At 33.7% G+C, this 72,089-nt stretch overlaps 2 protein-coding genes across 2 annotated transcripts; both read left to right on the top strand.

Annotated features, from left to right (window-relative positions):
* The first annotated feature begins 30,530 nt into the window (after window positions 1–30,530).
* Window positions 30,531–39,075, top strand: LOC137924569 (uncharacterized). Its single transcript, XM_068767959.1, has 4 exons — window positions 30,531–30,602; window positions 33,383–33,513; window positions 37,013–38,041; window positions 38,878–39,075. The coding sequence occupies exons 2-4, from the start codon at window positions 33,385–33,387 to the stop codon at window positions 38,992–38,994; spliced, it is 1,275 nt and encodes a 424-aa protein (XP_068624060.1). The 5' UTR covers window positions 30,531–30,602; window positions 33,383–33,384; the 3' UTR covers window positions 38,995–39,075.
* A 6,581-nt stretch (window positions 39,076–45,656) lies between these two features.
* Window positions 45,657–59,233, top strand: LOC137924532 (uncharacterized). Its single transcript, XM_068767921.1, has 10 exons — window positions 45,657–45,669; window positions 46,403–46,525; window positions 47,128–47,224; window positions 50,316–50,458; window positions 52,889–52,960; window positions 53,820–53,902; window positions 54,801–54,920; window positions 56,850–57,000; window positions 58,012–58,130; window positions 58,931–59,233. The coding sequence occupies exons 1-10, from the start codon at window positions 45,657–45,659 to the stop codon at window positions 59,231–59,233; spliced, it is 1,224 nt and encodes a 407-aa protein (XP_068624022.1).
* Window positions 59,234–72,089: the final 12,856 nt, after the last annotated feature.

Below are 72,089 nucleotides of genomic sequence, written 5' to 3'. Positions count from 1 at the left end.
AAGGAGAAGACAACAAATGCCATGGGGGAATGACATCATGTCGGTGGCAGCAACTAGAACCCTTCTACCTAAAACAGGGAGAATTTGAGATAGATGAATAATTCCTACTCTAAATATACACAGAAAGAAGACTGAAAAAGAAGAAATAAGAAAGCAGAACAATAATAAACAAATTCTTTCTTTTAAGCATGCTATATTATTGTTTAATTTACTCATTAACACACTAGATATTTTTCTGCGAGATCGAGTCATAAGTGAGGAGATCCACAGACAAAGAATGTTACAGATATTTCCCAGCGGATTTAGAAGATGAAATGACAGCAGGTAGGTTAAATAAGTCGCAGAACAGACCTAACGAAGACCTCATATCGTCAACACAGACAGATACTAAGGTCTTTTTGGAAATCTATTGGGGAGGTATATGCCTAAAAGGTGACGTCATAGGACTGAAATTTTCATAATGATATATATACATATATGACTATTATTATGCAGTAATGTAGTATGAAATTTTTTAGTATTTTTCCAAGATATGTAGCCTATTATAATCCTTATCAGTAGTTATTTTAATATAGCATAAAATTACTTAGTATACTTATTCTCTGTTGATATCAATGCTGTTAGCCTGAAGGCTTTTACAGCTTCATTAGAGCTGAGTTCAAGAAGTCTATGATCTTAAATATTTAGTATAGATACTCAAAGACATTTCTTATCAGGTTTTAAAAATAAATAACATAATATTTAATTAAGATGCGCCGCATCCATTTTAAGTAGCGTATGTTCATGCTCCATAATTCGAAAGGAATAGAGGACGTCTCGCAGCCAAATTAGCTGAATACGAAATACTTGCTAAATCAACTGTACGCTCGCTGCGTCGTCTTCTTGACTGTACTCGTCTGCGCCCGACTGTACCCGACTGTACAGCCCGCTAAAATTTTCCTTTGCGTCTCCGCTTGTTTACTTCGTTTGTCTTATCCTTCTTCTTCGGAGCGTTTCAGTTCGTTTGAATTTGTAAGTCAAATAGTTTTTTTTACAACTCGAAATTTTCATCCACCAATCGGCGTGTTTAAGAAAAAAAAAACATACCAATAGAAAACATTTCTCAAAACGAAAGATTTAAAGATAAAATACATTTAGTTTTTAATGTCTAAACACATTTATTTATACATTTTTTTACACATATATTTAACCTTTTTAAATTAGTTTTACAATTACAGAGTTAAAACGACTGTTTTTATTACATTTTTAAAAATCTTCTTTGTAATGTACACAATCATAACCAAACATAATAATTATGAGACGATATTCGTATAAAATATTCAATCAATACCACGGAATTGATACGCATTCTGACTCTGTTTATTCTCACGCCTTCTCATCTCCAACAGAGAAGTTTTATAACACAGGGTTAATAATTTTTTCGGTTTGATTTTTGATTACATTCTTAAGTAATAATATAAAAACAGAATATTTTTTTCATTTCTTATTTTCCTAATCTGACCAGTTCTTGGCGCTACTCTATTTCTTTTACATTATTCTCTTACTTTATTATAGTCTGATCTAATTTGGGTAAGTTCTCTTGTCTCTTGTTCTCTCTCCACACTTGCTCAATGAGCCATAGAAAGGGGTACGCTTGTAATGTTTCTATGAGATCTAATCTAGAATGTGCAAATTCGTTGATAAAATAATCGTCATACCTAAGTAAACTGGCAACATGAAGTGGCAGTATACAGCCTTTATACCGCGGAGAACATATGTCCGAACTTACGAAGGTTCTAGAATCAAAACCACGATTTGACAGACTACGGATTATCTGTAAGAATGAATTGGATATAAGTATACAGGCTAGGAATATCGCCTTTCTAGATGTCGACATGGAGTCGCCCAGTGTTCCTATGTTTTGCAAAACAATTATTCAGATTGCAATACATAGAAATAAGACGTAGTTTAGTGAGCAAGGTTGGGTAAGACCCCATAATCAAGAAGTAAAATTAAGAAAAGGACCAATATATAGCCACTTCCGCACATGCAGTCGTAGTAGAGCAAGAAAGTGGACCGCCCGTCAGCCCGCTGATATGCAATGTGCGGAAGTGGCTAAATATTGGTCCTTTTCTTACTTAGGATGGACTTCCGCGAGGTAACGCCTGATTCTATTAAACATTCAAGAAGGAAAACTTACTGTGATAATATTGTATAAAATTATAACTTAAAATAATTAAACAGATAAGGTGTTTACAAAGAAGAAGTAAAAGAAAGACACTAGTAAATAGTAACTGAGGCTGTGATACAATGTATTGTGATTTTCAAAAATAAAATGCTTTGATACCTTAGAAATGATGGTGAGAGATAAATGGAGATGTCTGAAAGATATATATAAAGAATGTCAAAATTTGTGAAGTAAGAAATATTAAGAATAGAAGAAGAAATTGTAAGAAAGGAAGGAGAATATAAAATTAAAATGTTTACCTTGAAAAATTATTTTACCTCTGTAAATCAAGTCGCTATCCCACTTGTAGGGATGAACGAGAGATCCCAGTAGACGAAAGCCAATTTAAAAAAATATGTTATTTGAAATTTGAAAATGGAATTAATAAGGTCGTCGGAAGACACTGGATGTCGTTCACTTCCTTCCGGTCCTATTGGCTACGTTGAGGGTAGGCCTATATCCAGCAGTGGACATCCTGATATGAAATATATTGAAGATATCTGCCTTTCTTTACAAGTATGCAGCAGTAAAATAGAACTAAACCTCATTATTATGAACAAGGACTTAGACAATCTGGCAATGAATGTTATATGCAATGATCCGAGTCTGGGCTCATGATGAAGCTAAAGCCATTTTATTTTTTATCTCAGCTGATGAGGAATCCATCAAACTCTTTGATCGAAAAAGAGGCGCTATAGAGTGATTTTTCAACAGGGCCCAGGGGAACGACCTTGGTGTGAGTTGTCACCCAAAATGGAGGTTATCCCCATAAGTGGGCACCAGAGGCGATCGAAGTACTTTTATAACATGAGAAAGTATATGTTCATTAACTAAATTGGTAAATGTACTTAAGTGTTAATGTAAGTTTTTCTTACATTAAGACGAAGGTTATATTTAAGGCTGAAATTGAAGCAAAGTTTAATGGTCAGTCTTATTGCTCAAAGCAATTTCTTTTAGACAACCTCTGAGGTTATAAACGAGATATAAGTTTATTGTTCTGAAAATCAGTCGGTAGTATAAGTAACGGTTGAATTCTTTTACAAATTTTTGTAATACAATACCTAGTGCACTGTCGTCACTTGATGTATGAAATCTTCTTTGATGATATATCTGTAATAAATTTAATATAGATACTACATAGGTATTTTTCCAGTCATAACTGTGACGGCTTCACAGTACCGACTTTTCAACACTACCTCAGACATTACACAAATTTACAAAATTAAAAAAATTGTATATAATAGAACGCTGTGACTCGCAGATAGGAGAAGAAAGATTCGTATCAAATAGTGGCAATCCCTCTTTCAACTGCGTATAGTAAACGCAGAAGACAAATTGAAAGCAAAACACCCCTAGTGATACAAATTAGAATTAATAAAAAAAACAAAGATGATTTGCGACCATGAAACGTGGTCAAAAAGCCCCAAGACGAAAGCCAGGAGACCAGAAAACTCGTAGACGAACAATAGATGTAGCGGTTGACAAGTTGAAGTAGTAGTGGGCAGAGTGACCATCTGTTCTGCGCAGAATAGATGGTCTGTGATGTCCATAGGCTGATGTGGTGATCACGGATCGAGAGCGCACAACTTCGGAAGACGCTTCATGCTAACCATTTCCAATTGCTTCAATTGGATGTCTTTAGGAAAGACTTATGTCCAACAATGGACGTCTTTCGACTCAAATGATGATGATAATAGATGGTTCAAGAATTAGAGGTCACGCAATCACGATGTTTGATGAACCGATCAAATGAGGACTCCTATTGGAAATGTATAGGAGAAGCTTATGTCCAGCAGTGGATGTCTTTCGGCTTAAATTATGATGATAATTAATTGTTCAAGATTTAGCGGTAACGTAATCACGAAGTTTGATGAACCGATCAAATGAGGACTCCTATTGGAAATATGGGTGAGGCCTATATCAGTGAATGTGAATCGGCTTAAATGCCGATAATGAGGATTCTACAAAACGAGATATAGAAAAAAAAATACAAAACTTGGTTATGTTTGATTGTGTTTCGGGTCAATTGTTCAATGGGTCAAAATTGAAGATATTATCAATATATAAAAGAGGTTAATCCAGCTGTTGCACCAGTTAACAAACACTTGGACTCGACATTTTACTTCTCTAGTAACTTAGTCTACGTGAACGTGAGCTGATCTGAATCTAGATTTCGTAAACCCACTCGCTAATTCACTTTTTAGTATAAAAAAATATTAACGAATCAGATACAAGAGTAAATGCTGGATTAATGAAACTGTTCAATGTGACCATGACTTTGTTCGTTCAAGCATTTTCCTATTTCAGAAGATGAATGAAAAGTCAATAATTCAAGACGATTGTAAAAATTCTTACAGATATGTTACTTGATATGAATAGATACAGACAGAATCGGTAAGGTTGCTGCAAAAGCCTTATTGTGAGACACAGTTTCGGACAGAGGTACCTAGCTCGTTACAAGCACGGAGTCTCATTTATCAGGCCGCGTCGCCAGTCCCAGCCGGCGCGGAACAACTGTACCGTCGGTGTATGGTACTGGCGTGTATAGGTCAAGAGCTCACAAAAACATTCCTGACCAAATTTAATTTCAATATTTCTTTATTGAAATAGACTTTTACATGCATTTTTTGTCGTCAATTATTTTAACATTATAAATAGTTAACTAATACCGATCTAGAATACTGATCTGTTAAGCAAAGATAGATAGAAAGTAGCTTATTGCGTGAATGTTACAACATTTTATAAGAAATGTTTATGTCAAGTGCATGGATATATAATTACGAATGACTACACAATCAAAATTTCAAAAAAACCATACGACCGCATAATTACATTTAAGATGTAACGTTCTTGTGTCAATTAGAACAGTTGATAATTCAAAAGTACATGCAGTTACCTTTTTATGGGTATGGAGCAGAAAATCTAATGTGACATAAGATACCCTGCCATCTGCGTAAAGGACTGGGTTATGTGGAATTCCTACCCACTACAACCTTCTACATGGGCGTGGTTGGCCACTTCACAGCCTTTAGCAGCTTTTGACTTTGTTGTATGTAAAAAATCAATCTAGATTTCTGCTACTGTCCTTATTAGAAATTCTATAAGAGATTCTGCAAGAGTATAGTAATGAAAATGAACAAAACAGATACAGGTCGATAGAAAATAAATAAATAAATGCATAGTTAAACCAATTAAATAAATAATCAATAATTCTATGATATATAGTAATAATAAGTAAATTAAAAATGTAAAATGGTAAATAAGTATATACTATGTAAACAATTGGAATAACAAAGCCTGTGATATTAAAGAACGAGGTGAAGGAAGTGAGGCGATGAATGAATGGTGCTTAGTAAAGATAAGAAAGATAGAAATTGTAGAATGTAAGTAGAAGAAAGATAGATCATGTGAAGAATAATTGGAGTGTATGGAAATAAAAAAGATAGGAAAAAAATTATTTAGAGATCAAAAACGACCCCGTCCTTCCCAAAGATATAAGTACAAGGGACCCCCAATAGTAGAAGCTATTTAAAAAAATCCTATAAGAGTCTATACCAGTTGTCATCCTACGACAAAAATGATGATGTTTTTTACAATTATTTGCTTTCTTAATTAACCGTGGTTAAAAATAATGTCGTGAAAATGTGTTTGGCTCCTAGACTAAAGTCCCGAGCGTCCCCACTATAACAAATTGGTAAAAATTCTTACACATGCTCCCTTCAGACGCTAAGCTTACGAACGTCGGAATTTTATACCGGAGCGGTTGTACTGAGATATTACAGGATATTTGTCATGTGTGTGCGTAATCCGTTCAATGACACCGGGGGAAATATGTTTCTTTCAAAGTCATCTTTATAACTCGTTAGTGTCGGAAAATGTCGCTTTCGAGTCTCGCAAAGTTATTTTACAACATATCCTTAAGGTTTTTTCATTCGATAAATTAATATGAAAAAATAACAAAACTCGATCCAAATGAAACGAAGAAAAGTTGTTTCTATTTATACTGGATAATAGAAAAAACTTTAAAAGAGTGAATGCTCATTTGATGTCCAAAAATCAATGATTAGAGATATAATAAATTACAACAATAATATAACAAGAAGATGCAATTTGTTGTTAACTTTCTGTTTATCATCCTAACACATTCCAATAGAATAAATAATATTTCATAATGATCACTTTATATAGGATGATTTGAAGTTGGTTTAAACCAGAGTTCCCCAACCTTTTTTGTGCCGTAGACCCCTTGCCATGTTTTTCCAAGTTGGGTAGACCCCCTACTTACCTGATATTGATTTCCTATAAATTTCTATCTGTAGTGAAGTTTAGTGTTAAAAACTTAAAGTAAAAACACATGTTAATCTGTACATTTATTAATTGAATTTAAATTAAAACTACTCAAAATAAAGTTTTGTATCTGTTATGTAAAATATACGTAACATTAAATAAACAAATTTTTTACTTCATAGGTACTTTTGTAAATAATGTAAATATTTTTATATTATAAGATAGTATGATGTAAGTAAATAAGTACAGTAGTGTATGTTTTGAGATCTACTATCGTGGACCCCATTTTCATTTCATGGACCCTCAATTTTTTTTTCGCTAACGTAGACCTCTTGCAGGTTGTCATAGACCCCTAGGGGTCGATATAGACCACTTTGGGAATCACTGGTTTAAACCCTTTAAAATTTTAACTAATCAATGTATAATGAACTAGCGGTCTCCCTTAGATTTCGAACTGTCAAAAGTCTAATATAATAAGTAAATAAATTGTCGAAATATATTTCAGAGCCATCATCTTATTTATTTATTTTATGGCCTTAAAAAAATATATTGGTAAGTCCAACTTCAAGAGAGAAATCACTCGCCGAATCCAACTCGGATGCGCAGCGATCAGGAAGCTCCAAAGCCTTCATTTATCCAAAACACCAAGGCTTAAGGCGTAAGGTTTGACCAATGTGTGTTGCCGGTGATGACATACGGATCCGAGACGTGATCACTTACGACGGGCTACATAAGAAGACTCAAGGTTACCTAGAAAGCAATGGAGAAGGCTATGCTCGGAGTTTAGTCATATCCCAACGAATTAAAAAGTATATATTGCAGTGGGCAGGCCATATTGGGACAAAACAGATGACCACTGATGCATTGAAATTTCGTAGTAGACATCCCGGACTGCCAAGCGAAGAACAGGCCGTTTACCTAAGGTGAACAGGTGACTTTATTAAATATTTAATGGAATGAAGCGTTACCTTGCGGAAGTCCATCCTAAGTAAGAAAAGGACCAATATTTAGCCACTTCCGCACATGCAGTAGTAGCCGTGCAACAAAGTGCACCGCCCGCCAGCCCGCTGATAAATGCGTATGCGGCAAACAATGCGAATCACATAACCGCCACTGCCAAACTACTCAACACATGTTTCACCTCTCCACGGGGCTACGTCACACCGATTAGTGCCAAACACAGAGTCTGTGTTACGCATTTATCAGCGGGCTGGCGGGCGGTGCACTTTGTTGCATGACTTTATCAAGTTTAAAAACACTGGATGGTGGCCGCTTTCAACTAGTCTTATATAAAATATATGAAAGGTCTATATCCAGCTGTAGACATCCTGTTGATGAAATTATGACGATGATAACCATAGTTTTTAAACCACACGTCCATATGTTATAAAAATACAATAAATTTTATTATTCAATTATTAATATATGTACGCATTCACAACACGTGTACACTGCAATTATTTGGCTCTCAATAAAGCTCACTCTTGTAATTACCTTAAAGCAAGTGTAGCACTTTAATCAGCTTTGTGTTCCGTTCGACGGAATCTGCAGCCGCTGCGGACATGTTCCGGAACGTTTCATATTTCTCTTTATTTTTATCATTTACCGACCATTGTCTTTTTGTGCTCGCAAATGTGGTGTATTTTTATTATATATTTAATTAAATTTAACAATCATTGAAACATTATAAAAATCGATATAAAATAAAAATTGATTATAAAAATTAAGTTATTGGTCAAGAGCGTTGTTATAATAATTAAGCATAAAAAATATTTATACTTTTCTTAAAGAACTTTGCCGCAACGACTCGCCGAAGTTGCTTGCGTTGACGTTTTTTTTTTATTTGCTTAACTGCCCATATGGCATTTTCATATTCAGTAGGTGCTAGTCAGCAGGGCGTTGAGGGCGCTTAACCTAACACCTTTTTTAAGTTAGCAAAGCTATAGAGTTTCCTAGGAAGCCTCCGCTCGGACCACTAGAGACTACAATTTCAACAGATTGGGAGGCCGCCTAACTCTTAGATCGCTGCGATTGACGCTCCGTGGACTAATTTTTTTAATTGCACTTTTTGGGAGCCTTTCGTTCTCACCTATTGTATTAATTTCATAATTTTTTTCACTTAATTCTTTATTTCTTTGCTCGCCTATCATTCATCATATTATGATGTTTCTTTCATCATCTTACACTCTACAATTTTTTTAACATTTCTTTCCACATTAATGCCTCTTCTCCTTTCATGCATCACACCAAAAATTCTTTAAGGCTTGCTCAGAGACTTATTTTCAGTCTTCCTCTTCCTCACCCAAACCCTCTGATAGCGAGTTCTTCTCACTACTCCTCCCCCGTTCCTCAGCAAAGGTCAAAAGACGTCCCAAAGACTTACTCCTCATGCTCATCACAGAGTTCCCACCGAACTGACACCACACCCGCTGCAGACACTCACAACCAGCGACCACTTCACCTGCGACCCTCCGCACAAGACATCGCGTCATTCACAATATAACAAAATACTGTTTCACTGTTTACCACACCACAATGCCCGTTCTCAGGGCGCCGCCCGCTCCTTAACCGCGAACAGCGTGGGCAAACCAAGGTTTTATCCGGATCCATCCTTGACTCGCCTGTGGTCCACGCTGCCGTCCCAAGCCGCATACACTACATCAACACTACACAGCTCTACTCAGGTAGAGCGCTCTACTACATATCTACAATTGGAATGCGTCTGTCCAGCTTCTATTTTATTTTTAAGTTCGGCTTCTTCCGCTCCGTGAACTCTGTTCCGATAAAGCTGTAGAAGCCTCTGGGCTAATAGCATCAACTTCAACTGAAACCAAGTAGATTCATGCATCGCTTCCTATCACCACTTCGTTCCTCAAATATCACAGATTAGGCTTACATAAATGTTTTACTATTCAATACCACAGTTACAATATTTTTGCTTATTTACATAGCTTTCTGTTTATTTATTTTTCTCTTTTTTGTTACAGATTGGTGTTTTACTTTTCCTCCTATTTCATCAATTTCTCGCTCGATCTTTTATATTTTCATCTTATTATATGGGGTAAATAAGCTAAGAGATAATAGCATTCTGACTCAAGGGCCACCGAGAATGCTGAATCTCTACGTGGTCGGTTGCTATTACCTGTCTAGACAGGACGTTACTATTACTTCGGAAAGTATCAGCGCTGGGAAACGTGGTAAAAGAAACTTCAGCAACTCTATCTAGAATGATCGGGGCTTCATCTCTGTGATACACAAAACTACCACAACTCCGATGTGTGTGATATCTTCTATCTCTTTGATAGTTCGAGTTATTGTTCTATATCTGAAATTTTTCACAAGTCAAAATTTATTATACATTTAAAACACGCAAAAGAAACTTTTTTGAAAAAAAAAATATTTATTCAAATTATTTAAACAAGAGTACAAAATATGTGTATTGAAGTTAGATATAATGGCACACGTAAATGACAGCACTCCTAACAATACTTAAGATGTCGGTTAATTAATTATAGCCGGTGTTTAGATTTCGTTAATTTTATGGTTGAATAATAATTATTATTATTCACATCAGTAATTTATTTTGATTTCCGAGCTGATGAGCTGACATTGGTAATAAAAATTTAAATATTGAAATAATTCAACAATTAATCGCAGTCAAAAGTAATCGTTCAAAGGACCGCATGTGGCTCGCGAGCCGCAGTTTGGTCACTCCTGATCTATGGACTGGTGGCTATACCTATTTCCAATCATCATGTACAGAAAACAAACGTGCCTTGAATTAGTATGACGATGATTTTCACTTGAGAAAATGAAGATCTGTTACATTAAAAAATTCTCAAATTGATGTCTGAAAGAATAACTATCAAGTTTCATTCTAGATTCTTCTAGTAGTAGTATGTAGAGAAAACTGTGTCCATTAATACTATATATTATATCAATTTTTTTGCGCAAGAAAAGTCTAAAGAATAAATATATGTCGAAACTCTGTAGTTTCGGCCGGTATCAACAGATGGCGCTAGTTGTTAAAACATACAAAAGGTCCACCGCTCGGTAGATTTGACATTAATAAAGAAAACTCGACAATGACAAGACGTAAATGTTTCATTGTTTAAACGTATAAAGCTCGGTAGATCACAAAAGCGAAGTCACACGTAAAATAATCAAAGGCAGCGTCGGTAAGGCGTGATGCGACACACCGTCTTCGCTCCCATAGCGGAAGCACAAAGGATTTTTTTTTTCTTTTCTCATTCAAGTACAGTCACGTGCCAACACGGTGTAACGAGGGCATCTCTTGACCCGCTTGTCGCGCGCCTCATTGCATACTGCAACGCGATAATTAGACAGCTCACTGTTCAGTACGTTGACTGTACCATTGCACATACTACGGTAGATACACGCATCTTCAACGTATTTTCAAATATTTTATTTACAATCACTTTTATATGATACTAAAAGTATTTTTAATGTGTTTATAAAGCTATTTCAAGATATTCTTTAACATTATAAATGAATATATAGATATATTAGCTAGAGAGTTACCACCAGAACGTGTATTCGTTCCTACTGTATGATGAACGATCAAAATAGTATATATTTACATTTTTATAACGACTACTTACAATTTTTACAACCATAACGCAACGACAGCGACCACGTGATGGCGTTTGAATTCAAATTTACTTTCGAATTTTAAAATTCAAAATTAAAAAGATATTGTAGTGGCCAGTACATAGCGCGAACGCTATAAGTGTATATGTTTATGTATATAATAAACATATGTTTGTATGTACACGTCAACTACCCGCTAATGGTCATCTATAATAAATTGCCACGAGTGATAAGACTGCACATTGTTTTATTTATTTTAGATATTATGAGTCTAGGATTTTTTTTCAATTAATAAAGAGTATTTAATAAAAATAATATAAAATAAATTTTGTCAACGTATATGGTGTGACTCTCTTGCCCACTTAACTTTTAACGTTCCCAAACGTGGAACTAGACGTACCTGACACTGCACACGACACGCATTGATATATCGTGCTGTTCGATTTCATTTTGAACCTTACGTATATATAACATTACTACACAAAAGCAGAGGACAATATCCATCATAAATATATGCAATGTAATATGAAATTACATTTTTAAAACGTAATAATAAAACAATCAATAGTTATATATGAATCAGCGCGATTTTGAATTATCCCATACATTTATAATTAGGCCGGTTGGAAGCGGTCTGTATAAAGCATCTTCCGAACTTAAGAAGGTTATCTATCAGCTAATCTGTATTACTCCAGAAGCATAAAGCCTCCATTAGAAGCCGACCTCAACTTCTGCAGAACAGTAACCAAAACTGTAATAAATAGTAACAAATGATAAGATAAACAGTGCAATACAAAAATGTATATTAGAACTAATTATAATAGAAATAAATTAAATATGTAAATACTAATATCGAAAATAAGAGAAATAAGACAACTGTGATACATAGGTATAAGATGTAAAATTAACTTAAAAAGCTGTTATACATGTAAATTGTATAAATAAACTAAACTGCAGTAATTGAGGATGGACGAACTTAATTAAAGGGGAAGAGAAAAATAGACTGAATTATGGAATGAAGAACAGAACGATAGAGATTGTGAATAATGGAAGAATTGTATGAAAATAATAAAAAGGAAGAAAAAAGTTTAATAAAGAATGTAAATCCATGTTCCCAACAAAATAGGCGGTGGAATGTATATTAAAAAAAAATTAAGAAAAGGTCCAATTGCCATCTGTTCGGCGCACTTGTATTCACAGGTACATTGATAATTGGTTTAAAAGCTTATATAGTAAAATTATATATCAGTTTAAAAAAGTAACATAATGATAATATAGTAAAAAATAGCGTTTTCTATATTCGGATTACTACATATTAAGATAAGAATATAAAAATGCCTGGAGAATCCAATTTGATAGAAACTAGAATCAGATTAATATTTAATATTGTAATAATACTTTTTTTATTTAATGGCTTCCGTTACAATGGACTGCTCGTAAATCTCTGTCTTGAGTACGCAAGGACATTTTTTTAAATAATCTATTCACTTTATATTTTTATTTCCACGCTATTCTTTCGTCCTTCTTAATTTTTAGCTTTTTTATTAGCTATATTTTCGTAGCTTTTATCTTCTTCCATTCTTTATCATTTACATTTTACATTGTCTTCATTTTTATTTATTACATATTTCCATCACCTTTTATCATATCACCAGACATTACAGCTTAGGTCTATTTTATCATTCACGATATATTTCACATTATTTTTACTATATATATATCACAGTTTAACAGCATAATTATTAATATTATATCCATCCAAACCATGTTAAATAACATAAAATATTATATAAGTATAAAGAGTTTTAGATCGCGAAGGCGAACGGCGGATAGTCGGATGGCACGTGCTTACCCATCGGAGGAACAAAGAACCTCCTCGAGTCAAAGAGGTACTCTCGAACCTCCCCATTTTGAGGGCGACACGCTTAAGGACTATCCAGCTTTGACATAGACACGATTAAAAATAAACTACAACTTTTTTTAATACAAGCCTGTATAAGCTGCTAGTACTAAACCATGATTGATTTTAGATGTAATAGCCTTTAAAGTAGTAAATGTAAAGTTTATCATCAACATAGTGCATGATGAATATCCAACACAAGGAATAGGGCTTCTCCGAAGATGGCCACGAAGACTGGTTTACCGCTGCCCGCATACAACGACTTCCCGCGACTTTGACTACTTCGTCATACAGTTCATATCGTCATTTCAACCCACAGATGTCTACTGCAACGGTTAGACTTTATGTAAGAATAAAAAAATATGAGTCGAATTGTTAAAAATTCTGATAAATTGGCAAAATAAAACATTGTAAAAGAGTAGTCCAGGAGGAAATGGTGAAGAGAGATAGGTAATGCATGAAAGACAAAGGAACGAAAAATTATGTGAAAGAAAAAGAGAAACGTATGAGATACATAGAGACGAACAAAAGAAGAGCGAAAAAATAATACTAAAAGAAAGAGAAAAAAATTTTTTTGGAAAAAAAACTGTCCTTGTGAACCTAAGACAGGGGTTGAACAAGAGGTCCTAATAGCAGAAGCCATTTCCCAAATAGCAAAGGCCACAAGAAACGATCGGGCCTCCCCCAAAGGTATCTATGTCTACCATAATCAGCAGGCTTCGCGGGAAGGTTGGCGATCGCCACACTCGCGGGAGGGTTGGCGATCGTCATCCTCTGGAAACTTGTTTATGAGCAGTGGCAACCTTAGACTAAGAATAAGAAAGGATAAATCTTGTTCATTTACCATATACTTTCTGTAATTGTCTTGTCAATAAATAAGTAGTATTTAGTATCTGTGTTTCGAATATCATAGTACAAAATCTTCAGAAAGTAATTTTGAACAAAAAATATGAATTTTGTTGTATTGTAACCTAAATTGTGAATATTTCTCTTGTTGGTATAAATTATGAATAAAAATGCAGTTTTACTGGCATTTTTAGCATATATCGGTAAAATATACATGGCACTAAAAGGTTTAAGGGTCAGATCTAAGTGTTCTACCTTCCTTGACCTTCTTTAGGGATGTAAAGAGAGTCGGCCCTGGACATACATTAGATTATCAGTTCAACCTGACCCCACGAACCGCATGCATTACCTAAGTGTAAACACATCCTAACCTCGTGTGTATATACACCCAACTCTTTTTTACACTATAGTTACGGTTCTTAGTAAAACGTGCAAAAATCGTGTAAAATGAAAAATTCGTGCAAAAGAAGTAATGATGAAATTCTAAAGTGTTCCTAGAACTAAAACAAGTCATTGGTATTATTATAAAAAAAATATTGCGCAATAAAAATTTAGTCCATAAAAAGAAATATAAAAATTCAAATTTAAATTAAGAATAAAAATAAATTATGCAAATATTCAAGCGTGCACGTTTATTGCGGACTGAACCGGATATGCTATCAGTATATATGTCAGATATGTCCAACGCAACTGTCGTGTTTGATTCAAATAAAGAATTTCGTCATTAACGTCCTCCGTTGTTTTTTTTATAAAGCAGACCAAGACACTAACAAATCTATTGCCATACCTCAATAATTGTTTGTGTGAGGTTATTCATTAAGTCAACGCGTGGGAACACTATAGTGTTTTTTTTTATTTATTTTTACAGGAAATTTTTCATACTTTTATTTAAATGTTGCCAACAAATATATTTTTTGTAGCTGTCAATAATTCACCAAAAGAGAAGTTAGGTGTAAAAAGAAAGGTTATATATACTCTGTACTCAATGACTTCAGTATTATAATACTAAAAGGAAAGTAGAAATAGTATGACAACATTATTCTGTTGGCTCGACTTTAGTTTAATAGTGGAGTGCTCCCTCTGTTTCCCAGGATCACAGTGTATTTTTTTTTAATTATTAATATTAATACACTTTTCATTTCCATTTACAAGAAGTAGAAGTCATACGACTAAAATAATTGATATGAAGTTTTTATTTTTATTGAATTCATATCCCACAGACACAATTATTACTCCCTCTTTTTTTGTTGTTCTCTCGTCACAGTATTTACTTGTATTAGAACTAAGTAACTCGATTATCTTATTTAACTATTTCCTAACTTAATCTTAAACTATTTTAAACTCAAACTTTTATTTGGGCCTTTAATTTAGTTACCTTTTTTAATAACATCCATAGATCTTGTTTTCTTTTACAACGCTCTTGCAATGACCAATTTTTTATATTACAATTAGTGCAAACATTTATGTCGTGCACCAGTATCTGTGTGGTTGCCGTATTCGCCACTTTGATGAATATTGCAATCGCATCTTAACTCGCCCTTGCAATGCACGCACGAGTTCGTGTGACGTGATATTTCCGGACACTTAATAACGTTCCCAAACGGAAAATTAAACGTCTCTGTCGTCACTCTTTTATACGTGCTTCTAGAAGACACGAATCGCCTTGAAAATACTCTCTTCGATTTTATTGTGGATCTATATAACATAAGCTACGTATAACATACAAGTAAACATCAATTGTCCTGATTTCATTGTATAAAAGCAGTAGATATTACATAAATAATACAGGATGAGGATGTCAGTTGTTCAAGGAACAATTATGACTTGAACCTCTGTATCAGTGAGATAAGAAAATATATAATAGAAAAGATAATGTTGCTAATAAACGTTTTACTATAATCTCAACAGTTTCGCCGATTTTTAAGTGGAAGAGTAGTAAGATACGCATTTAATTTAAATAATAGCAATTAAAATCGCTTTCGCAACTTTGCTATTTTTTTCGGACAGGCGTACAAACTCATCAATTTTAGGGACCGTTGACCATAATCCATTAAATTTATAATGATCTATGAACTTAAGTTTATTAAAAACCTGGCCATAAAGATTTCGTATTGATGAATAGCTTTGATCTGTCGCAGTCCAATAGGAAAAATAAAATACTTTTGATTATAGATATTATAACTAAAAATAATAAAAGTTGTACAAGAATGTAATTAGATATACAAATAGGAGGTATATAACAAAAGACAAGAATCAATATTCGACACGCGAACCGCATTTTAAATGTAGAACTGTTTGATTTTATTGTGGATTTTATGTTTATAATGTTATATTATACTACTTAACATCAACTACCTTAGTTTCATTACAACAAATCAAAAGAAAGTATCACATATGTATAAAAGCTTCGAAGAGGTGAATGTATACCTTATTTGACAGCAAAAAGCTCTGAAGGTTTTAAACCTACAGACAATTTCCATATAATTATACACATAATTTGTTTGACTTACAATATACGCACTGTGTAGCTAGCTCGTGTATAATGTGCGGGGAATCCCCGAACGCCCCTGTTGTCACAGCGTACGATATTGCAGCGTATCCATTTCACAAAGCAATTTTAAGCACTTCATCACTTCTTTTTAATAATATTCATTAAATTATCACTTATATTTAAATAAATATTAAAAAAACATATATTCCTAAAACTAAACGTGACGTTGTATTTGTTTTAAATAAATATTAATTTATTTATCATTATATGTATACATAGAAATATTTCCAAATTATACACACAGTTTTTAAACGTAAATAGGTGCCTTTATGAATTATTAATATTATAAATAAAAGATTTTTTAACATTTATAGAGTATAACTGTACGCGATTTGTAATTAAAATGTGTCGGTTCCTTAGACTTCTATCGCTAAGGTGTTTGGCCACATTTCAAATCTATTCCGTTAAATACTTTTAACATATTCTTGCAATATTAAGTTATTATAAATAAGAATACACTTGCTGTACAACTATATTTGTGTGTATGTATATATATAAAATGCCATATTTCCTATATCTACTTGTAAGACAATAAAAGATGATGACAAACAAGGCACTGCAACATTACTAGAGACACCGTTTAAAAATAAAGTATTGTAATTAAAACCTTTATGCAGCACGGAGCGTCCGAAATTTTGTCAAAATTAATGTTACATTTTACTCATTTCTCTTATTACATTTATTACCTCCAAAGATTTTATATTTCAAAAGATTTTTAATACGAATATGTACGCATTTTTTACTTTTTAGTTAAAAAAACAATGCTGTAGTCACAAGGAGCTTTAAGAAAGGCAACTCCATACTTAACTCGCAGTACTGCGAACATTAGGCCAGTTTAACTGCAATATAGTCTATTTTATATGTTACAAAATCCACAGAATACCTTAAGACCATGCCTTGTGAGTGCATTACAATGATTAATTTCTCTACCAATATGCAATTGATACAATGTGAAGTTGTTTCGCTGTTTATCCGCAGCTGTGGTCAACGTTCGATGACGTCAAAACGCGCGTCGGAGCGCGCGACCAATAGACTGCGAGAAACGCTGTTTCAAGATATTTTCAAAAATATCAATTTTACTGACTTCAATGATATTTTTTAATATAACACGTGACGTCATTGATACATAATCTTTAAACGTGTAAAGGTTATGTATAAAAGTATCTTTTAAGTTATAATTTATTGGACAAAGTTCTGAATCGCGCTATCAAAGTTTTTACGTCGCTTTGTATAAATACATTCGTCGATGAATATATGTCGGGTCTTCCTATAGGGTTCTTCATTGACCGACCTGTCGGTTGCAGCCTGTCGATCCAGATAGGTCTGTTGCGTTCCGGGCATGTTCTAGGCAGATATGATCTGCTACATTATTCAACGTCGGAATTACTCCACCCCCCTATATATTAAATGTGTAAACAGAGAGATAACAGTCTCCTAAAGGCGAGTTGTGTGTCCGCAATGCCAACTAGACCGCTGCGAAAGCGGGTTTCTGATGCATACCGGCAGTGTACCCACAAGAAGGTGTATGGACAAAGTGTTTCCTCCTTCAAGATTGTGGGGCGTGGGCCTGATCAAGTGGGTCGCGACTGACATAGGGGGAAGTCGGTTTCGCTGATCTCCAAGATTTGACCCGCGTTTGGAAAAGGAAGAAGCCTATGGGAGGTACCTATCGCAAGAATGTTATACATCAATCAATACCGAATAAAAAAGCGTGGGCTTCCCGTACGGGGCGCCTGCCACTTTTGTTTTCCTTTGTAATTACATTTTCCCTAGCTACTTATTATCAGACTCATTCGACTTATATATATATATATATATAATATATATATAATTCTCGTGTCACGATGTTCGAACTTGAACTCCTCTGAAACGGCTTGACCTATTTTAACCAAATTTTATATGCGTATTCAGTAGGTCTGAGAATCGGCTACTATCTATTTTTTATAGCCCTGAGTGATAATTATATTTTTTTATGATACAACATACAAAAATACATACAACCCTAAATTTTCACCCCTCTACGATCAACCCTTATTTTTAAATTGAAAATTAAAAATATTTTTTTTGCAAAACAACGTTTGCGGGGTCAGCTAGTATATATATATACAACATTTCGGTCAACTAAAAATTGTTAAATGCTGTAATAATATTTATAAGCAATCCGTTTTGTCGAAACTAAAGAGACTAGACTTTTGCAGATTGACGTCTTGATTCTTTAATTATTGTAAAATGGTTTTATGGTGAACACGTATATGAATACATCAGTCTTTTAAACAATAGAGTCCAAAATCAGTTAGGTGTTAAAAATCACGCGTCACTCACTATCAACTAACTAAGTAACGAGACTCATTAAGGAATTGTTTACTTTAAAAAAAAAATGAAAATGTAAATTGAATTTGTAAACCATAGAGAACTTGTAGGTAACTTTAAGATATGTCAACATTTACATGTCATACGTTACACATATGAACTTTAATTTCATTAATTTTTGACCAGGTTTACATTGCCGCCCAAGTCACATTTGCTGGTTTCACGGGTATGAATGGCAGTGTGTAGATTTGATTTTAAGATGGAAGCCTCTCGTACCTCTAACTTATTTATGGATTAGGGACTTTTATTTCTTTTTCTTCTTCATTTTCTTCATTCTTCATGTTAAGATCTTTCGTTCTTTTCTTACATCCCTTTTTCCCTCTTTTCTGACACCTTTCACCCATCACCTCGTTTTTCAGTATTTTACAACAAAAAAAAATTACATAATTTATGTATGTACTTATTATTTTGGTCACATTCTGTTTTATTTTATTTACGTCTTTCTTAAATTATTGACTCTTATTTCTTTTTATTACGTTTATCACAATTTTTCTACATAGCCTAAGAAACTCTGGTCGCGTCTCATGATTCTCGATAAGCTAGGCTATAGCGCCCTTGCAGATCTTAGTGCCTAGCCGGCATTCGGAGCCGACTCGGAGTTGACCCAGAGTCCTCCGAACCCGGGAAAGTTGGCCACAAGTAGATTGCACTTACCCTGGAATCTCTTTTAAGGTAGCGATGCTCGAAGACTTCCTTTTCGACCGCTTCTACAGTTTCACTGGATTGGGATCATTGTAACAAAACTGAGTTCTCGTATGTACGTATATATTTATACCTACAGGTTTGAGAGCTTATGATTCGCAGCCTTCGACTTTCCAATCGCATCAATATTCAAAGGACTCACCGCTGGCTCGGGCGGCGTTGGTCACGGTCTCGAGTCGACTGGCCAGCGGTTCTCAAATCATTCTAATTATTAAATAAAGCATACAGAAAGAATCGAAAAAAGAACGAGGTATGTAGTTTAAGAAGTTCTCTCTTAATGTTAGGACTTCCTATGTTTTTGAAGAGACAGTGTGTTAATATGACGATGTGGGGAAGGATCTCTCGTTACCAGCAGACATGAAGCGCTGGTGTAACCTTCTCCAAAAAAGTGATGTTGCAGAAGGAGGCTATGAAAAGAGAGAGAGAAAGAACATTCGAGGTCCCCATCCGCAGTTGGATACCTGGACTTCGGAGGGTGTTATATTGTGCCTTTCTCCAACCTCCTTAACATAGGCTTGGCGTCAGATTCGAGGTGATCCGCCGCAAGAAACAAGTTGAGGCCATGGGCCACCGCCGTTGAAACTGCAGTAGTATGCGAAAGCGTTTCCGTAGTTTTAACAAAAAGCGCTCAAGAAGACGGTGGGGTTTTGGCCGGTAGGATTTCGAACGCATAAGCTATCTTTAATTCCATTATTATTTGTCACATCTTTTTTGGTTTAGTTTGACATAAACAACGTTTTACAGCTTGGAACCGATACACAAACGACGACTACTCAGCGATCCAAGGCAGGATACGGATTCTACCTCGTATCGTCTTCGCTGTGGTAAAAAAAAATTTTAGACATACACATATTTGGTGACGACCTTTTTGTTAAATTTAAATCGTCGTTTTGTCTTCTTGTGGTCATAAAAAACGAGTCACCGGCAGCAGATAGAATAGTCTCTTGAGCTATTTCAAAATGCCGTTCCGCCGAAATATATTACCAACGGTATAAAGTTTGAGTGCCGCTGACTCAACTCAATGTTTGATGAGATTGAAATTTCAACTACAGTCAAAGGCAAATCCGTTATTTGACAGAATACATTTATACGTACATATTATAATAGGACGGTGAAAAAGTACCTTCGCATATTGGATAAATATTCCAGACATATCAAAGTTTATTTAAATTCAACTATAGCATATTGCAGGGGTTACCAAGACCAAATTGCGACCTATTTTTTTAAATTTAAATTTTTTTTCGAGCCACTATTGAATACGCATTTAAAATGCCCAAAAGAATGGTTTTTTTTTTTTACAAAAGTCATATCTATTAAAATTATTTAAACAAAAGTACAAAATATGTGTATTGAAGTTAGATATAATAGCACACGTATATGACAGCACTCCTAATAATACTAAAGATGCCGGTTAGTTAATAACGATCGTTGTTTGAATTTCGCTAATTTTAGGGTGGAATAATTATTAATAATTATTCACTACAGTAATTTGTCTCGATTTCCCAGGAGTTTACATAGGTTATATAATTTTAAATATTGAAATAATTACACAATCAATCGGGGTCAAAAATGATCGTTAAAAGAACTGAACGTGGATCGCTTACTGCAGTTTGGCCACCTCTGGTATAGATACCATTTGATTAAATGGTTTTTTTGTCAATATATAGCTGAGTGCCTTTGCTAGAGTCATTTAGAGATTTCTGAACGCGAAAATTAGTTTTGGCAACCTCTCTTGATTTTAACCTAACTCTGTTGACTATAGAATTCTGAAAAGTCTGAAATAGACGGTAATCTTAAAGTGCAAGGGCTATTTTGCGAACTAATCGGCAAGGCTGATGTGTGTGCGTTATCATGATCAAAAACCACAGCCCATATATTTAATTCTTCATGCTTTAATATCATTAGCTGGCGAATGAGACGCCAACCGATGGTCCTGCCCTACTGTAGAAGATCATTAAACAATGCCCTTCCAATACTATCACACACATTATTATCGTGTTATTTCGAGTTAACAACGGTTTAGTCAGTTCGTGACTTTTTTTGTCACGTCTTTGTCTCAATGGATCGATCCACTTATTGACAAAATAAATCTCTTCAAAAATAACTCGGTTTAATAACCTCTTAATAGAGAATCATAAAAGTACACGTTTTCGGATTTTTAAATAGAGTGTGCAAGACAGCTAAAGAGCTATACATTCGCCGCTTAAAACGTTTATATCTATACCCTGCATAAATTAAAAAAAATACATATTTATTTATATTCCAAACAATCCGTCATTCCCATATAGGTCAAAGTGAAACTTAATTAAAAATGACTTTCTATTTATATGTAATTAAACCCGTGTAAATCTAGAAATGTATAATTTTAAACTGCTTAATTTCTGCACAATATCGTTGTGTTTGCATTTTTTAATAAGCAAATTTTTGCTATTTATTTTTGGCAGGAGTTTTAATCGTAATTTTTACGTAAATACCTGTATTACAAAAATAATTATCTTCTCTATTAGAATTATGTAACATTCATTGATTCTAAAGAGAATACAGAAAAATTAATAGAAACGAAGTTCTGTTTTTTTCTGTGTTAGTTTTTATGCGTGTGTCCGTTTTTGAGCGTATATATGTGCAAATGGTTTTTTTTTTTGCACTTCCTCTTAAGATATCTATGGGGGGATATACAATAAACGCCATGTCGTGCAGGCGGTTTCGCGATTGCAGTATGATATTATTGTACACAGAGGACGCTGCTGCCATCGAAACTTGTTAACCAGTGGCATTCCTGTATAATTAACGCACAAGCTGTGAATTATTTAAGATTGTATCGCCGGGAATCGAATCCGCGATTTACGAATGGAAGTCTGTTCTCTAAGGCTTGATAACCACTGCTCAAAACCAGTTTACTTATATATGTATATACTATATTTTTTAGTTTTGGTATAGAAATCTTACACTAGATTAATCTCTACCATGAGGAGACTTTACAAGAGTGTTTGTTTTTAAACGGTTTTATTTAGTTCGACCTATAGATGTAAGGCCGGTTTAAAACGAATTAAACCAATCGGTTTAAAACGAAAAAAACCGTTTAAAACCGAAAAAACCCATTTTTTCGATTTTAAACGTTTAGTGTTGACGACTATGTTTTTCTTAAATATAAACACATTATCTATTCCAAGCGTAGACATTACCTAGCTAAGTTGTAAAACTATTACCTAGTTAACTATATTGGTTATTTTGAAAAGATTTATCAATCAGTTTCATTCGGTTTACAACCAAACTCACACACTTGCACTTCTCACGCGGAGAGACGTCAAGATGCAACGTTGCCAGCTCGCCTACTCCACACCACACACACACATATATAGCGTGTTGCGTGCGGACATGTCAGTGTTGCCAGTATTGTAAAAAAATGTACAAATTTGGATTCAATATAAAGGTACTCGTACCAAATATGCCAAACATTACTAAATAACTAAAATGTAATGAGCTGTTATAAAATTAGATTATTAGGTACCCTACTTTTTCTTGAAAGTAATAAAAAAAACTTGCTAATCTTACACAGTCCACTCGACAACATGACGATCATACAATTTCTTTATAATTTAGGTACATATTTTAATCTATTGTATGTAATATTGTTTCTTTATAATTATAGTACTTTATATGTAATATACTTACCTACATAGGTATAAACTGCATAGGTAACTAACACAAGACCAAGTATTGTCGATAATGATGTGTAAAAACACTGTTCTTATATTTTAGTAGGCGAGTTTTAAACCGTTTAAAAAGATTTATTTGGGGTTTTAAACCGCCACTTTTGGTTTTAAACGTTTTAAATCGGCTTTTTTACATCTATAGTTCGACCCGTACGGAATTTGTTTATTTGGATCAAAATTAGAAATTGAAATTTAAGCATCTTCCCGTTGTCAGATTGATCCGAAATTTGGTACACACATTTAATTTAGATGACAATACAATATAATAAAATCAATAACATTATAAATCTAAGATGGCCGCCGATACAAAATGGCGGATTACATATTTTTCCTTAACCCCTTCAATATGGGTATCAAATGAAAGGGCTACACTAGTAAAACACGATGATTATGTCAAAATTTAAAATTCAAGATGGACGTTGTTCCAATATGGCGGACTAGGTACATATTTTTCCACAACCACCACAATATGGGTATCAAAAATCCGTTTAACTTAAAAGTTTTTTAAATATATTTATTTAATAATATTAACAGGGTACCGTCGTCTATGCAGTTTATACAACAACGTATCATACAAACTATTCCATACCAAGATGTATTGCTATAAGGAAAAGATAAGGAAGGCATTCCTTCTTCATACTTCGAAGTAAACAGTATATTAGTTAGCGTACAAGTTTAATGATTTATTTTTACGATAAATAATTATAAATATTTTTTTCGATCCTTCGGCTATAGGCTATATCTGTAAAAAAGGTTTTATAAAAAAAATATTCAGATCCTTTTCCAGGCTTATCCGAACAAGTGAACAAGTTATTCACTTTCAGATAATAAAAACTACACAGTAACAACACAATAACACAGTTATTCTCTGCGATCCAATATTTACTTTGAACATTGAACGCAATACAGATAATATATAGTACATTAACTTTTTGAACCTTGACATCTCATACTGAAGTTTTTTTTATATTTACAGTAGACATACATCTGTACCCTAAAACGACACAGACTTTATACTGCCACATTTACAATTTATTTATTTTTTTAATTTCCTTTTTACTAAATAAGATTAGTTACCTATCTCTTATTTTAACGAACTAAATAAATTATAATTTATTTTAACTTTGAATCTTAATTTTAACGCTATAATTATGCGTGCTATTAATCTGATATATAGCATTTAGCACGATGATATAGATTGTTTATTTTAGCTTTCTATTTTAATTTTATATCTTATACACTATTTACTTTACTATTAATATTAGAACAATGAATTCATCGAGTATGTTAAACCAGAAATAAAATGAATAGTATAATGAGAGAGGAATGGAAGGTCATAGAGCGATAGAGAATGAACACGGAATGAAAGATCATTGGATGCATAAATGAAGAGAGTGAAAATAAAAAAAAAGATTGTGAAAATTAAATAAATGAAAACAAAAGTCCCTGTCCCACACCAGATAGGGGGTACGAGAGGCTCCCAATAGCGGGGACAAAAAAAAGTATGTTAAACATTGGGTATTTACACGTGTGATTTAAGCCCGAGTTACTCTGATATTGAGCAGTGATAGCTCAACGGATGTACTGAGTCTTGAGTTCGTAGGTTGCAGGTTCAATTCCCGGGATACAATCTTATATAATTCACACTTATGCATTAATTATTTAGCATTACCACTGATTACAAGCAAGTCTCAAAGGGATGCAAAGCAATGTCCCTCTACGTACGATACTACCACACTGCTATCATCAACACGCCTTCCAAGCCTGGAGATTATGGTATATTCCGCTATAAGCAACTGTCCAGGTGTGAAATACCGCCTATCCTTGTTTAAGACACAAATCTAATACCAGCTAATTCAGCCTTAGGCACAAGATAGGTTTCGTAGTTTTAATTCTTACTAAATAATCATTACGTAATTTATTATATCTGAAACTATTGATTATACATATACTAAACCATACACCAATTGTCGACAAATGAGCTACAGTACCCGGCGATTAATATTGCACATCGACTTTTGGAAAGAGACAATCGGCTAATTTCGGCTTCGTAGCGCACTATCTCTGTCCCACGCTATCTATTTGACGTTTTGTCAGTCCTTGTATTTCGTGCGACAGAGATAACGCTCTATGAAGCCGAAATTATTGTCCCTTTTCAAACGTCGATGTGCAATATTTATAGCCGGGTACTTTACATTTTCATCCCTTTAAATCGTTGACCATACATCTATAACTACCTACCCTATATTTGTATTTATTTGTGCACAATAAAATTGCATTTATTGTAAAAGAAAAACAAAGGGAGCATAGTTGTGCATCTTACTTAAATAGGGTGACCAAGCTTTTTGATAGATAAAAACCATTTCCCAAACGTACAAAATAAAACACTTTTATTTTATTTAAAAATTTGTCAATAATTCATTTTTACTTCCCTATCTGATTTTGGGACAGAGCATTTACAATTTTTTTGATAATAATTTTCCCATACGTTTATATTTCTTTATTCTTCTTTTATTCCTCATATGATCTAAATTTCCTCTTCTTTCATTGTATAATTCTCTAGCATTCTTCTACATACTAATTATCTTTCATGCATCGCCTCTCTTTTTACTTCGTTCGTCAAATATCTCAGGTTAGGATAATTATCACTTTTTTTTGCTTTTATCTTTATATTTATGCTATACTATTATCACAGATACGATGTTTATTTTATTTATATTACTTCTGTTTTATTTATGTCTCCCTATTTTTCGGATTATGGTTAATTAAACTAATCAGTGTTAGGATATTCGAATTTTAAATTTGAATAAAATGTTTGACATTCGTTACATACGTACATTGGTCAGTATGTTGAAATAATCGAAGCCGAAAATAATCCTTTAAGGAGCCGCATGTGGCTAGGAAGCCGCAATTCGGCCTTCGTGTAATAAATGATAACAGTTTCATTTAGAAAACTATGGAGTCGCTAAAACAACAATTATCCTTATTAATAAGAAAACAACTTCCTTGAAATATGAACTTTGGATATTATTCTTAAGTTTTAACACTATAAAGTGTAAGCTGTAAGTTAAGAATATACTATACGAGGTATAATCAAAAATACGATGACTAATTTAATTGAAAACATAAATTTAAATAAATCTCCTTAGCAATGTTATATAACCCGGATCCGTGATATTCGAGGAACGATGCGAAGGAAGTGAAGCGACGAATGTACGGAAATATGTATGAAAAAGAACGATAGAAAATTGTAGAATGAAAGAAGAGGAAAGATAGATCATACGACGAATGATAGACGAGTACAGAAATAAAAAGAAAAGGAAAGTGGAAAACTTATTAACGAATATCAAAACCTGTCCTACAACAAAATAAGGAGTATGAGAGGTTCCCCAATAACAAGGGATATAAAAAAATGATGTCATTGGAAACGCTTCTGAAATGCTTCTTTCAAAAGGTCTCTCAACTACTCTGTTGTACCCATACTGAATAAAGGCATCGCCCAGAGATGTCTAAAGAAGCCGGTAAGAACCGCCATCCAAAGCCTTCCGACGCCCATAACTAGGTCATCAGTTTACCTTGAGGAAGTCCAGCGCTGCGTTTACATGTCCATGGTCTTCACTTCAGAACCTTAAAACTCCAATGGCCATCTGTTCTGCACGCTTTATGGTCCACCCACTGCTACTTCAACTTGTCAATATGCTGGACTAATTCGGTTACGTAGTGTATGTATTAAAATGTTTATAAAATACAGCACAAAATTTTGTATATGTACATACAGTCATACGAACAATATTCCTGACTCTGTGTTTGGCACTAATCGGTGTAACATAACACCTGAAGATGCCCCGTGGAGGGGTGAAACACGTGTTGAATAATTTGGCGGTGGCGGTTGTGTGATTCGCATTGTTTGCCGCATGCGCATTTATCAGCGGGCTGGCGGGCGGTGCATTTCATTGCACGACTACCACTGCATGTGCGGAAGTGGCTAAATATTGGTCCTTTTCTTACTTAGGATGGACTTCCGCGTGGTAACGCCTGATTCCATTAAATAAAATAGAACAATATTCCGTTCAGAGTAAATAATAATTATTACTTTTACTCCTAAGAAAATTATGTTTAAAAAGACAATTTGTTTTTAGACGATTGTCGCTCACTACGAGACAAGTCTACCCGAAAGATACTGTAGATATAGTAGCCACGCTTGACAAGCGAACTGGCGATCGCAGTGTGGACGATACTGCCTATCCTTAGGAAACTTATTTATGAGCAATGGCAATCCTATATAATTAATGCACAAAGTTTGAATCATATAACATTCTGTCCCAGGATCGAACCCGCGACATGTCATTGCGAGTGTCTATCCTCTATCCCTGTGCTACCACTGCCATTTGATTTCTTTTATTTTTGTCCTTATTTATTAGTTTAAATAATATAATTTTACACACTTAATCTACTCTCTATTATTATTAACTGTAATTTAAACTATTTTTGCGTGTTTTGTGAGTGTTGTTTGCAATAAATAAGTTATTATTATTATCATAATTATAAGTATTAATATACATAGTGTAACATTAGATATATTAATGTTTTAGATATTTAATATAACAGTAGTATATGTTGTGTATTATTGTAAACATATTGAAAAGAAATGAAGGCTTATTTAATAACACACAAAACATAGTACGTATAAAAATGTATCAAAGGCATATATCGCGGATATCTATGGCGTGGAAATATAGTTTTGTATGTTCACGCAACACGAGTTGTTAGAATAGCGAAAAATCCATTAAGCAAATGGGTTGGATATTTATGCGTTCCTTTGAATAAAATAATAATTTATTCAACGCTGTCCACGTTTTATGTTTAAATAATTCAACATGTAAATGTACATATAAAAGGTATGTATAACATTTAATTCCGTTTTATTATTTACTGTCCTGAAATTATTGGCCCATTTGATGTCAATAAAAAAATATAAATGAATGTAGTAATTTTTTGATTGACCATTTTATTTTTTGTGATCGATAAACTCTGACCAAAGCAACTGTTGAACTATAATATAAATTTGTAGCGTAATTCAAAACAAACTGTCAAAATGCGTAGTTCAAATCGAACTATATAACGCATGAAGTTTAAATTGAACTGTCAAACGCATGAAGCTTAAATTGAACTGTCAAACGCATCAAGTTGAAATTGAACTGTCAAACGCATGAAATTCTAAGCGAACTGCCAAATGCACGAACTTCAAATTGAACTGTCATACGCGCAAAGTTCAAAACGAACTGACAAACGCGTGTACTTCATAACGAACAATCAAACGCGTGTTTTAAGTCATTATTTTGTCTAAAATTTTTAAGTTGTTCCATTTTCAAATTGAGATATGTACTGCCTGCATTTGCTGTCTCATCACGGTAGGTCTGGTACCACAAGGAGTCCTTAAATTTATTAAAAATATTTTTTGGCCAGGTAGAAGTCAAATGAGAAGAAATTTTATGATATCTTACGAGCGAGAAGTTCAGGGGGCGAATATTTAAGCAGCTAAATAAGTTTTTGTTTGTATTTTTCACGCCAAAACGGGCAGAGAACATCTAGTTTTCAAATACATAGATTTATCTTTTCATTTGTAACACAAACTTATGCGCGTGTGACGTCACTCTGATAAGCGCGAGCAAACGTGTCAATCTCAAATATTATTTACTGCGCAATTAATATTTATATTAAAGCAATAAGGTTCTTTGTTAAATATCAGTTGCTTTGTATAATTTTGTCAAGAACTATATAATTTACTCCGGAGAGGTCAAACTTTAGTAGAATGACAATCTAGACCAGTGATTCCCAAAGTGGTTTATATCGACTCCTAGGCGTCATCGAAAAAAAATTTGGGGGTCCATGAAATGAAAATGGGGGTCCACGATAGTGGATCTCAACACATACACTGATAGTACCTATTTACTTACATCATACTATCTTATAATATCAAAACATTTACATTATTTATAAAAGTACCTATGAAGTAAAAAAAAATATTATATATGTTTATAAAATTGTGTACGTTGTAGGATGTTGGTATTCGCTTTGTGGTCGCAATACATTTTGAACTTTTAAAAACCTGAGAGTCGCACTCTCAGAGTTTGGGTAAGTAGGGGGTCTACCCAACACGGAAAAACATTGCAAGGGGTCTACGACACAAAAAAGTTTGGGGAACTCTGATCTAGACACTTTGAATTCGATAGGGCGAGTGGTTTCAAGGTGAATCTTTTGTCCTAATTGGGCTCAGAGGAGATTGATGAATGAGAATTGAATATATATGAAATGTGCATTGACATAGCCCACCGGATTGGCAAGTTGCAGTTGCCAGGATATGGGGTGAGAAACAGAAGATCGCTAGGGCCTTAAGTTTCTGGAGTAGATACCGCCAACCAAGCGCAACAGTAAAACGTCCACTAACAATATAGACTGATGATCTTGTTAAAGTCATCGTAAGACGTTAGATTCAGGTCACACCTAACCAGAAATGGAATCAATGGGGGAGGCCTATATCTAGAAGTAGACACCCCGAAAGATTTCTAATAAGCCGAATCGAATCACAGGCCCGCAGAATTTGTTATTGTTTCTGATATTTACATTTATTATGTCAGATTTTCTGGTAAAATCGGTATTGTTTTGTAGGCAACAGTCAATATTTTGATTTCTTTATTTTGTTCGCTAGGGAACATTACGAACCAAAAATTAAAAGTTAAACAATTTTAATCAGTTTCTCATTTTTTTGTCTGATAGCGTAAAACTTACTGACTCATCTCTTAGACCTTTGCATGACTTAAAGTTTCGATCCTCAAAGAACACAACATAAAAGAGATGGGTTATTGTCGACTGTGCAAATACGAATCCTCAAATTTATTTTCAAATATGGAACGTTTGATGATGCAAGGCAAAGTGACCTCCACTTTGCCTTGCATCACGTCAAGCGATCTCGTGAACACATTCCTAGATGGATAAATCTATTATAACTGCTACTAGAAATTCAATTAATGAATGCTCTCACTCTAAGATGAACTGTCTCATCATGATATCACTTCAACCATATATATAGACTTGAAATTTTATAAAAAAAATTATTTTGTTAAGCATAGATCAGCTAAGAAAGATTTTTACGAAATTCTATCTGCAAAGGTTGTTGAGGAACGCTTATTTTAAAAAATGCATAATTAAAAATGCAAACTTCTTATAGGCAATTCTCATAAAGTATTTCGCCACGTGAAGCAGACGGTGGATACTTAGTACTATATGTTAAATTATATATAAAGTGCATATTGCATACTGATAATGAATTCTCGATACGTATGTCATATAAACAACTTGCAGCGTTTGACTCGGTTTATTTACGCACATGATCCGACCCGGGATTACTTTCAATCGGTGAGTACATATCCTAAATCTTATTTCTAACTTATTTTTAAACCTAATGCTGTAACGCAAAAAATTATATACGTTAACAAGTTGTTGATAAAGTTTGTGAGTTAGTTTTTACGTCTTGGAGTTCGAAGTGGCACTGGAGGTGCAGTGTAAACATTTATAACAACGCAAAGGCTTCCACGGGAGCCTCAACTCATGAGGTATTTATCACCATTATTTTAATCATCAGACGTCTACTAGTAGACATCATCTAGACCAGTATTTTCCAACCTTTTTTTTGTAATCCTCTCATACTGCAAAGAAATAATTATAAAAGTAATTAACAAAAATAGAAGTTAAAGAAAATTGATACAAATGTAAATAGAAAATAAGAAATGTTAATGTGATATTAATGGGAAGCGAAAAAACAATGTAAATAAACAGAAATAAAATTACAAAATGTTAATGTGTAACGAGAGAGGAATGAAAGGTCACAGAGCGAAAGAGAATGAAAGAAGAAATGTGGAAGAAAACCGAATGAAAGATCTTAAGATGTATAAATGAAGAGTAAGAAAATAAAAAAGATTGTGAAAAACTAAATAAATTAAAACAAAAAGTCCCTGTCCCACACCAGATAGGGGGTACGAGAGGCTCCCAATAGCGGGGGCCATTAAACAAAAAAAAAACTTTTTTGTGCATTCTCCAACTTAGCCCTTATACAAATTTTACGCTCACAATGTAATATAAATAATTATTATATTAAAGCAAAAGTTAAAGTCACTTCGAGTCCACTTTCGAATTGTCCCCCTTAACATTCACATTACCTGCTTGTGGGCGTGGGCTCCACGTTGGGAGACACTGATGACCTAGGCCTCCGGTCTAGAATTTCAATATGTGCAATTAGAGGCGACTTGCCACCACTGTCTTTCAACGATCTAAACAAAATCGTATGTCCGCCTTGTGGGTGAGCCCCCGTGGTTTCCACTGCAGACTCAACAGCCGTATTTTGCATGGTTCGTGGCCTAATAACTGCCACTTCAACCAATGTTGCTATGCTATGTCGGTAACGGAAACGCGAAGTGAGAGATCACATTTCGAAGCCGTGTGTCGTCAATGTTCTAACTCGTTCATCTTAAAGCACTAATGGATAATAATGAGGAAAAATAAACATCATCTCATTGGGAAACAAAGAAGAAAGCGACCAGCTCTTCTTGGATTACTGTTAGAAGGTAAAAATAAAAAAATTAAAAGGTAACAAGTGTATTAAAGAAAATGAAATGATTATACTGTGATATACGCATAAGTTAAAACAATAAAAATGTTAAAAAAGCCAAACCAATAAAAACAGTAATCCAGAAGGAGCGGTGAAAGATAAGAGGCAAGAAATAAAAGGTAAATGAACGGATAACAATGTAAGATATTGTGACGGATAAAAGAAGAATGAGTGAGAGATACCAAGAAGGATATAAAAGTGAGATAATAAAAAAACGAATGTGAATAAAAAATAAAAACTGTCACTGTGAACCCAAAACAGGGTTTGTACGAGAGCTCTCCAATAACGGGGGCCATAGGAAAGCGAATATAATAGTAAATAGTGGTTTATTCCTAAGACATGACATAATGTGATCATATTGCATTGAACGCTAACATAGTAATACGCATAAATTTAATTTCAATACATTATCTATACATTGTTGCAGTCAGGAAGTATCTTAGTTACAACAATGTACACACATTTTATGTCTGACTAGCTGTGCCCTCGACTTCGTCTGCGTGGAATTTAACAAAAAAATATTTAGTTTTTTTTCATTTAAAATTTTTTCTAAAAAATAAGCCAAAATTACTCCTTATTACTTCAGCTATCTGCTAATATAAGTGTCGTCAAAATCGGTCCAGCCATTTCAGAGATTATCCAGAACAAACAGAAGCACCGGAAAAAATATTTTGGTCTATATATGTATTTATTTGTATGCATGGTTGAAGATGGCAATGTGGTATGCTAGTACGCAGAGTATTCTGTTGCCCATCCTCTGGAAACTTGTTTATGAGCAGTTGCAATCCTGTATAATGCACAGTGTGAATTATTTAAGAATCGAACCCTACGACCTCAGTCTCAGTCGCCTACCGTTAAGCTACCGCAGCTTGACAAAGGCTCCCTTATAGATTTCCAGTTGCATCAGGTGGAAGCGGCTTGCAACCAGTGTATACTTTGTGTATATATGTATTACAATACACTTGCTGATCCGTAGTGTCCGATCCAGAACCTAAAAGCTCCAGCTGAACTGTTCTAAGCACCGAATACAAAACTTATTTAATAACAATTATAACATAAATCATCGATAAGCATAAACACTCTGTGTTTGACACTAATCGGTGTAACATAACTCCTGAAAATGCCCCGTGGAGGGGGTAAACACGTGTTGAGTAATTTGGCGGTGGCGGTTGTGTGATTCGCATTGTTTGCCGCATAGGCATTTATCAGCGGCCTCGCGGGCGGTGCACTTTGTTGCACGACTACTACTGCATGTGCGGAAGTGGCTAAATATTGGTCCTTTTCTTACTTAGGATGGACTTCCGCAAGGTAACGCCTGATTCCATTAAATAAAAAAAACATAAACACAGCTTCCCTTCGAAACCGATTATGATCAACTTTCTCGGGAATTTGCAGAGTGATCTGGCATCCACGAGAGGTAACCACGGCAGAAGCTGTCACTGAATACGCGTTTATTTAGACTCAAAGACAATGAACAAGAAATTTAAGATGTTCGACTTGTTTACTAAATACTTTAATGTCTTCTGTCCAGAGATGGCGCCGTCAGCATCAGAAGAAAACTACAGCACGTTGACTCAAGTGTCACCAGCCCTGACTGATGAGAAGCTTAGTGGAGCCCTCACTGATTGGTTTGATGAGAACATTACATTCACTAGATGGGAGGTAAGATATAAATACAGGATGATTCGTCATAGATTTAAAAGAATTAAATCAGTATTTTAACCTTTTTTGTGCCATGCTCAAAATGAGTCTTTCTAAAGTTCTTAGGCCTCTCTAAAATACACAACTTTTATATCAAAGCGAAAGAGTTAAACTCTTGTCGAGTCCACTTTCGAGTTGCCCACCTGTGGGGAGGTATCTATGCTGGGAAACACTGCTTTAAAAGGATGAATGCGCAGCCCATTTGTCATCAAAAAGCTTCAATACTTTCATACCTATTTCCAATACATCCAAGCTTTCACTTTCAATGGATTTATTTTTTCTGTATAAGCATTTGTTACAAAGAAAGTCTAATTTGTTTGTTATTATTAAACATAGCGAGAAAACATTTATATTTTTAAACAAACATTTTTATTTTATAAATTACTAGCTGTTCCCGCAAACGTTGTTTTGCAAAAAAAAATAGGGTTTTCATTAACAAAAAAATAAGGGTTGATCGTAGAGGGGTGAAAATTTAAGGCTGTATGTATTTTTGTATGCTGTATCATAATAAAATAAAAACCAAAAAAATTATCTAAAAAATAAAAAAAATAATTTAGGGGTGGACCACCCTTATTACTTAGGGGTATGAAAAATAGATAGTAGCCGATTCTCAGATCTACTGAATACGCATATAAAATTTGATAAAAGTCGGTCAAGCCGTTTAGGAGGAGTTCAAGTTCGAACACCGTGACACGAGAATTTTATATATGTTATTAGATGGAGGCTTTTTAGTTCCACTGATATACAGAATGATCGGTTATCGTTTGCAATAATTTGTAATATTGCAAATGCACCTATTTCCAATTATTCTGTATAAAGTGATAAATCAGAAATATGTTACATTAATTTATTGTTTTCTATTGCAATGCAACAGGCCAATAACTCTTGGCTGTACAAAGTCAGCCGTGACAAATAGTAAACAATAAACAATTTTAATCTGTATTTATTGATTCGGATTTTAAAAATGCTTTTTTTCTTACTATATTATGTTATATTATATATTACGATATATAGAAGTATATGTTCACCTCTAAAGCAGTTATACCTATCTCCATCATATTATATACACATATATGTTGAAATGGAAGAACGAAACCTTAAAATTTGATTTGACTAAGGACCCCCGCCCCATAGACGCCCAATGCAAGGTATAGGCCTCCACCAGAAATGTATATGTGGGATATACCACAATCGCCATACTTGACAGGCGGGTTTTGCGATATAGTAATATGGTATGCAGAAAACACTGCTATCAATCAACTAGAAACTTGTCTGTGAGTTGTGACAATCCTATACTATTAATGCATATAGTGTGAATGATATAAGATTGTATCGCCGGAATTCAAACTCAAGATATACAATCGTCTCAGCCTTCTACCGCTGCACTACCACTGACAATTGATTTTTTATTTTTCATTTAAATTTTCATTATTAGTTTGATGAATATATTTTTATACACTTAATCTACTAGCTATTTTAATAGTATTTAAAACTATTTTTGCTCATTTTGTGTATGTGTGCAATAAATTTGTAATTATTATAATAATTACTATTATTATACATAACGTAACATCAGATACATCAATGTTTTAGTTGGCTAGTGTTACTCTAGTAGATATTATGTATTATTAACTTATTAAACAGGAATAAAGGCTTATTTAATAATACACAAAATACAGTACGTATAAAAATTTATTAAAAGTCCTATATATAGCGAAAACGTATCTGCTCCATATTAAAGGCGAGGTAAATATTACAAATGTACGCGGTATGATGGAGAAATTGACACATCATTCTAGCACGTATCTTTATAACGAGAAAATGGTAGTTATACTTATAACAAATACTATTATATTCTATTATATTAATATAAAAAATACTATCAATCACTTGATTGATAGTATTTTTAATATTTAATTTTCTTTATTGTACACACTAGAAAATAAATAAAAAGTTTTATAATTATAAAGAAAAACGTACAATGGGCGGTCTTATCATATGAGGCAATTTCTTACAGACAACTAAAGTATGGCAACATTACTTATTTACTTTATTGGAGATAAACAGTAACAAAAGGCAGTAAGAAAGTATAAATACAAAGTCGAAGGATATATATATATATATATATATATATATATATATATATATATATATATTATAATAAATACGATATAATACGTTTTATAAATGTTATAATAATAAAAACGTCAATATGATTAGGACCGCATATGCCTCAAAAAGAAAGAAAAATTAAAAGGTAGTAATGATAACCTATGATAGGTTTAGTTAATATTTCTTAACCATTTTCTTAAAAGTTAGTCAGCAAGTCTTATATTCAGCGGTCATTCCACAATCGAAAGGCCTGTACGGTAAAAGATTTGGTCAACACATATAATACATATTTACATGTGTACAACGACTATTTACAATTTAGAATTTCGACCCAAAAGCAATATGTGTGTGTGCGGCGTTCGAATTCGAATCGGCATTCATTTTGCATTCGAATACGCAACAGTGATTTAACACAAACGATTATAGTGGCCAGCAATACACGTCGACACTTGATAGAAATCGATCAACCCTTTCGTCCTGGTCTGTTTTCATAATTCTTATTATCGATTCTTTTTTCTTTATCGGCCTTTGCACTTTGAGGTCAAAAATTCCACCCGATAACCCAATTGTCTTTCAATCAGAGCAATAAAACAATTAGCGAAATGTTATCGTATCTCACTGCTGACACTCGATGCCCCGACACAAATTGGTTCGTAATTTTACTACAAAATTTTAAACATCGATATGTTCAAAAAAGAGAAGAAAATATGTTACTGCATTCTTTTTGACTCTACCTTCAGTGTTAGACAATACTCTATAATATTAGGTGTACCGGAAAGTAATGTCGCTTTCTTAAGTCAAATTCACACGACAAGTTTTTATTTCTAATCAACAATATATTCACCTTCGTTATCAACAACCTTTTGCCATCTAGTATAAAAATTTTCAATGCCAAAAATTAATCGATTTTTCTGTAAAATAGGTCGAAAAAAAGACTACTTTCCGGTCTTCCTAATAGTAAGATCCAATAAGAGTTTCCAATGAGACCGGTTGGTTATCGAAATGGTTTAGTCGCGATTACCTATACAAATTTTCAATGCCGGAACAGTAAAAATCGATTAGTTTTTCTGTAAAATATGTCGACAGAAACGACGTTACTTTCCGGTCTTCGTAATATAGTAACCGCTTAATCTAAAACGTAATAAGTGTTATTTTACGCAAATTTTCCATAATAGTCGCTACTCTTAAATATCTACCGATCCCTTAAGGGTAGTGCAAGACATCATCAGTCATTGTAGCGATCTTTAGTTGAAACCAATGCCTTGCAGTAAACGTTTATCGACTGATATGAATTAATAAATATGTAATAGATTATTATATTTATTACCATCGACTTCTCTTTTTATAGTACGTTGGGGAAATTGGCAAAGGCGATTCATATTTGAGTGAAGTCCGAAGAATACGCATTCACGGCGTCAACCGCTACGGTGTAAACAAACACGTTCAAGTTATCCTTAAAACAATACCGCAAAACACATGCCGAAGACTTTCGTTCAGAAGCGACGAGTTCTTCAAAAACGAAATCGCCTTCTACACAAAAGTTCTACCGGCATTACTAAATTTCCAATCAAAAACAAACGTCAAAGAACACTTTGATCACCATGTCAAAATATTCCTCACACACTGTGATGGACTTCATGACGTCATCTGCTTACAAGACATCTCACTTCAAGGATACAGGAATATAGTAAGACAGCAAAGTATAGATATAGAACATTGCAAGATAACTATTAAAACATTAGCCCAATTCCACGCTCTGTCTTTCGCAATGAGAGATCAGGAACCAGAGGAATTCTACAAAATATGCAATGCCGTATCAGAAACCTACTGCGACCTTCGACTTTGGAACTGGTATAAACGTTTCTGGAACAGGATCTGCAAAATAGCAATAGACGCAGTGGAAAAAGAATATCCTGATTCAATATATCTAAAGAAGGTTAAAGATTTCGCGGTACCTCAAACATATTTCAAAATGATATACGCAATAAAGGATAAGAAAAACGCTGTTATATCTCACGGGGATCCGTGGACAAACAACTTTTTGTATAGATATAAAAACAATGACGTCACTAGTGCTAAAATAATCGACTTTCAATTAACTAGATACAGTAGCCCCGTTCTAGACCTGAGCTACTTTGTGTATAACAGCACAGGTCAAGAGTTGAGACAACAATATTATAATGACCTACTTAAATATTACTATGAGGTTCTATCGACCCAGATCAAAGGGATGGGCAGCGATCCAGTTCGGATATATCCGTGGGACGTGTTTATGGATGAAGTAAAGAGATACTCGTGTTTCGGACTCGGATCTAGTTTTGAAATGACGCCGCTTATAGTATTAGACCCAGAAGATGCGATCGACTTAGAAATAGAGGTAAATAATATATATAGCTATTAGCATTTTTATATGTGTTTTATGTGGTTCTCTTCCTTTTCTATTTAATTTTACTTTTTTAATTATATTATTATTTTATGATAGTTTCTAGTTTCACCTACCTTATCAAATTATCTCTGCAACGACAAACGGTTAACAGGCAGAGAATGTCTTAAGCATTAATTTCGCCGCTATACTAAATAAATACCTTTTGATGATTCAATATTAAGATAAATGGATCTAGATTAAATACATAAAATTTAATAATATCTTTATTACCGTACAATGTGATGTATATTTACTTAAAGTGTATGCTTAATACGGTAAATACTTTTGTAATATTATATTAATCACAATATGCGAATGTTCGACAGAAACAACATGTTCGTAGATAGAATAGTCGAAAATAGTTCAGCTTAAAAAAATATATAATCTAATCCACTGTATCATCCATAATTTCTTAACTCAAAATAATATTATACGTCAAAATACTTTCAAATATATTTCTGATGGTAATTGATAGGAAAAGTTACCGTTTCTCTTTATTAAAAAAATATAAAATTAATAAAATTCTATTATAAAAACTATTCAAGGTTTAACACATACCATGCCTATACTTTTTAAGGTGTTACATTTATTTTTAAACGAAATTAAAAATAGAAGGTTAAAAAGAAAATCATTACAACCGGGCATTAGCTTCCTCGAATATTTCCAATAAAAGAGGAAGGAGACACATCACCTTTAATATCATCTACCCACCATGTTAAATAAGAAATTACGTTGTAGAAATCTCTTATATATTTAATCTTAATAAATTTAATTTATTAATATTTCAGGGTAATAAAGAAGTAAACATTGATGACATATGGAAGCTTGGACCTATAAAAACAAAAGAAGGCAGGCAAAGGGCGGCCGATAACGTCGTTCATTGCGTTGACAATGGCTACATATAATAAGAATAAACACAGATAATAAACGAACAATTGTAAATGAAATAAAAATAAAAATTTAATTGGACAAGCGTTGCAAATAGGTATGACTATAGATAATAAATATTGATTATATAAAATATTTAATTGTTAGTATTTTTAAATAATGAATAACAGATAATAAATATTTAATAGTTAAAGTTACTTATTTTATTATCAATCCATATCCACTAAACCAGAGTTCCCCAAATTTTTTTGTGTCGGTGAGGGGTCTACCCTTGCCATGTTTTTCCGTGTTGGGTATACCCCCTACTTACCTGATATTGATTTCCTGTAAATTTCTAACTATAGTGAAGTTTAGTGTTAAAAACTTAAAGTAAAAACACATGTTAATTTATGCATTTATTAATTGAATTAAAATTAAAACTGCTCAAAATAAAATTTTGTATCTGTTATGTAAAATATACGTAACATTAAATAATCATAAAATAAACTATAAATAAAATAACATAAGCAATAAGTCAATATTTTTAGCGAGAAAGATGAACCTGATGCTTTAATAATAAATTATCAACATTTGGCGTCAAGTTTGTAAGGGTTAATCTTAAATCTCCTCGGCTAATGATGTCCAGTCTGTGGACCCCCATTTTCATTTCATGGACCCCCAATTTTTTTTTCGCTGACTTAGACCCCTTGCAGGTTGTCATAGACCCCTAGGGGCCGATATATACCACTTTGGATATCACTGCACTAAACGTATCCTCTTATAATATCTCCGGTGGTAACGCGAAAGTCTACGACGAAAGTGTTACGGCATCATTGACAAGTTCAGCCTCTTAACGAGATATAGTGAGGGATATATTAGGGATTTCTATAAGAGTAACAAAGACAAAGCACAGAACTGGTCATAGTGGATATCTTTGAGTAGGCCTATGTCGTGCAATGGGCGTCCATAGGCTGACATTCATCAATTTTAAGGTTTCGTTCTTCCATATTCATTACATATGTTCTAAGTGGCGGGTAAGAGCTGGTGGACACGGCGTGAGTAGGTTAGGTGGACAGCGCAGGATCAGTCATCGTAGAGATCTTTGGGAGAGACTTGCAGTTGGCGTCCATTGGCAGAAAAGGAAGAAGTGTTTACGGTGTAATTAATTATAGGTGTAACAGCTTTAAAGATGTGAATGTATAGCTCATATAGTGTATGTTACACTATTTAACCGTTATTGGTCGCAAATCACCTCTGACGTGACAACGGTAGTTCTCTACAGCGGTCGTATGGCACGTGTGAGGTGACAAGTTGGATCATGTTGAAACTTGCTGCCTATTGAATGCGCACACGACTGTCTTTTCAGTTTATCATAACCAACAAAGCATTTACCTTATGCAGCATATCAATTTTTTTTTTAGTTATTGAATTTTTTTTTGTTGATAAAAAATTAAATTTATGAATTTTAATAGTATCTTCAACATCAGATGATGAAGGGAGATTGAATATCTTGCAAACAGGAAAACATAATGACTACTTAGCATGTTCTAATCGTAAATAGCCTGAAGGAAGGAAAACAACACTATACTATTGTGAAACGTGAAAAAGAAAACCATTCCATCATGTTGGAGATTGTTTCAAAAATACTACACATTAATTACATATAAATAAATGTACATGTAAATATTTTTTAAGAATATTGTTAAATTGAAATGAATAATAAAAAAAAACATCTTTTTTCATATTTATTAAAAACAACTACAACCTGGTGAGAATTAAGCATACGAAACGTGGCGTCCGATAAGAGTCAAAAAACATATGTTTCAGAAATCAACGTAATAATCATATCGTAAGAAAAAGCTTTCAAAATTCAGATTAATACTAAAATTAATAATTGTTTGCTATCTTTCGGTTGACTTTGTACTACTTTGTTATTCACCTATCGAAATGTAACAGAAAAATATATAGTATTTCCGATTCATGACTTTATACAAGATGATTTCGCTACCAACCAATCTCATGACATGGTTTAACATATATTACAATAAAAATAAGAAATAAGAATGTGACAAAATGTCAAGTAAGTAAATAAACACATAAGTTGAAAAGAGTAAAGTAACAATCCAGAACGAGCGGTGAAAGATAAGAGGCAAGGAATGAACGATAAATGAACGGATAAGTATGAAAGATGTGACGGATAAAAAAAGAATAAGTGAGAGATACCAAGAAGGATACAAGAGTGAGATAATAAAAAACGAATGTGAATAAAAATAAAACTGTCACTGTAAACCCAAGACAGGGTTTGTACGAGAGCTCCCCAGAAGGAGAGGCCATAGAAAAGCTAATAAAATGAAAAAGAGTGGTTTATTCCTAAGACATGACATAAGGTGATCATATTGTGTTGTTCGCAAACATATAATACGCATAAATTGAATTTTAATACATTATCTTTACATTGTTGCAGTCAGGAAGTATCTTAGATATAACAATGTGTACACATTTTATGTTAAAACTGCCCCTGACTTCATCCACGTGGAATAATATATCTAGTAATATTTTTCTTTCTGACAGTTCAGAAACGGTACAGTTTTTTGTACCACATCCTCTCAACTCTCAACCCATTCTTATTAAAGGAAAATCGTATTATTTTTTTATTGTCAAACATAATGGAAATAAAATATAATAATTTTTGTCCCATAAAAATCACAAAAATGTTTGAGAAAGTAACCTAGATAAATTTTCTTTAGTTTGTTACGATTATTTTTCTTATTACAATTTTAAACAAAATAAATATACTTATAAAGAAATACATAGATAATAATCGGAGTATTGTTATTTAAAAATTTATACCGTGTTATAATAAGTTATTCGATTTTAACAATGTAAATAAAAAACGCAGATGCAAGGCATGAGATGAATCAAGCAATGTTTCATCTCAACGGCCATTCTTCTCAATGATTGTTCAACAAAATTCCAGATCGTTTGACTGTTTATAAATATTGACAGATGGCCAAACGCAGTTCCAAGAGCATCACATTATGCTTAGCAGCAACAGAGTTGTTCGCTTATAGCTGTGAACATAGCATATGGCTATATCATAGATTAAAAAAGTGTTAATTTTGGTAAAGTTTTATTGAATATACATATTCAAAATGACATGTAACATATTGATTGTGTTATATTTATCGCTTGCTGCTATTTCAGGTGAGTTAATCCACATTTTATTATTTATTATCTGTGACATAATCTGTTTACAAAACCTTTCTTAAAAAGAATAAATCCGAAGATAAGATTGAATAAATACTAATCATTGTTATAAAGCACGAATTACGGAATCTTTTAAACAATAAACACGGAACCCTAGAATTAAAAAGTGCCGTAAACACGCGCGACCTTGAAGTTATTTATAGATTTTTGTGTACGGTTCTCGGATATTCTAACCGAGTACTATCTCGAACTTACTAGAACCTTGTCCGTAGTAAAATCAGGTGTACTCCCCATGTAGACAGTTTTGTTTTTTGAGTTATAAAATTAAAATCTACGATTAGTGATACAATGTGACTATTCGGTACGTTATTTGGACACTGATTTTTTGAGCGATTTGGAAGCGAAGTTTGGACTAAGCGAAAGTATATTTTGTGTTAAAGTAGGGTGACCAGTGGTGTTTTATTTCGAGTCTGAACCCACAGTACGTAAAATTATTTACAAAACATAGCCGTAAAAAAGACCTATAGATGTGATATATATTTTTATTTGTAGTGTATCAACAAGGTGCTAGGTAATTTCAGTTCAAATGTATCCTAGTTTAATAATAATATAATTTAATATATAATTTCATAATAACAGTTTCAATAGCACCTATTTTTTTTAACAAACTGTTTAAACAGTTTAGCGATTTTATATGTACATCTCTTTTATGTTTATTTATGTGAAAATAAAAAAGAAACAATTTAATGGAATCAGGCGTTACCTCGCGAAAGTCCATCCTAAGTAAGAAAAGGACCAATATTTAGCCACTTCCGCACATGCAGTGGTAGTCGTGCAATGAAATGCACCGTCCGCCAGCCCGCTGATAAATGCGTATGCGGCAAACAATGCAAATCGACATAATTCCTGAAGATGCCCCGTGGCGGGGTGAAACACGTGTTGAGTAATTTGGCGGTGGCGGTTGTGTGATTCGCATTTACTTAAAAAGAAACAATGTTTTTACTTGCTTTAAACATACATTTGCTTAGAAATCTTACAACTATGACATTTATTCTTACAAATATATAATGAAAATGAAAAATCTAAAACTAACAAAAATGAAAAATGAGATTTTTTTTGGACTAAACTATCGCTGTTTTAATGGCTTTTGTTTATTCCGAGGGTTTGAGATGTCAGGGCGCAGAAGTTACCTAGCCGTTTTGAAAGCTTCGGCTATGGCCGATACATATTATTTTACAAGATTAGAAAGCCGTCGACCTTTTAGATTTCTTCGATCGACGTTTAATGGAGTAAGCATTCCGACACAAGGACGCCCGAGGCGGCAAAACCTCAGCTTGGTCGATTGCGATTGTCGAGCCGGGAGAAGAAGTGGTGAAAGAAACTCCAGCAACTACGCTATCTGCTGTGATCACGGTTTTCATTCCCTGTGATATACGACCCAAATTCGTTTCCGACGAGACCAATTGGCTATCGAATAACACTAACAGCGAATAACAGCGTTATATTTTCTGACACTGCAACATAAAGACGCTCTGAATTAGTGTTTGAGTTTTCATGGTGTCGGCGAAGAGTTTACATCATGAGATCCCGACTTATTACGTCAATTACCTGTAGTGAACGGAAAACACAGTCTGTCCGCTTTACCTGGCCAACCATTTTGCTTGAACCACTCCTACTTTCAATATTATTCAATAATTTTCTTTGCTGTTTTCCTTTAAGGCTTTTACGGCTTTATCAAACTAAAATCTCACCCGCATTCACTCGCCTGAAGCCGGTAAAATTTTCAAATTCGCTGACGCATTTCTATATTTTAAAATATTATACAAAGGATGATTGTAAATAGGTAATAAACGCTTAAAGAGGCGAAAATATCAGCTCATTTGCTGTCAATTACTGTAAGGTATACCCTAAACAAAAATCAAGGGATTCAGAAATAATAAATAATAATAAAGTTAGAAATAGCGATTACAAAATTCCTATTAATATAGTATTTAAAACAATATGAATTATTGTTTACTATCTGTGCCTGTAGACTTTGTATTGTCAAGACATTAGCCTGTTGCATTGCAATAGAGTTTCAGAAAAGTCTCTTTATATTTATAACCAATCACACTTTAAAGGTATGCGATTACACCTATCCCCCGATTCAAGGTACTTGTTTTACACGTTTTCGCTTTTACACGGTTTTCGAAATAAGTTTTTCTTGGTTTTTATCGCACTCTACTAAATGCTACTGTGATTGAACAAGCTGTATACACATTTCACGGGGAATCCCGAGCTGTCCTGACTTGGCTCAATATGAAGAAGTTTACAAAGATCTTACAAAAAATTCGATGCAATTGTTAATAACCGATTTTATTACCATCTCTCATAATGTAAATATTTAACAAATAACTATCAGTGATGGAAGTGAATTCGAACCTTCGATTCCGAAAAAAAAAGAGGAGTAATTTCTGACAGTGATAAAGGATAATAAAACACCTTTGGTTTTATTTTTTGTTCTTCTGTTTAATGTTTGTAATTAAATAAAAAAAAACAGGATTTTTATTTCTGTGTACATCTAAAAATACTGAAAAAAATCACAACTGTTAAATAGCAAAATTATGCATTTTCTGCAAGCTTTTCGATTTACACGGTTTTGACTTGAAAATTTTTAATTTTCGATTTACACGTTTTTCCCAGGAACGTATCTACCGTGTAAATCGGGGGATAGATGTATTTAAAAACAACTTGCGGTAAGATAAAATTTATATATATCATTCTTAATTTATAGATTTCATAAACGAACGAATCTTTGTATATATAAAACAGATTATAAAGTTCACGTAAACAATAATAAAGGACGTTGGCTTTTATGCCAATGACCGCGTTGAAGATTAAAAATAAACAATAAATGTTATTAAATATTAACGTGATAATAGTTCCTAATCACCGTCATAATGTTTTGTGACTTGCAGTATATCCTTAAATATGTCTTATCATTATAATATTTAAATTTAAATGTACGATATATCCTCTTTCTTGCTTCGTATCATCAGCTACCGTAGAACGTGATTTTTAGAAAGTATGACGTACGATATTTACATTTTAATAAAATAAATCTTTATTGCACTCGATGAAATAGGAAATGTATTTCATTTGCCTGGAGTCATTAAGCCCAGAAAAAGGATGCTAATTTCAGCTTATATTTTACCGAGACTCGAAAAAACAAAATAACATTTAATCGAATTAAAACTATGAGAAACATATAAAACCAATTTATAATTATTTATAAAACACCTACGGAGATTCAAAATTCGAAAAAGCAACCTAAGTAAAAGTATATTCAATTATATAAATGTAATTTCTTAGTCTGATATAGATTCACCAAGCGAAGTTCGACTTTCTTCTGTATCGATAGGATTATATTTATTACTTATTGGTATATGTTAGCCTGAAATAAATAAATAAAATCATATTAGTTACAGGAAAGGAAAAAATCGCGCAAGAAAGAATGAGGCCGGCATGTAAGTGAACCATATTTTTTTACAATAAATAGTAATCAAATTGAAATAAGGAGTAAGGAGAATCTTGGACAAAAGAATTTAAACCAATACCTCACTTTGCGTCGTGGTTACGTTCCAAAAAGACACGACGCAAATTGAAACGCCGCAAAGTGAATTAAGTTATTCTACAGCAAACCATGTAGGTAAAGATCGAAGATTCAGGTTTTAGGTTCCAGGGTCACGAAAATACTACTTGTTAAAAAGAAAATTGAACAAAGTAAACATTTAAAAAACAAAAATAGTATAACTCTGCCAATAAATAAATTGGAAACATACATACCTTTTTTGTAACCAGAAACAACACGTAAAAATTTATATAAATTTATTATTCTCTTTCAAAAAAGTGCAACACACTACGTAATTGAAACTGAACAAACTAAAATTACCAAAACAAAGTGAAAATAAAACTGTATACAAATTGCGTTGTTTTTAGTTAGAAAGGGAATCCCCAAGTTTTGATGGCATGGCGCTATTATAATCAAAAGTGTTGCCATGTTATGGAAAAAAAAGAAAATTTCAAAAAAAAAATAGACTCGAATCCAAAACAACGCAATATTGAAAATCTAACGACGCATAGTGAAAATTAGTACTAATTAAGTAGCGATGCAACATCGAAAAAAACGCAAAACGAAACGACGCAAAGCGAGGCATTGGTGTATTTGAAATAACAAAACTTAAATCTATATAATTGCAGACAACGACACGAAGACGCTAGTAAACAGATGTGGCGTTGACTTCTCGCCGCATAAAGATGTTGAGGAGGGTCCAACGAATATTGAAAGCTACCCATGGCTAGGTTTACTTATTTTCCCGTTGCGTAAGTACTTGTTATTATTTACTTTAGAACATTGTTAAACATGACCGTGTGTCATACATGTCAGAATGAAATGCGTTTAGTAAAACAGAATTTATTAATATAATTTATTAATATTGAACAGCTGAATTTATTAATATTGAACAGCTGTAAATACTTTAACGGCCATGTTTAAAAGTTTGACGTTTAGCATTTTCGCGCGCTTCTAGTTATTGTTTATCTGTCCTAAATATTACTTTAAATCTTCTGTTTAAAAACTAGCAATGCTAATTGTTAATCATTTATATAAATATAAATTCTTTTTTGTGATAATGTCGTCGCTTTATAAATATATATACATATATATACACATATACATATACATACATATTTATACATATTTCTTACTTGCATTCAACTTAGTTTTAAAAAATGTACAATTTAAGTTAGTAAACGTACTTAAGCACTGTAACATGCAAAACCGTGAGCAACATTAAACGCAATTGTAAAAACAACGGCACGAACGCTAATGTCTGTGAAATATAGATTTTAATAAATAAATTTAAAACTACACATCAATTATAAAGTTATTTGTAATAAATATATTGATTATTTATTGCTAACAGGCGGCATTATCACATCATCGCCTGTTATATTAATAACAAAGCAACTTGTAGTTGGAGCGGCCATTGAAATCGCGAACTTGCCGAAAGTGGACTTCAGGTGAGTTTTACTATTTTTTAAAAGCTTAAATAATATAAATAAAAAAGTTTATATAGGATCATATTTAAAAAATATTCTTCTAACGTGGTTCTACTTTATGTTATATATTCTTCTTGTATATACGACTTTAGTAAGCCGTTTATTATTAAACTTAAAATTTACGGAAAAATATTAGTTAAAAGTTATATTAGTTTTGCTACATTCTTTTTATATGAGGTTGGTTCAAATTATTAACTGTTTACCAGCTTTCTGAGAACAGTTGCTATACAGTATTCTCCGGACAGAGGTAACAACGGAATAATTATAGGTTCTATTTCAGAGATACCGTCTTGTATAATTCACATTTTGTGTATTAATTATATAGGATTGACACTGTTCACAGACATTTTTTTAGAGATTGGTCAGTAACGTCCTTTGTGTATCACAACTCACTGTCATCACCAACCAGTCTGCCAAACGTGATAATTGTGGTACATCCCTGAAAAATATCCTTGGAGGCCTATGCCTTCCAATTGGCGTCTATACACTGAAAAGACGAAGTTATAACAAACAAAAGTTACAGCATATTTGCAAATTGGTATCTTCAAGTGAAAATGGGCAGGCCACATGGCGTACAGAACAGCCACTGTAGCCTTAAGATTCTGGAATTTGGATAATGGACCTGCAAGAGCAGAGTCGGATGTCCACTCCCGTCATAGGCCACTTTATATTAGTCCTTTTGGAAATCAGGTAGAGAGGTACCTATCTTAACCAGGGATGTGCAACACGCGGCTCGCCTGTTAAGCATGTTTGTAAAATAGAGTTTATTTTATCAAATTCCTCCCATCAATATATTATTATAAAATTAACTACAATGAAATGATAGTACATACTAAACCGACACGATTTTTGTGAACGAGTTACTTGCTTCTCTCTTGTTTAAAATTGTAATACCAATATAAATAATATCAAATAAAAATTATATCAATTATAAAACGAATGCACGATATCTGTGGAATTTTTTTGTGTTGATTTCGTTCACTTTTTTTGAGTTAAATGTTTGGCCCGCTGTAAAAATTATAAATTTTAACTGGCCCGTTAATCAAAAAGGTTGCTCATTCCTAACCTAGACTATAATATATTAATAATAAATCTGTATTTTTAAATTTTGTTAAAAGACGGAGTTTCTTCGTGCTTCTTCTCCACGACTATAACAGCTTGCGATGCGTAGTCAAAAATAAAATAGATTATAAAAATAAATACACAATAAACGATCAATAAGAATTTTGTTAAAAATTCCAATGTTTAATAAATTAATTTTATATTTATCTTATACCAGGAGTGAGCAACATTTTTACTGAATGAACCAATTTTAATTTTAATTTTTGTGGCGAAACACACACAATGAATTACTTATTAAAATTTTGAAAAATTTTAATTTAATAAATATTACAATAAAAAACAAATTTTAATGTCAAATAAACATAAATAAGCTAAGAACGAAAAAACAAATATATTTGATCATTTAATGGAAAATTTGGCAATGTTTTTTCGAAACAAACGTATATATATGGAGGACCGGAAAGTAATGTCATTTCTGTCGACATATTTTACAGAAAAACCTATTGATTTTTACTGCTCTGGCATTGAAAATTTGTAGACGACAAAAGGTTGTTTATAACGAAGGTATATATATTGTTTGATTAGAAATAAAAACTTACTAAAGATGTTGTTGTGTGTATTTAACTTAAGAAATTGTCATTACTTTTCAGTCCCCCTAATGTATATGCAGCTTTATAATCGTGCATCACTCAGTTTTGATCGGTGGTTATTTTCCTGTCTTAAACTATATCTCACTAGTAAATAGATAAATAGCCTCCCTCATTAAAGAAGAGACAACAAAGAAAGACTTCCTTTCATTTTGTAGAGCAATAATTACCAAAGCAATTTACAAAAACAAAAGTTAAAAAAAGTTTAGTTTAATAAAATTGTAAAAAAAAATTAGTTATAATAGTAATAATTGTAAGTAAGTTGTAAATAAATAATATTATAAAACTAATGTGAAATAAATGTAAAATAAAAAGAATGTAAAACAAACAGCAACAAAATAAATAAAATGTTAAAGTGTAACGAGAAAGGAATGGAAGGTCATAGAGCGAAAGAGAATGAAAGAAGATATGTGGAATGAATACCGAATGGAAGATTATAAGATGCATAAACGAAGAGAGAAAATAAAAAAGATTGTGAAAAATTAAATATATGTAAACAAAAAGTCCCTGTCCCACACCAGATAGGGGGTACGAGAGGAAAAAAAAAAGTAAATAGATAATTACATGAATGAGGAAGCTAAGTAACGCAACTTGAGCTTGTACTAATCTTATATCTAGACGTCAATACCTATTTGATATGTTATCTGTAAGTTCAAAATCGTAAGACCTGTGACCCAGTTAAACTATAGATAATACACAGACGTAATTCAAACAGTACAAATATTTTCAGACACTTTTAGTTTACACAAATATTTGGCCTACTTCCATTAGGCTGAAAGATTCCAGAGCCACGTCCACGAGCCGATAGACCTGGTTTCATTAGGCCGCCCATTTTTTTTTCTAACGTGAAGATTTCCTACATAGGATACGCCTCCGCTGCGGAGGCAATGAAAGGGATATGCCTGACTCCCAGAGGCTAAAACCCCACGGTCTTCTTGAGCTATTTCACATACTACCTTAGTTTCTACGGCGGTGGCCAACAACTCCTTACTTGCGGCAGATCACCCCAAGTCAGACGCCAAAGCCATGCTAAGAGAGTTGGAGAAGGGCGCGGTATAACATCCTCCGATGTCCAGGTCTCCCCCACCAGGACAGATGACATAGTTAAAGTCTCTGGTAGTTGCTAGGACAAGGCAGGACCGGTGATCGCGACGACCTTCAGGAGAACCCTATGTCAACGGGCGTCCAATGGCTGAAAAGAAGAACACAATTATATATATATATATATATATATATATATATATGCGTGTGTGTGTGTGTGTGTGTATATATATATATTTATATATATCAAAATGGCCATTAGTATATAGATTATTTTTAACAAATAAATTCTTTGTTCCCAGAGCAAGAACAAAAGTAATCCTAGGCCACAACTGCACGGGTCCAAGACATGATGTTCAGGACTACACGTACCATCCGGACTTCCGGAAAAACACGTACAGCTCGCTCGTATTGATTCAGTTAAAGGTGTACAGTCATAAACAAGGTAAACATAAATATAAGATATCTGGAAATATATTTTGATTCGTTGCAGATGTAAAAGTTACATAGTAGTGAAAATAGAGAAAATTTGTCAGCAAAAATCGTATAAGTATCTGTTGAAATGAGACAAGCTAAGAAATTCTTTCAGTACAAAGTATACAGGAACAGATAATAAAAAAAATTTAAAAAACTTTATAGTTAAACGGTTTTTTGATACCCATATTGTGGTGGTTGTGGAAAAATATGTACCTAGTCCGCCATATTGGAACGGCGTCCATCTTGAGTTTTAAATTTTGACATAATCATCGTGTTTTACTAGTCCTTTCATTTACTACCCATATTGCCCTCAATAAGGTTAAGGAAAAATATGTAATCCGCCATTTTGTATCGGCCGCCATCTTAGATTTATAATGTTATTGATATTATTATATTGTATCGTCATCTAAATTAAATGTGTGTACCAAATTTCAGATCAATCTGACAACGGGAAGGTGCTTAAATTTCAATTTCTAATTTTCCGTACGGGTCGAACTAAATAAAAACGTTTAATAATCAATTTTGATAATGACATGAATTTTCATATTAGTTTCTTCTTAAGATTTTTCCATTACGTTATTATTTCTGAAACCATTGATTGACGGTTATTGAGCTATATATTCATCTATTAAAATCTTTTACACCTGTAACCAATCATCTTGAGGACTTTGGGGCGACACCGAATTCCGGTTAGGCATGATGATCTGCGAGGAGTTAATGGCCTCACTAATAAAGGAGGACGAAAAGAGACTATCATACCTCGATCTTTGCAGGAAAATTGCAGAAAAAGCAATCGGTACAAGTAAAAATTAAAAAAACATGTGTCAACAATAAAATATCAAATAAAGCAAAACAAAAATATAATGTATGTAGAACAAAATGTTTTAAATAATATAAAGAAATGTAAAACTGATGAATGAGGTGAGGAATGAATGATATCGAATGAAAGAGAAAGACAGAAGAAATGTGGAAAGAAAGATGAAGTACGAAATATTATAAGAAGAATGCAAGAATAGCGCGCAAATAAAAGTAACGTGAAAAAAAGTTAAAAGAAATAAAACCGGTCCTTCCCAAAGATAGGGGTACGACAGAACCCCAATAGCGGAGGGAAAAAAACAATCATCCTTTATAAGTCGACGTGACAGCGTTGTAAAATATTTTAATTGTTTAAAATTAATTACTGTAATGTAGAGATATTTTATACACACGAAGATGCTGAACACGATCCACACCCTACCAGGTCTTACTGGACTTTGAGGTGACCTATATCCAGCTGTGGCGGTGATATGGCTGAGATAATGATGAAAAACCAAAATACAGATTCATAGTTATTTCAATCCATAGAAACCCACTGCAAGGCATAGGCCATCTCTTAAGTTATCTATAGAGAGATATTCCATACTCTAAGAACTTGTATGTGAGCAGTAACAATCCTATATAATTAATAAATAAATTGCGAATTATAAAAGATTGTATCCGGAATGGAACGAAAGTATCAGTTCTCTTCCGATGAGCTGCCAAAGCTCAAAATACTGGAAAATTTTGTTATTGTCAGAAAATCGCCTCATTACGATACCCAAGAAGAAAGATTTCAACAAGAGACGTCTTCATAACTTGTAATCATTATCCAACTGTGGGACGTCCAGCGCTGGACATATAGATAGAAGTAAATAATTTTGTGAAGAAATTGTTTTAGTTATAATTTCCCTGTGTACTCAAGACGGGGAAAGTACGAGAGGCCCCCAATAAACATAGGAGAAGATGTATGGAATTAAATAAAGTATGAAAAGGAATGAAAGAGTGGATACTGACTGAGATGGATAAAAGAAAAAAGAATGTGTGATAAAGAGACGGATAAATGATGCGAGGGTTATCCCTCGCATCATTTATCCGTATTAAAAATTTTGTCATAAATGTTCCTTTGAACGAAGGGTCCCAAAAACGGAGGTATTAAAAAAATGCTGAACTAAATGTACGGAAAACAATGGGTATGAACGAAAGATTATATGAAGTGAAAGAAGAAGAACGAATGATATTAAGAATGAGTAATATTACATGAAAATAAAATATTACGTGCAATAATTATTTTCGTTAAAAAGTTCCCTGCTATGACAAGCTTGAAACACTGCACATTTTCTAATACTGCTTGAAAGAATAAAACGATTAAAGCGACATCTGTAAACGTTAGAAATAATTATAAGGATTAAACTAAATCACTGGAGTACATTTTGTATGGTTTGTGCTCGTGTCCTTATACATAGTAAGATTCAAAGAGATACATATCCACCAAAAAGTAATTTAACTAAAGAGATCTCCTGAAATAATTACTATAGAATCGCTTTTCAAGTTGAATTTCATTCATCGTATTGCTTAGTATATATTTTGAACGATTTTCCAGACCTCAGACCCATCTGTCCGCCACCGAGCATAATTCAAAAACCTGAGTTCTATGCAGTTTCAATAGGAGAAGGTAAGCAATATATTGGAAAATGTAGGGCAGGGGGATTCAACTTGCGGCTCGCAAGTCACTTGCGAACCTTCTCAATGTTTATTTGTGGCTCTTGAAATGTATCAAAAAATAATATGAAATTAAAACAAGGATCAGTATTAACTAATCAGTTTTTGATATTATAACTGGGTAATAATTAATTTTTAATATTTAAATTCAACTACTAATAATAATTTCAGTAATGCACCATTTAAATAGATATTTACGACTAGCAAAAAATTATAAATTTTAGAAAATTACTCGGACTTTCAATTGGGTTTGCGACCCCTTATCTAAAATAAAACTTCGCTGCATTAAATCCTGTTATACATAACGATTTTTTAATTCTGTAGACACTATCGATACTATTCAACTGTTTTAAAGACATTAGGAAGTCAAGGTTGACAAACTTCAGGCTGTCTATTCCTTAATATCTCATGTGCGTTTCGTGAAACGCGCTAGGGCGCACATGAGACAGGCCCATGAGATAGGCACACGAGGTAGGCCCATGAGATAGGCACATGAGGTAGGCCCATGAGATAGGCCTATGAGATAGGCACACGAGGCAGGCCCATGAGATAGGCACACGAGGTAGGCCCATGAGATAGGCCTATGAGATAGGCACATGAGGTAGGCCCATGAGATAGGCCTATGAGATAGGCACACGAGGTAGGCCCATGAGATAGGCACATGAGGTAGGCCCATGAGATAGGCCTATGAGATAATCACACGAGGTAGGCCCATGAGATAGGCACACGAGGTAGGCCTCGCCTCATCGCTCACATACCTCTGTCGGGGACTACCACTATCTCGCAGACTATAGCATGCATTATCATTACAGATTGCATGAGCTCTACCGTTGAATTCTACAAGATGAAGTACGTCGATACAAAAGAGTGTAAATCCTTTTACCGTAGAACTGGGGTAAGTTGTTATATCTTTTTTTTTTAAAGTGAACAGACAAAAGGCAATGCTTCTGCTGTTAAGCCATCATCATTATTTCAACCGTATGAAGTCCACTGATGAACCATAGATCTCCGTTATGACCGACTGGAAGTGTCTTGCATCCTTTGTCTTACGACGACCAGAATTTCCAAAAAGTTATTATTTTATTTTTAAAAATAATAACACTAATTAACTAACACAAGTCCACAAATATATTATTTTATTAAAATTGCACACTGTTATTGCTTTATTTTAATATATATAATAATAATAACTTTGTGGATCTAGCTAATGACAAGTAAAAACAAGTAAAATTGTAAAATTTTCAAAGTAAATGGTAAAGCATAAATCTTTTATTTTCATTTATATACTTCTAATAAAAATAACCACTTTTCAATTAAATAACAAATCTTTTCCAATTAACCAAAAGGCTCTTTATAAGAAAAAGCTGTATGCGAAAAGATGTATGCGATTAAACATGTAACGTACCGTATATGTATATATATATATATATATATATACACACAAATGCATGTAGTAAAAAGCGATTATTTTAATATTACAAAGAGACATTACAATTTTATTTATCTGTATAGATATCCATATTATGTATGAATCTGTTCACTATGAAGGACCTCGGAATAAATAAATAAAAACAAATCTTCATTTATCAAAATCAAATATGATTCGGTATATATCACAAACAACAAAGATACTTAAAAATAGTTTTGATTTCGGATTATTTTTACATCGCATGGTTGTCGAAATGGTTCCCGCTTAAAAGGTTTCTGACAACTGACATCGGTAAATTATTCAAAAATATCTATGCTCAGCACAGCACTCACAGATTATATACATATATTTTTTTTATTTCCAGTTGGACGTGGAAAGTATCTGGCCAAAATACACGGTGTGCGCTAAAGCAGTAAAAGGCGGTGGTTGCTTATGGCAGAGCGGCGTCTTCCTTGTTATGAAACAGGAGAATAGATGGATGCTGGTATGAACATATCTATTTCTTTTTTTTCTTCCTAGTTGTACAAATTGAATTGAGAAAGAGAAATTTGTCTATGGTTGTACATAAAATTATTACAGACAAGATATTACATATGTAAATGTACCAATAATGGCAAATACTCAGATACGTACCGCAGTTCAGCTTAACCTGTGCCTTGTGATATATTTTTTAATTATTAAACGGTTTTATTTAGTTCGACCCGTACGGAATTTGTTTATTTATTTGGATCAAAATTAGAAATTGAAATTTAAGCACCTTCCCGTTGTCAGATTGATCTGAAATTTGGTACACACATTTAATTTAGATGACAATATAATATAATAAAATCAATAACATTATAAATTTAAGATGGCCGCCGATACAAAATAGCGGATTACATATTTTTCCTTAAGCCCCTCAATATGGGTATCAAATGAAAGGGCTACACTAGTAAGACACGATGATTATGTCAAAATTTAAAAATCAAGATGGACGCCGTTCCAATATGGCGGACTAGGTACATATTTTTCCACAACCACCACAATATGGGTATCAAAAAACCGTTTAACTTAAAAGTTTTTTAAATATATTTTATTTATTTTAGGGCCATACGCCTGCTGACAGCTGAAATTAAAGAAGTGATCTAATAATAAAAATAGAATAATTTTAATAATGTATATAAACAAACTTCCCGTGATCTTTAATATGTTGTCTTTCACAACTGGCGGCTATCTGATCTACGTCATTGCCACTTCAACCAATCAGCCGGGCTATTTATTTAGGTTGTCTAGGTTATTTTTATTCGTTTTCGGATCTCCTCATTTAGGAACAATGTATATTTAGACGTTCCGATTTTATTCATTTTCGAAATGCTCAAAAAAATTATGTATATACATAAACTTGGATCCACATGGTGGAGGGCCTAACCTTGTTACCATGGGCAGAACTAGACCGATCATCAGGGCGTTCTTTAAGGGAGGCCATTCAACGAGCGTCTATCGGCTGCTATTAATGATGATGATCATGAAGAAATATAAATGTATGTACACCAATACCTCACTGCGTGGTGGTTACGTTCGAAAAAAAACACGACGCAAAGTGATTTTCTATAGCCAACCATGTAAAGATCGAAGATAGTATCAGAAAAACTTCTAGGCCAACTAGCATAGTTTCCACGAGTTATCGACCGAGTGACCGAGCTCCCGACTCGGTAATCAAAACGCTGTTTCAACCCCACCAATCTCAATCAATACTTTTATCGGAAGTTGTCACAAAAGAATGAAGGAGTCGAGTAGTGTTGCCATTTAAGAAAAATAAAACCACTTTTCATAAAATTATTACAATAAATTCCAAGGTAACGGAGATACTACTTTTAAAAAAAAATTGAACAAAGTAAACATTTCAAAAAACATTAAAATATTTACCTGTTTACCGTGTTTACGTGTTGCGTAAATATTTATACAAATTTATTATAATATTAAAAAAAACACAAAACATTACATAATTGAAACTGGACTCTAAAATTAGCAAAACAAAGTTAAAATAAGACTGTATTAAAATTGCGTAAATTTAGTCAGAAAGGGAATCCCCGAGTTTCGATGACATGACGCAATTAGATACAAAAGTGTTGCCATCTTTTAGAAAAAAGGAAATTAAAAAAATTTAAACACTCCAACCCAAAACAAAGCAACCTCGAAAATCTAACGACGGTCAGTGGAAATTAGTACTGATTAGGCAGCGAAGTTACTTCGAAAAAATGCAAAACGAAACGACGCAAAACGAGTGTTGTTGTGTACAATTTTCGACATTTCACCAAGGTTGAAAGATTTCAACAAATGGCAATATGAGAATATTTGATAGAGAAACTGGATAAGTAAAAGTTAATAGAGAAGATGATAAAGGTAAGAATAAATGATGATTGATTTCTCCCAGATAGGATTCGGCGTTCACGGACCTGGATGCGGTTCCCCTGCACGGTTCCTCGACTACGGAATGTACCACCAGTGGGTGCGGAACAACATCGAGAGGATCGGCAAACCCGCCATCACCAGGCTCGCACCCAACCACGTCATAATGAGGAGACGTTAGTACTCTTTTCATTTTATTTTTCATTTTATCTTATTACAGTTACACCATTATATAAGTCGATTTATCTTATTTTTAAGAACTGGGAGGGTCCCGATAGATTTTGCGCCATATAACTATTTATTTATTAACCTTTTTTTTAATTTTGTAAAGGCGAACTAAATGCCTATATTCATTCTTTACCAGTTAACCCAAGGTGATGCAGAGAGAACTAGTGGGCAGGGGACCAAATGCTATAAAAAATTAATTTGCTATACGCATATAAGGTATTTATTTAAATACTATAATTATGATGTAATTACATAAGTAATAACTTGCACAACAAGTAAAATCATTGGTCAAATGATATTTACGTATTACATTTATCGCACAAGTTGTATTTATGTACAATAAAACACCATAAACAATTTCAGACATGCCACTGGAGAGATTAAAAACCAATATTAAATATATTATTGGAAAAAAGTGTATTATTCTATACAAGAATGCTATACTGAGATTAATACGTAAAAGTAAATGTTGTCGAAATTCACACAGCAATTTATTAAATGTGAAGTACTCTTTACAAAACTGTATTTGTATAGAGCTACTGTTGTTGTCAACAGAATCTTCCCAACCGATAATAGCTTCCTATAGGGCTAATAATGCCGACATTTTATGTTGATTAACGAATTTATAAAAAAGATGCTTTGACTTTGATGATTAATATAACTTTTTCCACGATTTTCTGATACTTTATATTTAAATATTTAATGGAATCAGGCGTTACCTTGCGAAAGTCCATCCTAAGTAAGAAAAGGACCAATATTTAGCCATTTCCGCACATGCAGTGGTAGTCGTGCAACAAAGTGCACCGCCCGCCAGCCTGCTGATAAATTCGTATGCGGCAAACAATGCGAATCACACAACCGCCACCGCCAAATTACTCAACACGTGTTTCACCCCTCTACGGGCATCTTCAGGAGTTATGTTACACCGATTAGTAATAATCACTTTATATTTAATTCAGGTCTAACGAACGTGCAGAGATACGGTCCTTGCGACCCAGAGGAGACGAGGGTCGAAATTTACACTGATCACACAGCCATAGAGCCCCAGGTCGCAAAGAGTAGGAGCGCCGTTTACAACGTAAGCACTGACATCTTCCATCACTATCTATACATACAAAAATATATATGTCTCATTGTATATGTCTTAAATTGTAAAAAAACATCTATATTTTCCAAAATATCTTAATTAATAACACGTCAACGTGACCCTTTTGTAAAATAGCTTGATTAACAATTGATTCTGCTGAAGTTGTTAGCCTAGGGTCTCATGGAACAGAGGAGTACGTGAATTCTTTTTTTAAAAATTCTGGGCACTCGCGTTTCAGTAGCACGATGACGTTTGCATGAAGGTAGCAACTCTACCGTTGTAGAGACGTATAGTCTATTGTCGTGTATGCGGTCAGGAACGGCAGCGTGGACCCGGCAATTCGAGGTAAAATATCTACTGCGAGCAGCGGTAGAGATCAGGGAAGAATTGCAATCGTAGATCCCGGGTTCGATTCCCAAGATACAATCAAATATAATTCACAACTTGCGCATTAATTATAAAGAATTGCCACTATCCATAAACAAGTTTCTACCTTTAAGGGATGTCTAAGTTTTGGAGTGGGCCTCCAACTAACCTAACCTCCTCAAAAATCGCCCCGATGACTAATCATGCGCTGCACGAATCCAGCGACATCCGCTACCTATTAATGAACAAAATTAACGAATAATAGTGTGACCTATAATAATATGACCTGTAATAATGTGGCCTATAATAAAACTACCTAAAATAATGTGGCCTATAATAATGTGGCCTATAATAATGTGACCTATAATAATATGGCCTATAATAATATGACCTATAATAATGTGACCTATAATAAACTCCAACAGTTCACAATCATGGCTTCGTACGAGTATTCGTGTATCATATTCCGTTGTAATCAACCCACTGGCGCAATACCCACCATCCACCTTAAGAGGCTGTGTCTTGCTAAACACATCGCCTGCTACCAGTTCTCAACGCTACAGATCGACTTTGAGATCGAAATTCTCTACTTCGACAAGATCGAATACCACGTTAACGTTTACGGTGAAGAACTTAAACTCCTGGACACGAAGAGGATGAACGTAGAATCTAACAAGGACCAGTTCAGACCAGACATTGCCTCAACTTTTACACCATACATATATTAAACCGATAACACAATGAAAGGGTTATGTTTCCTATAAAACTTCCACGGTTTTTTTTGACTACTATTGTTAAAACCATGGTAAGGTTTTACATAAATCAGTTCTCAAAGGAGCTCTTTAGTCGAAATACTAAATGCATACTTAGTGATAATTATAATATTTAATTATTATTTTTATAACTAGCCTAATGCTTACATTTATTGAAGAGCCTATAACATAAGTAAGCAAGTAAGTAAGTAAGTTGTGAAGGAAAAAAGGTAAGAATAAAAGAAATTGAGAAGTATGAAAGTGAGTGAGGAATAAAGATAAAATTTTGAAAAATTTATTTGTTAACAAAGACCCTGATCCCAACAAATTAGGGGTACGAGTGGCCTCCTATAGCGGGAGCCATAAAAAAAAAGATTAAAAACATAAGTAAGCGGTATATGTTTATATAAGCACAACAATCTCTTACAGGCTAGTTCCGAATCTACAGAATACAGATAAAAAATTATAATATAACAACGCAATCCATAATATTAATATTATATTTCAAAGTAAACGAATTATAAAGGTAAAAGAAAAAATAAACATGTCTTACAATCCTGTGATAATATGTACCCGCCCAGCCGAAGCTCTGAACAGTCTTCAGGGCTTGCTACATACAATGAGGTCTAAGACAAGCGACCTTTGCCCTCTAAAACTAGCTAAATTTGTAAATACAAGTAAGAGCGAGACCTTATGTCATAAAAAATCATTATATTGCCTGTGACTGGCAGTTTGATGAAAAAAAAACACAAATATATAAGCGAAAAAAATTATTACACTTTTTAGATAAAAAGCTCCAAAATTTAATTATATATCTTTATTTTCACAATTCAATATTAACAATTTAAAAGAGTTTTGAAACATTCATTAAATTAACAGGATAATTCCACACGAATGCCCACAATGACGAAGCAGAGAAAAAAAACATGGCCGACATTTTTCATGTAATATTCTGTATGCCTTTAACGGAATTTTTAAATGCTATACTTAATTCCCACACCCTTGTCCACGCCCACGCTCCAGTTTCTGAACGTAATAACATAAAGCAAACCCATACATTTGATATTTTAACACGTGCACATCAAAACCCTCGCAAACCGTTCGTTCCCAGACGAACATGTTTCCGTTACAAGTTTTAAGCCGACTTTAAAATCGATGGACGCCTATCACACCGTTACACAAATATTTCATTTTTTATTCATATTTTGTGGAGTAAATTATAAATGACATTTAAATCGACATGACATTATGGATACAGTTATGAAATGAGTACATCTAATTGTAAACAAATGATTTATTATTAAATGCATATATATTACACACATATCTACGCTTTCACTTTTACATATAATGTATACAAACTTATTTTTATAGTTTGGTTAATAAAGTTATTTAAAATGAATCTTTATTGTTTTTACTTTAAATACCTTAATGCAATTGGTTCTCTGATATAGATATGTGACCAGGTTTCTTAGATATATTTTATTTTTATCACATTAGCCTGGCACAAACTGTCCAGCTTGGAAAGTCCAATTTCGATAAAAAGATCACTCAACGAATCCAATTCGGTTGGGCAGCGGTCAGGAAGCTCCGAAAACTCTTCTTGTCTAAAATACCACAATGTTTGAAGATGTAAGTCTTTGACCAATGTGTGTTGCCGGTGATGACATATGGATCCGAGACGTGGTCAGCTACGACGGGCGCCATAAGAAGGCTCAAGGTTGCCCAGAGAGCAATGGAGAGGACTATGCTCGGAATATCACTGCGAGATTGAATCAAAAATGAAAGATCCGCAGAAGAATCAAGATGACCGACGTAGCTCAAAGAATTGCCCGTTTGAAGTGATAGCTTGTGGGGCACATCGCTCATTGGGTCCGAAAGGTTTTCGATTGGCAACCACGAGGCGGAAGACGCGGTGGGTAGGACCCTCACTAGGTAGACTGACGTCATAATTAAGGTCGAGGGGAAATCTCAGGATGCGGGCAACGCAGAACATCAGCTGAAAAAGAAGAAAAAGGTCTTCTCATATAAGTATGGGAAGTAATTAAAAGTAAATTGTAAATAAGTTGACAAAATAATGAAAGAATAAGACTAAAATAACACATTGTAAAGAAAGGTTAAAATTAAGAATTAGTCGATAACATATGAAATTATATAACTAGGTATAAGGTTAAATAGTAAATAAAACAAAAAAAAACTGTAAAATTGTTCTCCCAATATAAAAGAACTCTGCAATAAGTCGGCAATGGTTTCTGTAAAAAAAAAAGACTGTTCTAGACTTGTGTAAATATAAAAATAACATTACGGTGTACAACACGGCCATATTTAAGACTCTACATGGAAAAATATACTTGTTTTCATTCCCGCTGAATGCAAGGAATTGAATTTGTTCGGAGGCACGTATTTTATATTTTGAGCGGAGCATGACGTCACGGGCGTCTTCACACAATCGAACACACACAGAGACACGAAACTCGAACACAATGAAATTGTAATATCCTGTAGAGAGTCTACCGTATTTGTGGAGAAATTTTCAACGGTCTAGTTTTGAAGTATGTGATATCGAAGGAATCTTTACTTTGATAACGTTTGATTTTATCAATCAGATGTTTTAATAAGTCGCGAAGATAATTTTAAAACTTAATTATCACTCAAATAATTACACTATAAAAAGATATTTTGACTTTCCTTCATCATCAATTCAACCCGGGCATCTTAAAGATTTTGTATGGGGCAAATTGGACACGGCCTATATTCAGGGCGTTCCGCCGACCGTTACAAGGTCAGCTGTCCACTTATGCTACACGTTATTTGATACACGCGTTTCTGGACTGCTATAGATATGGCATTTTTAACCGCCCCACGAGGGTACCCTGGAATCCTGTCATTCCATGGAGCGTCCACCGAAGCGATCTAAGAGCTCGATAACCTGCTAATCCGGTGAAATTGTAGTATGTAGCGGCCCGGGCCAAGGCTTCCAAGGTAGACCTCGAGCTCCGCCCCCCCTCGCGCCTGAGAAATCTACAAATGCCAGTTGGGCAGCAGAGAAAGTCAGATCAAAAAAAATTCCAACTTCATGAATGAATTTTTTCATACTTTAAAACCATAGCAAGTGTGTCACACTCCGATATAAACATGGAAATATTAACATTCAACGAGAGCTATAATCGTTTAGTAGAAAATACAGCCTTGTCGTTTATTAATTGCATTAAATATATGACTCGTTAAAAATTATTTTAACCCTTAAAAATTACGTAAGTCAATTATAATAAATAAATCAATAAATTTTTCACTAACAAAAATGTTTAATAAGTTATTAATTATACATAAAAGAAAGAAAAACTAGACCGAAATGACCTATTCAATTTTAAATATTCTTACTATATCAGGGGTGAGCAACCTTTTTAATCAAAGGATCAATTTTAGTTTTTTATTTTTTTTGAGGGGCCGCAAATAATGTATGGCTTATTAATAATTTACAAAACTTTTTTTTTAATAAACATTAAAATAAGAAAATATACGAATTTAAGTGCAACACACTAGATGCTTACCGATTTCAAACTGATACTACGGGAATTTTATGAGAGAAGCATGTATTATTGCATGCCTTAAACTTGCTATGGAATAACTTCACCATTTCAGATAATGAAGTTTTTATATTATTTCTTTATATATACTCGTTCAACCCATATAATGGGTGGACAGGGTTATTATTCAGGATATTTATATTGTAATTTTTCATATAATTTTAATTAATTTCCATACTCGTCATTCGTTCTTCTTAACGTTTTTCATTCTTTCCTCTAATTTCTTTCACAATATCTTTTATTGCTTTCTATACTTACCTTCCATTCATCGCCTCTGTTTCTTCGCTTCACTCTAAAGTTCTACAATTTTACGTTAATTATTTTAATTATTTGTTTAATAATTTATTTATTTATAATTCTTACTTTCTTATATACCGCATTTAATTTTCGTTTCTATTACCACAGCTTTTTTATCACTCTTGTTTATTATTTTCATTATTCTTGTTATTTTTATTTTATTTATTTATTGCTATTTATTGTTTTTCCTATTAACTTTTTGCAGAACTCCAAAAAGGTCTGGCAGCACTCCTCTTTGCTCACCAGTTAGGCGATGTTCTCCTCCTCTCTTCTCTACCGTGTCTTGCACAACTTGGCGAAGCACGCCATAGGCCGAGGTTGAGTCTGGTAAAATTTTCTTGGTTACCGAAGCCGTCATACCTTCTATAATAAAATATATTCGCTCAGGGAAGTCTCTGGATGCAGGTGGTGCAGGACTGTTCATAGTTTCGATGTTTTTGGAGGCCTATGCCTTGCGGTGGGCGTTTATCGACTGACATCAATGAATGAATAAATAAAATAACTCGTTTGGACATTAAATTAACAAAGATTTAGTAAACAAAAGTAATTAGCAATAGACTATGCCGCATCCATCACTTAATAAAGCGTGGTATAAACACGTGTTTGTTTGCGAGCCAGTTTCAATAACCAATGGTTATAAATCGCAACGAATCGCTGCCACTTGACTACAGGTTGCTGACGTCATCAATATTCGTCCGCGTCGACGCGACGTCGAAATAAGATTTATTATTGATTCTCTCATTATTCACCGCTTGCGTGTATTGCTGCATAAACTTCTAGTGTTTCTGCTATAAAACAAGACGAACATGGTATTATAAAATTAGTAATTTTTGTGGATAACTGTGTCTAAATAATTATGTGTATTGTTTATTTAAGAACACTTCGTATCACTGGCCACACCGTCCACAATTTTTAAACGGTTTATTTAGTTCGACCCGTACAGAATTTATTTATTTGGATCAAAATTAGAAATTTAAATTTAAGCACCTTCCCGTTGTCAGATTGATCTGAAATTTGGTACACACATTTAATTTAGATGATAATACAATATAATAAAATCAATAACATTATCAATCTAAGATGGACGCCGATACAAAATGGCGAATTACATATTTTTCCTACTAGTAAAACACGATGATTATGTCAAAATTTAAAATTCAAGATGGACGCCGTTCTAATATGGCGGACTAGGTACATATTTTTCCATAACCACCACAATATGGGTAACAAAAAACCGTTTAACTTAAAAGTTTTTTAAATGTATTAATTTTTATATATACTGCGCCTTATTTGAATTTGGACACCGAAAACAATACAACCGTCGTATTGGCAATTGTCGCGTATACAGCTGGCAGTTGCCAACCACCTACCAAACCTCGTATACTTGTAATAAATTGATGTTAATTAAACAAAAACTTTTTAAATGTTTGTGCTACTGTGTAAAGGCAAGTTGTCTTCTGTTTGACACAGATTAATAAGCCGTTAAATGTCAATAAAAATTAATATTAAATATGTTTATTTATTTATACTAATTATTTTGTATCAAACTTACTTATAGTTAGTTAATTATAATACACAAAATAATTTATTTTACTATTTAATTAGATATAATATTATAGTTTTTAAATAGTATCGTATATTAATCTATTTTATCTGTCAAAAATTCGTGTACTGAATAATGACATTTACATTTGAGAAACTTTTGTAACTGAAAATAAGGAAAACAATTAAAATCCGTACTCTTAACCTCATTACTGTATTCAGCCACGACCATTTTAAACAAACTGTATGCATCCGTGGATAATTACTCTCCGAGCCGGTGGAAGTACTGCTTGTAATGTTAAAATAATCCACGATTCAAAAGCGCATGTACTTAATGTCTTTTAAATGAAAATAGAATAGAAGTTTTTTTTTTAATTTTGACATGAGTATTCGAATTTTAAATAATTTTTGTAACATTATGAAACTAAAATTCAATTGTGATCATTCGCCAACTATGATTTTTTACAAGCTCAAAAATTTAAATATCACACTACTAAGAGATGTTCTTGTCTTTCAATTGACTTAAGTTGGTACCCGAAATCTCATCATGTAACCTTTCTTTGTGGCGCTGGAGTTTCTAAATCTAAATATAATGCTTATTGCACAAACCCATGTCTATGTTTTGCGTATACGTACCTGCGAAGTGAGAATAGCCCGTGTACTGTGTATCCCCTTTGTGCAATTTACCACTCCCGGTGTGATAATGATTGTGTTATCTGTTTCTTTTATTGGAATACAAGTATTGTCCAATTATAAACATTATGGATTCGTCATAAGTGTATTTTTTAATGAGACTTATTAAGAACCTATTCACTCTGACCCTAAAGAGACCTGGGTTGTATTTCTCAGGACATACAGAAGCCGGGACATCATTCCATACTCGAGCTGCGCGGATAAGAAACGTTCACTTGAAACGCATTGTACGCCTGAAAAGCACTGACGAAGACAGGCTCGAGTGCCTCAACTGTTGCAGAGCGATAATGGAGGGCGTAATTAATAGGAATAAAGGCAATAACTACAGGTCGAGTAAGATTTTAAAGGAATAATAAAAAGAACACTAATGTAAAATAAAGCTAAAATAACCAAAATGAATATCTAATACATTCAGGCGTTACTTTGCGGAAGTCCATTCTAAGTAAGAAAAGGACTAATAGATAGCTACTTCCGCTATGTTGCAGTAGTCGTGCAATAATGTGCACCGCCCGCCAGCCCGCTGATAAATGCCAAAGCACTCTGTGTTTGGCACTAATCGATGTAACATTATTCCTGAGAATGCCCCGTGGAGGGGTGAAACACGAGTTGAGTGATTTAACGGTGGTAGTGGTGTAATTCGCATTATTTGCCGCATGCGAATTTATCGACGGGCTAACGGGCGGTGCTCTTTATTGCACGACTACTGCTACATAGCGGAAGTAGCTATATCTTAGTCCTTTTCTTAAACAAAAAGAAACCTATGTAAATAAGCAAAAATGTTTCAATTGTGAAAGTAAATATTTTAATAAACGATGTTATGTATTATAATTAGATTGTAATGTCCTAGCCCATAAATATAAGGGAAAGCGTGAAGCCCTCAATAGCGGGTGCCATTAAAAAAAACGCGTGCTGCGCCAAGATGGAAACTCCACGGTATAAGGTAGGTAGTGGGTCAACTTTCTACTCATCCTGTAGTGAAACTTTTCCTTGTGTTAGTTGAAATAAATCTTTATTCTATTATATTCAGCTATAGAACTATGTCAAATGCTAAAGAGCAGACAATATACATTTTTTGGGTAATAGTTTAAAAGCGTCCTGTTTTATAAATATAACAACCGACCATATCGTGGTTCACCCCTCTCTGGTGCCCCTGAATCGGAATACTTATCGTGTATTATCAACGAGTGACAGCCCAAGGTCCTCTCGTGGAGGACTTGTCTTTAGTCACTCCATGGACCGCTCAAGTGACTTAGGAACTCAGCGGCGTTTCAACCTGGTGAAATTTTAATATGCAGCGTTCAGAACCGAAGCTCACCAGAAAGGCGTCTAGCTTCGCTACCTTACAATATGTTTAAGGTTAGACACCTTTGCGCTGTCTGTCTGTTAATCAGCAAATGCCATTTAGGCACCAGTGTAATCCTAATAACCAAAAAAAATTACCTAATATTAAAGAAGAAGACACCAGGGATTCCAAACGCATCACATGTACACTTATGGCAAGATATCAACTTCAAGTACCTCTAACTTCAAAGAAAGTGCAGCCATGTTTTCAGTAAATCCAATTACTGAAATATGTGATGGACTTCACTGAATTTATCAATTCAGAGTTTACGCTACGGACATATGAATGCAATTGAGCCACTTGGAATAAACGGAATCGTAAATACGCCGATACGAATTCACGGTTGTTCGTATCTGTCGAGTGGACCTGCCTCTGCCACTTATAGAAGAGCATCGAGTCGCTCGCAAGTCATAAGCGGATAGCGAGTTTATATACATATTTTTATCATCGCGCCTTAGGTATGCTCACAGCAAGATGAAGGAACCCCCCAGGTATCGACTACACTGTCTCATCAGTCCACCATCAACGCACGGTGTTGCGATGCTCATTCTCTTTTTTTCCTGAGTCTCCAACTCTCCAGGCTTTCTTGAAGAGTGTGGGGGTACAGAGTTTTCAGTAGCACAATAACGAGACTTGTAATGAGCATAAATATGGTGTGATTTATATACATATATATACATATATATATATATATATATATATATATATATATATATATATACGTATGACGTGCGCTCAGACGGTAAACAGACTAGCTATGTCAAAGTAAATTGTAAAAAAGCAGTCTAGGAGGAAATAATGAAGGAAAAGAAGCGATGCATGCAAGTTAATTAAATAATATGTTGCAAAAAATATCATTATAATGAAAGGATTTTAATCAATCAACTGTATCAATTGTTTTACTACCGTATTAAGGTGATACGAGGAACTACCATAAAACGGGATTACTTTAATAATAAAGGTAAGCTTGACAGATTTTGGATCTTCTTTAACAGCGCGCCAAAATACGATTGTCACGTGTACAGAAGGAGCTCTCGTGACCTTGTATGGCAACAGAAGGCGGGGAGATGACAGAGACTTCTTGCGGTGACGATATTCTTTTGAGTGATTTGTCTCACAAAAAGTAATTAAGGGGCAAGCAGAAGAACAAACAGAAGGACAATAAAAACGACAAGAAGAACAAAAACCTCTGTTACATTTGCAGATGTGACTTCTAGTTCTACCGCCATTAAGTTTATTGGATTTATTACATCACTTGTAAAAATTGGATTTTTGGTACGTATAACAAAGGCACAACCAATCCATCTTATGAATGTAAGAAAGAAATATTACTAGTTTTATTATTGTGCTTGTGTTAAGTTTTTATAAAAGTTGATTCTAATAATTCTAATCTTGATTGTTATTCTATAGATAATTACGAGACTGATTATGTGTTTATAATTTGTGAACTACGTGATAATATAATATAAAGTGCGTAAAATATTTTTTATCAAAATGATATTAAAGTAACCCTCACGTTTTAAATCCTTGACATAAGTTGCATTTTAAAATTATGGGACACCTGTGGGACTTCATATTTGTGCTAGTTTGATAGCCAAGGGACATATTGTTCGATTGAGGAGTAAAAACTATAAATTTTGGTTGTGAAAAAAAAGTAACATTCAATAAACTGCCAAAAAGTGTGCAAATAAGGCCCGTATTACGATACCGTATAAAACTGATTGAGTTTGTATTGAACTATTCTCAGATCAGGGTGCGTTTAAAATTCTTTTAGCTTTAAGTTAAAGTTAAATTGGACTCTCGTTATTCTTTTCAGGGCGTACAAAAGTGGTCTTTATAATAATCTGTGTATAATACTATAAATTAATGAATAACTAATGCAATAATTTCTACTGCGCATAATCAATACAGTTTATGGTCTTACTTATTCTCGGTTGATGTTAATGCTGTACATCTGGGAGCTTTTACAGCTTCATCGGAGCTGAGATGAGAGAAGAGTCCGTGAACTTAAAAACAAACATAGCTAATCGGGCGCGTACCAGTTGCAGGAAGGCTTTCTATCCGAGGCGAGCTAAGTAGTGTTTGTGTTTTGGGTACGCGGCTTGGGACGGCAGTGTGGACCACAGGAGAGCCAAGGAGGTACCTGGATTCAACCTTCGTTTGCCCACGCTTGTCGCGGCTAGAAAACGGGCGGCCACTCCCTAAAAACCTATGTTGAAGTATAGACTTACTTGCACTAACAGACAAAAGTTCTTTCCATATTAATCCAACACGTAAACTTTAAGTTATATCTGAAGTTCTCTGCTCATGTCTTGGGCCTTACACAGCTGCGTCGGTCCCGCATCATTTAAACTCGAATTCCGTTATATCGACAACTATCGCATCCACTAGGGACGGACGGGAAATAAGATACGAAATCATATTATAGATACAATTAAACTATGACTCAGTCAGACATTAAAAATTGCGGGAAACGATTGCTTGTTTTTTTTTAAATGAATTTTATAAAAAGAATTTCATTTATCTGTGGTATCAGTGATAAGGAAAGTTTGCTTTTAAAATAATATAAAATACATTTTGTGCTTTGACGAATATATAATTTCTATTTAATACCGAAGAAATATAATTTATTTTATTTTAAATACAGTTAGGGTGTCTTCCAAATCTTCGAGAACATTCTTTCAAGCGACACTAAAAGTTTTAAATTTACACAAGCTACTAAATTCTACACTCAAAAAGCCCCCGAAAAAAATCAAGAGACGGACTTATTAATGGCGACTTAATATCACCTCTCTTCGTTATGACTTTTCTTGGTAACATTTCTCGTATGACCTGCACTATTTAATGTGTGACAATTGTAAAGGTTTTGCTGACAATATGTGTTCCAAAAAATACATTTTTTATATTGTACGCAAAATTTATTACTATTAAAGTGTGTTAATGTAATACATTATTATAAAACCATGCACTGGCTGCGATACAGTCCTTTAAACGTTGAGGCAATTATTAAAAGCAGCATGCACTCTTTCTATGGTAAAATTTACTGCCAATCATATGGATTGTTTTAGGGACTCCATATATCACGACGTTTAAAGTATTGGTCTTAGGTCCAATCCAGTGAATTAAAATCAGGACTAGATGACGGCCAGTGTTCAGCCCTGATGAAGTCCAGATCGTTCGTTTCTAACCAAGATTGAGTGGATTGAGCTTTATAACCCGAAGTAGTCTTGCTGGAAAAGCCATTCTTGGTTATTGAACATGATATTAAGGTAAGAAAAGGACCAATATTTAGCCTCTTCCGCACATGCAGTGGTAATCGTTAGTAGTTGACACTCACTCTGTGTTTTGGCACTAATCGGTGTAACATAACTCCTGAAGATGCCCCGTGAAGGGGTGAAACACGTGTTGAGTGATTTCGCGGTGGCAGTTGTGTGATTCGCATTGTTTGCCGAATACGCGTTTATCAGTGGGCTGGCGGACGATGCACTTTGTTGCACGACGACCACTGCATGTGCGGAAGTGGCTAAATATTAATCCTTTTCTTACTTAGGATGGACTTCCGCAAAGTAACGCCTGATTCCATTAAATATGATATTAAGGTGATTAACCACCTTCTCAAGAAAGGTCTCTTGATACACTTGTGCCGATGTTTTGATATCATTTAAACTAAAATATGGTTCAGTCACTCCTTCATAGTTGACACAAACTACCATCACTAAATTCGGATAATGCCTACGTTGTACTTTGTAAACTAATTAGAAAGCTTCTTTAGAGTTTTCATCATAAATACAGTCATTTTGTTTGTTAAAATATTGCTCAATTGTAAATTTTCTACTCCGTAATTAAAAAATTTCTGACCTCCCTTTGCGTACTGCTTAAGTATTTTTTTTATTTTACCAATAATCAGTTAATAAATGACCAGTGCTTCTCTTATAGGCAGCAAGTCCTAAGTCGTTTAAAATACGCCACATAGGTCTAGGTACGGAGATAAAATATTTCACTTTCGAACAGAATTTCTCCGTATTCTTTCCCTGCTTTTATCGTCTTTTCCATACGAACACTAAGTTAACAGCCAGATCTTTTTCTGTTACAAACAGAAGAGGTTTCATTGTACCTATCAATAGCCCGGCACACAAACATTTGACTAATACCAAGCGTGTGAAGGATTTTAAAAATTGTATTTGGCGCCATACCAACTTTATATAATGCAATCACAGGGATTCGGTTTTCTTTATCACCCCTCTCCATTTTAATATCATAAAATATTTTAAAATATGTATATTGGCGCGTAAAGAACGAGACAAAATGAACAATCATTTAAAAATGACAGATTCCAAATTCAAAAATAATATTTTTTTTCTGTTAATCTACACTTCTCGTAAATTCAATAATGTAAAACATAAATAAACCAATTAAAACTTAATGAACCAGAAGCGCCGTTAAGCATCACTTTTGAAACCCACTTTAATTAGCAAAAAATATTCAATGATGCTTATGTAATCAAAATCTAAAAACTGGATATCTTGTCACTTTCCAATATTAAAAAAAAATTTAATGGGGTGAATATATAAACTCATTTGTCAGCAAAAAGTTTCAAATTACTCTGTATACAGTGATCTCTGTGAAATATATTAATTTGTTTTTCTATTGGAATGCACCAGGCCAGTAACTTCTGACAGTAAAGTCTGCAGGGACAGATAATAAACAATAATTAAATTGATACGTAGTAATTCGAATTTTGAAAATGCTTTTTCTTACTATATTATTATTACGTCATTTATTGTTTCTAAATCTATTGATTTTTAGGTAGAGCATACAATACATTAATTGACGGAAAATGAGCTATACCAGGGGTGGCTAACCTCTGTGATAGTGTGCGCCATTTTTCTAAATTTGAAATTTTTTGCGAGACGCTATTGAATACGCATTTAAAACACGCAAAAGAACGTTTTTTTTACAAAAATCGTATTTATTGAAATTATTTAAACAAAAGTACGTAATATGTGTATGTGTATGTTAGATATAATGGCAAACCCGTTAATTATTTATAATCGCATTTTGCTAATTTTATGGCGGAATAATAATAATTAATAATAATTGTTTCAATTTCTCAGGAGCTCACATAGGTAATATAATTTGAAATAATTAGACAGTCAATTGGAGCCAAAAATAATCGTTCAAGGAGCGGTATATGGTTCGTGAGCCGCAATTTGGCCACCCGTGTGTAAATATTCACCAGTTTAAAGCTGAAAACAAAAGAGACTGACTGCCCAAACAAGCGACAGTATGGTTTTAATATAGTAAAATTTAAATAACAGGAAATGTGATAGGTTTTAGATATTTAATGGAATCAGGCGTTATTTTGCGGAAG

The sequence above is a fragment of the Battus philenor genome, unplaced genomic scaffold, assembly GCF_028537555.1.
Source record: "Battus philenor isolate CCGP_79_NKW_IND1 unplaced genomic scaffold, ilBatPhil1.0.hap1 SCAF_24, whole genome shotgun sequence".
Classification (NCBI taxonomy): Eukaryota; Metazoa; Arthropoda; class Insecta; order Lepidoptera; family Papilionidae; genus Battus; species Battus philenor.
Note: the sequence above shows the minus strand (reverse complement) of the source record. Positions and strands in the feature narration are given on the sequence as shown.

Coding starts and splice junctions, on each gene's coding strand:
- LOC137924569 (XM_068767959.1), top strand. CDS start 33,385: ATGGCGCCGTCAGCATCAGAAGAAAACTACAGCACGTTGACTCAAGTG. Junction 33,514..37,012: donor TTACATTCACTAGATGGGAG/GTAAGATATAAA, acceptor CTCTTTTTATAG/TACGTTGGGGAAATTGGCAA. Junction 38,042..38,877: donor CGATCGACTTAGAAATAGAG/GTAAATAATATA, acceptor TTAATATTTCAG/GGTAATAAAGAAGTAAACAT.
- LOC137924532 (XM_068767921.1), top strand. Junction 46,526..47,127: donor TTTACTTATTTTCCCGTTGC/GTAAGTACTTGT, acceptor TATTGCTAACAG/GCGGCATTATCACATCATCG. Junction 47,225..50,315: donor TTGCCGAAAGTGGACTTCAG/GTGAGTTTTACT, acceptor CTTTGTTCCCAG/AGCAAGAACAAAAGTAATCC.